We start from the raw sequence: 62,479 nt of genomic DNA on the forward strand, positions 1-62,479 counted from the left end.
TATCCTATATAGGATATCCACGGGTATCAAAACACTACTTCTAGCAATATTCTTCGACAGGAAATAAGAGTCATAAAACAACTGGGCATAAGAAATATCAATATTTTACTTTCATCAGCATCAATATTTTTACTATTAAGATAATATAACAAAAATACTTCTCTTTATTACATTAAAACATTTAGCTGTTGTTGTTTTAAATTAAGCACAAAGCTACACAATGAGCTGTCTGTGCTCTGCCCAACACGGGTGTCGAAAACCGGTTTTTAGCGTTGTGAGTCCGCAGACATTCCGCTGAACCACTGGGGGGCATCCATTCAGTGTTACTTACAGATCAAACTGGTTTGCCTTGGAAAAATATAAACGATAAATTTATATTCAGATTGTTTATTTTCGAAATTAGTGTAAAACCACACGAGGGTTATCTGCGGTAGCCGTCTCTAATTTAGTAGTTTAGCGTATTTGGTGAGATAGGGATTCGAACCTGCGACCCTCATATTACAAGTCAAGTGCCTTAACCACCTGGTCATGCCGGCCGCTAATCCACCGATCTTGAGAGGGAACTGAAACTAATAAATAAGGCTGGTGAACATAGCTATGTTACTACAAAAACATTTCAATAAACTTGTACATAACAAATAAGATGTTAGTTGGAAACACGGTCTAATAGAAATAACAGAGTTTACAGGAACAGTTTTGTTAAAATAATCCAATGAGCTGCTATTTTTGTGTCAATAAAATATTAGTACGAATTTCAAAAAATGTGAAGTAGGAACAGAATGCATTATTTAGAAACATTATTTAAATAACAAATAATAGACGTGTTAAACAATTCACCAAGCTAGCATTTTTAGTCGAAAGAAACAATCAGTTTCAACTCATCAAAATCAAGAATGACTATTGTATTAATTTGTATTACGAAGTTCATAGAGACATCTCGTTACACGTCAACTTCACCTATGATATTTTTAGAATACCATGTTCAGGTGATATCATATTATGATATTTGTTTAATGATGAAACTTAATGAAATGCTGAAAAACTTGTATCTTTAACTAAGAGTTACAAAGTATCAGGTGAATGAAGTTTTAAAACGTGTTTTCAGTGTAATGTAGGGAAAAACCTTTAAAGTTTGTATCGTTTTTACATATAAGGAAAACAAATACTTAGCACAATAACGCTAAAGTTTTTAACATTTATACCACATGTAAAATTTGTACAGTTTATCGTGCAATAAATCTAATATTCGACATAATTATGCTAAAATGCAAAAACTCGAGATCATTGACTATAAGACATGTAAAACTTTCAAATGTTTTTTTAACAAAACACCCGTTTACGTTCTAAGAAACCAAGACACCGAAAGCGGAATGTACCAAATTCAAGTCGACATAACTTAGTTGAAGGTCATCCAGCTACTGTTGAAGGTCGTGAACCACTTTATCTCAATGATTCCCTCCATATAACAGCTAGAATTAAATAGAAAAGTCACGGAAATGTCTTTAAAAACTGTATCATTTTAATTATCTGGTACATGTCCACGTATTCTTTGTCTCAGTACCTTCTTTATTCATCTCTGAAGGCATGTTTTGACCAAATCAGAAACAAATTTTGCACCCGTAAAACCATTTTTTTTTTCAAGTTAATGTGAAGTCTTACTTCAATAAACTTACATTTATGGACGTTTTTCCTCAAATAATAGCCTTTTACATCACCTGAGATAGACGGAGTAATCCCAAATACATTTTACTTTTTATATCACCTGAGCTAGATAGAGTAATCCTAAATACACTTTACTTTTTATATTTAGTTAAATCTTGATTTGTTTCGATATCTGATTAGTTTTTCGTTGTTCTTTTTATCAGATTTGGTTCTGTCCCTTTGCCTGAATTAAAATTGTTGACTCCTCTCAGTCTCAGCTACAATAACCATGTTTTTTTTTTTACAATTGTAACAGTTCCCACTTTCCCATATTCTTTGTGAAGAATTCTTATTTTGTACAGGCGTTTATTTGCATTTGCAAAAAAAATGTCTTTTTACTTTACACTTGAAATATTTATTGTCTTATGGTTTATTTGCTCCATTCTGTACGACTAGGTGTTTAACTAACTCGTTCAGTTCTTCTGTGCTATCATTAGTGGGAGTTGTTGTGTCAACATTACTCGATCACATGACGTATTAACTTCTAAACGGTGCTTTAAATTGTTCATCTGCACATTTAACAGAGTCAAGTTCCGTAACCACTTAGAGAGCTTTCTTTAAAGAGATACACCAATTCCGATTCACCAATTCTCTTATACTCATTTGTTATGGCATATATGTATTGGTCATGTGCCACGAAATCAATAATTTTCCGTTGACAGGTTTTTCCAAATCTTTTTTCCTTCCTACTTTGTTCTCGAAGATCACTATAAGTACTGGTGTGGAACTACAAATCAGTTAGAGAAGGAAGCTACCAATGTTGGAGAGTTGTTACAGCTCTCAGCTGGAAGATTACATAATGTCGTTTCGGTGAAACTTTAGACAGAGTAGACGTAGTAAGCTTGAAAACTTTAATTCAGTGCAACCACCTATTGCAAAACAAGATGTTGTTTTAGTTTCTATACTGTGGCCTTCTTTAGATCTTTAGTAGAGAAGCCAAAATGTAGTCTCTTTCTCTTTAGACAAGCAGTAGCAATCGATGAAAGTTCTCAAACTACTTACTTGATGTTTTTAGAATGATAATTTTAAACGAACATCTAGATTAATGTCTTATTGTTCACTATTCAACTCGTTTACATTTGAACTTATTTCAAACTGAACCTTTTACGTCTCTCACGGTGCCTCTCCATTGTACTCTGTTGGTTTCTCGATAACTTGTTGTTGAGCTGGAAAACTAAGTTCTGGAGCTGAAGTAGTCCAGGAAGGTCCTGCAATAGAAAAGTAGGAACAGTAGCAATAACAAATGGAGACCACATTTTTTTCTATTCTGTATTTAATACAGCAAATCCGAAAAGAGATGTCGTTGGTTTCATATTTTCCAAATGTTTTATTCTTTCATAGATGTTTGTTCCTCACTTGTTCATCTTGCTTTTATTGTCTTTCTTCACATTACACATACCTTTTTTTTTGTTAATGTGTTTTTGTATGTCTTCAAATTTGTTGTAATCCCTTGATACACCTCCTGATTTATTCTGCATTTAGTGAGGATCATTCTTTTTAATTTTTCTTTAAATATTGTGTCACCAATTTTTGAGTCATCACCAAAAAATAACGTTTCTTAACTCTTCTTTCTATATTTTGTAAATTTTTGTTTTGTTTAATTATTGTCTCTCTTTTATCTGACCTTTTATTTTTTGATTTGTTCTTCTAATGTTTAGTCAATTTTTTTGTGGACTTTTTATTTTTTTGTTTTGTTTCTCTTTGCCTTTCTTTAATTGTCTGTCTCGTTCGTTTTGATTTATCATCACACTTATTTCTACAAACTCCATGAAGTTTCTATATAAGTACATAAGTATTCGCTTAACTAGCAAACATTCAAATTAAAGCAATGAAAATATAGCTTACAACAATATCAAACCAAGCTTTCAAATAGGTTAACATACAATATTAATGTTGGTTTTTTTATCGATAATGCTAGTAAATATACAAATATTTAGTACTATCACTTTCAAAAACCGAAACCAAAATTTAAGATTCGATTTTTTAAATAAACTATTTAATTGATATTTCTATCACATAAACCTTGATAAACTAATCCGCATTGAAAGAAAATATTAACTTTACCTTAGACACAATGAAAACGTCTTCTCGTTTCAACTTCCCAGCATCAAATACTTTTTTAGAGTTTTTAAAATGTCATTTTCGTCTGTGTAGGCCTAAACAGTGTCAATACGACGATATTCGTATTCAATCACAGTTTCAACTCAGACTTCTAATTCACCATCTTTAGCCTAACATTTAGGAAAACAAAAATTACATTATATGACTGTACACAATTTATCCAAGAATGTTTCGTCCTCGTTTATAATAGTACCACTAAATAACATTAGAAAAGACAATATAGATATAAAAAGTCCTATTCAAACTTACTTTCTACAACTACAATTACAAATATATCATCATCTGCCATATGAGTTTCGTTATAAAGTTTAACACAGTGTAAAACCGACACCATTCTATACGCTTGATCGACTTGCAATGAAACAAACCATCAGATCATTTCTACTTCTACTTGGCTTCTAAATGTTGTTCTTTGCTATATTAGTAAAAGTGTTAATATCCATAGCAGCTATTCTGAGATGCATCATTATATAAGACATATCTAAAGTGTTCTTTGTTGTAAATTGTTCTACATAATTTTATTTATTTCTCTAAAAATTTACACTGCTGGAAATTAGTGTTACAATTCAGTGAAAAAGTGCACTCCTGCTGGGAATGATGTGTTCTGTTGATAAGTGCATACTGAGAAGTATGCCTATGTTTGGCTTATGACTTGTTATTGCAAAACATAATAAGAAAAAAAAAAGTAGCTAACAACGATTACATTTTTTACATAATTGTTTGTTTTTATGAGAATCGATGTTGTTAAAGTAACTTAGTTGAATGACTGTAGAACTGAACAAAAAGGAGTTCATTTCTGAGGTCTTAAATTCCAAAATTGGTTTATTTGATTGCTTTTGAATTTTGCGTAAAGCTACACGAGGTTTGGTTTGTTTTGAATTTCGCGCAACGCTACTCGAGAGCTATCTGCGCTAGCCGTCCCTAATTTAACAGTGTAAGACTAGAAGGAAGGTAGCTAGTCATCACCACCCACCGCCAACTCTTGGGCTACTCTTTACCAACGAATAGTGGGATTGACCGTAACATTATGACGCCCTCACAGCTGAAAGGGCGAGCTGTTTGGTGTGATGTGAATTCCAATCTGCTACCCTCATATTGAGAGTCGAGCTCCTTAACCATCTGGCCAAGTCGGGCCTCCAAAACTGGTAAAGAAATTATGCTAGATTTACCTTAGATTGTTTACTTGCAACATTTTAAACTCTATCATCACTGATTTACATTCCATTAAGAAACTTATATAACAGAATCACAATATGATAAGTTATAGTTGTTTTATTTCTTGATCGAATTATAAATTAGCCTGATTTGCGGTCAAAAGTTTGAAATATATGTGTATGTAAACTACTTAACACATTACCTCGCTGTGTACCTTATTGGGAAATATTCATTAAAAATTTCTAAAATAAGACAACTGTCTTACATTTGTACACATCATCAAAACATTTTAAGGTTTCACTCAGAAGTAGAAATTTCTTAAATAAACTTAATAAACAGTCATTACATAAAATATATGGAATACGGTACATTAAAACTACACTTTTCACAAAAATTAAAGAGTAATAAGGTATGTTTAAATTCATATATTTTTAGATTATCATTCTTTCACTTAGCAAGCTTATTGTAAAGCATTACACTAATCCTACTTAGGGTTTGCAAGTTTATGCATCGACTATTATTTTTCATGTAATAGATCTGCATGAGAAATTGCCCAGTTTTTGCAAAGCAAAAGGCTAGTTTTCATTATGTGCTAGATTTATTAATTTTTGTTGGAATCAGCTTTTTAAAAGTATGTGTAAGCTGTTAGAAATCAATTAAATAAGACTAAAGTTCGTCAACTGCTTCAGAAAGGCCGCAACCCAGACTGTGTTGGCTCAGATCATTGGGGTGTCACAATCTGTGGTCAGTAGATTGTGGTACAGATACTAGCCCACAGAAAAATACACCAAGAGGCCAGGCCAGGGTTGCGGAAGAGCTAAAGGTGTACTAGATGACTGATATCTGTAAAATTTGGCTCCTAAAAATACACCAGAGCACTAATGACCTCTGGAACGAGCCTCAAAACTCCACTGGAGCGGGTGTATCATGTTCAACAGTCAGAAGGTGGCTTCATGAGGCTAGACGCAGATTGTGGATACTAGCTAAAGTCCCTGGACTATCTTCAAGGCACCAAATAGCTGGCTGGTGTTTGCCCAGTAACATGTCACCTGGACTCTTCAATAATGAGCTCCTTGCTGCTCACAGGTAAAAACAGGTTCCGTGTATTTTTAAGTGGAAGATGTGTGAGAGTCTGGAGACGTGAAGGAAAGCGATCGATATTCGTCCTGTAACACTGTCCACCAAGATGCTATTATGGGTGAATCAGTTATGGTTTGGGCTAGCATATACATGCAAACCTTTATGGAGTGTATAGAGGATCCATGATAACAAGACGTTACGTGGATGAGATCCTGATACCCATTGTTTGCCCTTTTGCTGGTGCTGTCAGAAATAAGTTCATGTATCAGAATCACAATACGATACAATGGTCACGGATCAATTTTTTCAAGATAAAGAAATAGAGGTAACGGATTTTCCCGCCAAATCATCGGACCTACATGTGATTGAGCATGTATGGGAGAGTGGTCAGTGATAGACAACCTGCTCCTACGATTGTCAAGAAGTGGATTTTTCAACTTGCTTAGTATTTTTATCTTACCTGTGGTATTTGTAATGAATAAGCTTCATCAGTTTCAAACGTCTCTCAATGTATTGTTTCTTTTTCAAATCTTGAAAAAAATGTATGTGTGTGTGTTTTCTTATAGCAAAGCCATATCAAGTTATCTGCTGAATCCACAAAGTGGAATCAAATCCCTGATTTTAGCGTTGTAAATCCGTAGACTTACCGCTGTACTAACCGGTGGCAAAAATATATGAAAATCTCACCATCCTTTTATTTTTATGAATAATGTATGATAATAAGATGACAACGATCTTTAGATTGTGGTTTAAAGAGCTGAATACACACTGTTTTATGTTTTATGTAAATTTGATGGCTCAGAGATCACAAGCTAGTCTAGGCCATCCTATCAATGATAAGAAATGAATCTGTACGGAAAAGCATGAATGAAAACGTGGGAACAAATATATTTTAAAAAAAAATTGAAATTGTAGGAATTGGTTAAACAGAAAGAAAGGAAACACGGTAGGAATGTGCATGATGTAATAACACTTTCTCTGTACAACCTCACAATTGGGGCGTGTCTAATATCCTATCCATGCTACTTGCGAGATTGTAAAGAGAACGTTTTATTATATCATGCCCATTCCTACCCTATTTTCTTACTTTTTGTGCACTTTTAATTTTTTAAATATATTTTTCACTTATTCATACACTTTTTTCATACAAACTGTTATGATCTTATGCATCATTCATTAATTGGTGTTTATATTCTATAAGTCTATCATACGTGTGGGTGTGCACCGTAATATTTTGGCGTGTGCAAATAATGGTGTATGTGTGTGTGATGAGCATTCTCTTCCCGTATGGTGTGTGCATAAATTTTGAGTGTGCATATGTGCTGTACGTATGATGGAACACGTTCTACAGCCTGCAACGTCATTTCAGTGATGAAGCGTGAGTTGTTATTTTGTGCATATACGAAAAGTTAATAAGTTAGATAACTAATTTAATCAATTACTTTACGCTGACACAAACAAATGGTCTCTGTAGTAATGTTCTTACAACTATGGCAAGTTCTCTGTACTAGTGTTTTTACAACTATGGCAAGTCTGTTTATTACAAAGCTAAAAGTGTAAAACAATGTTAGTCAGTGAGAGTGAGAAATTTATGGTTTTATACATTTTTTATCTGTTCTGTTGATTTTCTTAAGTTGTTCTATGACTTGTAATTTTGTGCCTGGATTGCTTATAATCTAAGAGTGTCTGTCAACACATTTGAAGGTTTATTATTTGGTTGTAAAGGTGTATATTAATAAGTAGTTTGTATTGCAAATATCATGTATATGCCCCATTTCTAGTGTCAACACTATGTTATTTGGGATATTTACCAATCGTGGCTTCTTCAGAACACAGTTTGCCAATTTGTTGTCTTTATACCTTCCTGTAAATAAAGTGTCCTTGCTTTAACATACCCAATTATCTCACGGACACTGACTTTCCTTTACTACCGTATTCCTGTTGCACATGTTATACTTTCGTACAGGAAGCATGCAATCTGTGCTGTAGTATCAGGAAGGATGTGACGTATGGTATGCTATCGTAGAGGTTGTGATATATGGAATGTTATCGCAGAGAAAGTGATTTTACGATTTATACAAAATGCATTAAATAGTGATCTGAGAAATTACTTTAGCATATGTTATCTTAATTTAAAATAGTCCTTTCCAGTTACCTGTTTTATATAAACCCCTTTACTCACCACGAGTAACCTAAAATATCTTTCGTATTTGAAAAATATATGATTATGTTGTCATAATAATTCTTTAACTGTTCAACGGGTTAGATTGTAAAGTAATTGTGTTTTTTTCCTCCTCACTAAATGATGTAATTTCATTGGGGAAAAAAAGAATCTTTGAATGGCAAAGAGACCTAATCTATTTGTATATATTACTCCTTCTACAGAGGTAATGAAAGAATATATTTAATATGTATACCATTCTTGCATTATATCTTTTCACTAAAATTACACAGTTTGGTGAATACAATTAAAATACGCAATCAATTATCCTTTCTAGCCCAGAATTTGTTTCTGACGTGAGCATGTGATATTAAGTTTCGAAAACTTCTCTGAAATCACCACAAAATAAAACTATAGCTCTGATATATTCTGATATGTTCAGTATGTTAACATTTATTTGAACAAAGTAACACAAATAAGATGTTGACCATAATTTCACTTTTGCTTCTCTCAATCCTAGTTGTAATTTTTATTTTCAAAGTAAAAATATCTGAATTGTTGTTGTTTTGAATTGAGTACAAAGCTACACAATGGGCTGTGTGTGCTCTGCCCACCACGGGTATCGAAACCCGGTTTTTAGCGTTGTAAGTCCGAAGACATACCGCTGAGCCACTGGGGGCCATGTCTGAACTTCTGGTCTGTTTACAACACAGCCGTAAATCCCTCATTTTTCTACATTTTCGGTGCTCATTTCTTGTTCAAATACTTTTACAAACTTATCACTAATTACAGATAAAATAAATGCATCCAACTTTAGAAAATGTAGTTGTATATGTATATTTATGTATATTCTCATAGTTAGTCATAGTTTAGTTGACGTCCTAAGCAAAGTATGAAATGTGCTATATTTACATGATTGCATTTTAGAAATTAATTCTTATTTTAGATTTGTTTTGCCAATGTTCCGCCATTACAGCATCATCACGATTATCGTATGTTAGTAACTGTCCATTAAAGCAATTCAACGGTAAATTTCCTAAAAATACTGATGAATAGATAAGAAAATTGCAGTCTACCCAATGCCTTGGATTATGTGGTATATGCAATATAATTATCTAATAGATCGTTTACAGGCGTATTTGTCATTTCGTGTGTTATTTCAATAAAGAACTTAGCTTAGGATCGCTATGTAGACGGCGATTTTTTCCGCTCCATGCCATCGATCCTTGTCCTTTTACTGAGCAAAAGGAAAGACCGTTACTAAAGAGAGCGCTGTTTGATAATTATCATTGATATAAGAAGTAGCAAATGAGAATTACTCAATTAAGTTCAAATCAATTTATTCAACAAGGTAACCAAATTCATGCACATATTTACTGCAGACATGAAATACATATATATAAATGAAACACACAAGCACACATAGATATAAATCGTAAAACAACATATATATATTCAAACATATTCCTCTCTCCACGCAGTTTTTCCTTTCATGATCCTATTTACGAAATATTTCTTGCAATCTGTCTACGAACGAAATCTCTTTTTCTTCGTAAAATTTCCTCATGAAAAGACAATTTTTCTCTTAATTTTTTTCTTACATGGAGTGTGCAGCACATGCGTAGACTAACATGTCAGTGTTAACATCAGTAAAAAAATTTAGGTATTGCAAGAAAAAAGCATAATTTCCCTGCAATGTAACTTTTAAAAGAAGCATTTTATTATTTACATATTTCTACGAAGGAGATAGAGAGCATGGCAGACATTTGTTCATAATATATGTTTGTTTGTTTACGCGGAATTAAGTGCAAAGTTACACAATGTCCACCACGGGCATCGAAACCTGCTTTCTAGGTGGTGTAAGTCCGCAGACATAGCGCTGAGCCACTGAAAGTATCATATATCATATACAAATCAGTGAGCTGGGCGAAAGCAACCCAACACAACTTGCCGGATTATAGATTTGCCGATCTAATACTCTTTTTCCGTTACCATCAAAAAAAAATCCCGTTTTAAACTTTGAGGTCAAAAGTGCGTTAGGGTAAGAGAAAATCCGTTTATTCGGATTTCAAACTCAGCCAAAGAGCAGGCAGTGGTTGTCGTTTTCAACGAATATCCGGAGACAAACGTTCAGAAAAGCTGAACTCACAACTAATTTCTTAGTTAAGCTATCATAAAGTTACTTAAAAAACTTGTACAGACGTATATTAGACAATGATAAACGACATGTCGTAACGGTATTGGTGAGTTTAACCTTATGAAAAATAAATACTAAAGTGCTACCGCAGTCAACCAAACGCTTTGAAGGAAATGGATAGAACGAAAAAAAGTGTTGTTGGAATACGGTTATTACACACACTTTTAATTCTTGAAAGTCCATAATGGACAGGGTATAAAAATGTCATGTTAATATTATCATATGTTTAATAATAATGTATGAAGATAAGTTAATTAAAAATACCACATAGTTAGGCTTAACGAATGTTGCATTGTTTGACATACTTAACAACGAAATTCTGAAATTGCAAACAACAAAGTGAGAAAAACTTCTACCACCACCAAAACCGTCTAATATTAAATACTTGAAAAAGTCTCAAAAATAATCATTTGAAAATTAATGCATGCAAAGTGATAAAATATACGTTTAGTTTTGAAGGCTACCTTATTCAGGAGGCGTTGTATATGAAAATGTACTTGCGTTAAATTTTCGATAATTAAGTCACGGTTTCTGTTTATTTATAGGAGTAGTCTATCATATCGGACGAGATCCTCTGTATTTCCGTTCTAAGGAATGTGTAGTACATTTCAATATTTCAGCGGAAATCCAATTTTTTAAGTCAGTATTCTGCGGGAAACGTTTAGCTACAGCACTTAAAGCAGTATCATATAGTCGCTGACAGGTGATAGCCCTCACATGTCCTAAAATCTAACAACTGATAACAGTATCGCATAGCCACTGATGAATGATAACATCCACTTTTTAAAATCTAAAAACTTATGACAGCATCACATAGTCACTGATGCATGATGGCCTTCACATATCTAATGACAGTATTAGATAGTCTCTGATGAAAGATAGCCTTCACATGTTTTAAAATCTAACAACTGACGAAAGTTTCACATTGCTACTGACGAATTGTAACCTTCACATATTTTAAAATCTAGCAACTTATGACAGTATCACATAGTCAGTGATGGATAGTAGCCTTCACTTGTCCTAAAATGTAGCAACTGATGAAAGTATCACATGGCCACTGATGGATGATAGCCTTCACATATTTTAAAATCTAACAACTGATGACAGTATCATATAGTCAATGATGGATTACAGCCTTCACACGTCTTAAACTCTAACAATTGTAGACAGCATCACAAAGTCACTAATAGATGAGAGACTTCACATGTCTTAAAATCTACTTAAAATTTAACAGGTAATGACAGTAACACATAGTCGCTGATAGATGATATGCTTCACGTATTTTTAAATGTAACATCTAATGACAGTATCGCGTAGTCACTAATGGATAGTAGCCTTCACATATCCTAAAATTCTAACAGTTCATAACAGTAAAATATTTATTACTTTCTAAGTATAGTTGTTGTGATATACATGGTCAGTTAAAAAGGACACAAAAACATCATAAATAAAAACCTACAAGTTCGTTAATCCAGTTTAAATTAAACTGTAATACAGTCATCACTGAAACACTTGCCTGGTAGCTTCAGATTGTATTTAAAAGAATACAAACATTCCTCAATTTGAGTAGTGAAACAAACCTGACCAACAAGTGTACATAAACAATAAATGTAAATCAACGTGTGAACTATTAAAATCACTGGAATATATATATATATGAAATACAACTTTTTATCTGTACCTATAAGTATTAATGAAATAATAGAATTTGTACATATTTCAAACAGTATACAGTTTGCTACTTCTAAATGGTGTAAATTTACTTTTTTAAAGTGGACTTTGTCGTGACAGGATTGTTACTCCTTGAAAAAAGTAAATTTACTTTCTCTTTTCTTTAAGCGTGTACTAAATAAGTGTTACAAAGAGAAAAGCCAAGGAGTGTAATTTCAAAAGTACTTTAGCTCTGTCATTTATATTTAGATTTTGGAATTTAATATGTAGATGCAAACCGGACATCTTACAGATATTCAACAGTCTTCATTGGAGTAAAACTATTTCCAAACTAGGAAAAGGATGTTATTGACATTCTTTGATTTTCTTCTTTTTCACTGTGAAAATACTTAACCAAACTGTATTGATTTTTGTAAAGAAAAAATACTAGTTTCAAGGTTTAAAATCGCATAATTTGGTTTACTTTTTCAGTCATTTTTATCGTTCTGAGACGCTGCTTTGAAAAAAAACACAAAAATTTAAAATACTTCCTTTCGTATTTTTTTACTTTTATTATAAAGTTCTACTTTACATATTCAGTGAGTTTCAATTTTAGTTTATATTTAATAACATATTTATTTTGACATTTTATTGTGTTAATCATAGGGGTCGGAACTTACGGTTAAATCATTACAAAAACTAACCATCAAAATGATGTCAAGTCAGTCTCAGTGGTAGTGGCTTTGGTAACAATATTGTATTCGAGACCAATTTCTATCTAAAAATTATAATTGATTTTCAATAAATAATAAGGCCATTTACTAATCTGAGAAGTTGGAATGCTGTAAACTTTAAGAATAGCATTCAATAAATAAGGATTTAAATTACTCGAATGTTTTGCCATTGCCTAAAGAGGCTTACCTTATGTATTCTCATAAAATAAAACTTTCAGAGAATTGTAATTTAACAGAAAAATATTTTAGGGACAGAATTTTATTTTCTTGGATGTTTACGACAAAGCTACTAAGGGTACCTGCTGCCGTCCCTAATTTTGAACTACTGACAAGAAGGGCAACCAGTCAGTAGCACTGTACCGCCGAAATCCACGCTAAGGAATTGACAAATATTCTCTAAGTTTAAAGTACAAAGAATATTTTGTGGCATAGCGCAGATTCAAACTTGACTCACCATCTCCGAAATCCAGAGCTCTATCAAAGGGGCAGCTCTAATCTACAGAGGCTAAGTTTTGTCACTTTCCCATGACACTTTAAATTACTTTTAATACCACTTTCTTCGTTATTCATTGACTTAAATCGTTCATAATGTTTTATATAATGGTAATTAAAATTTGCCTGTAGGTATTTTCGAATCTATGCTTCATTAATAGTTATTCATAACACATAATGTGAGCTTAGAAAAGGGTGGAATGAAAAATTGTCCTAACAACATCAGAGGAGAAAAAATAACGTGAGAAAAAAATGGATAATAGTTTCTTAGCAAACATAAATTACTTTGGGATGGTCAGAAGAATTCTCAAACATGAGAGAATTCTCAGTAACCGCGGCTGTGATTAGATCTCAAATCGATCAAAATATGGAGTTATGAAAAAAGTTTGTACTTAAAAACCACAGAGCCATTCTATCTGTTGGTATGCTGCGGCTAAAAAGTTAACATGTGCATTGCAAACAGTGTATATTATTTTATACTCTGTAGAAAGGTAAGGTTGAAATACTTTACATTTTTTCTCTCTCTCTCTTTTTTTTTAATTTGGGTAACTATCAGGATTTTACCTGCACTAAATATTCCAAGGTTTTGGATGTTAAGAGTTTAACTTAACGTGTACAAGCAAGGCGTTTTGACGATTTTTATTTTATCACAGCCTTAAAATGACATTTGAATGGAACTGTGAATTCCTTTCGCTTTTCGTCTCTCTCCTTAGTGATGAAATTGTATTGGCTGTATTAACTTGATTCTCAAGATCATAGAATCACATTATGAGGTAACAGTTTCAGTAGGCGCCTGAAGCTTCCAGACCTCGACGATTAATCCATTATGAACGATCTAAAATGACTAAAACGTAGGCTCCACGTCAGCAGTGGTCAGGTTTGCTTCAGGAATTTTGTGTAACCCTCAAAATCATGAAACAAAACATTATATTGTACGCTACAGTGGTAGGGACTGTCAGACAAACAAAAGAAAAGCAAACTTCTGGCTAGTAAAAAAAATGTATGGTCAGAAGGGTAAAAAATTTGAATTACAGTTTGATTACTTAAAAGTTTTGTAAGAGGTGTAGATTTTAAAGTTGTAACAGCTCGGTTACAACTAAACACGTTTACAGACATTGATTTTAAACGTATATCAATATCACGTACAATCATAAATGCTTATAGTAAAAAACAAATAATACTTTTATAAGAGTATTTGTTTGTTTGTTTGTTTTGGAATTTCGCACAAAGCTACTCGAGGGCTATCTGTGCTAGCCGTCCCTAATTTAGCAGTGTAAGACTAGAGGGAAGGCAGCTAGTCATTACTACCCACCGCCAACTCTTGGGCTACTCTTTTACCAACGAATAGTGGGATTGACCGTCACATTATAACGCCCCCACGGCTGGGAGGGTGAGCATGTTTGGCGCGACTCGGGTGCGAACCCGCGACCCTCAGATTACGAAGCGCACGCCTTATAAGAGTAAGCTATGCAAGTCATTTTGGATAAGCCTGCCAATCTTGCACAATGAGATGATGTATTTTTTTTTTATTCCTGGCAAAATTGCTTCAGTTCTGATGTGTTCTTTGGGAATTGATCATGGACTGAAATATTTAAATCTTGCCATACATTTTGTATTGGATTCAAGTCACGCCTATGACAGAGCCACTCAAATACATTCATTTTATTGTACCTCAGAACGGCTTTTATCAGTAAAAGTGTTAATACCCATACCAGCCGTTCTTAGATACATTTTTATTTTGAGTGGGTTTGTCGTCATCGAGAATTCATCTTATTCTTCTGAAACTACTCTAGTGTGGCTTTATCCTTGTGCTTCGGGTCATTGTCCTACTGAAATGTAAATTTTCGACCAAGTTTTAGATTCTTGATTGACTCAAGCACACATTTCTTTTTATAGAATTCATCTGTATTTTGCACCATCTATCCTGACAATTTTCCAGTCTCTGCTGATGAGAACCAACCCCTTAACATGACGTTGTCACCACTATGCTTGAAAGTTTGATAGTGTTGACTGGTGATGTACAGTGTAGGGCTGACGGGAGTTGTATCGCTTTGAATTTAGACTACATAACTCAATTTATATTTCTTCTGACCACAAAAATTATCTGCCACGTGTCTTCAATATTATGTGCATGATTTGTCGCAAGTTCCATAAAAGACTAAGCTAGCTTTGTATATAGACCGAAATATTGCCAATGTATGAAAACTGACTCACATCTCAGACACTGTTGTCTCCACAGCGACATCCCTAACCAATTTCCTTCTTTCCTGTCGCGTACTTTGGAAAGGTTTCTTTATTGGAATAGTGACTGGGTGATATTAAGCACATTCCTCTTCTAATTATGGACTTCACCGTACTTAAAGTGACTTTGAATTTTATTGTAACCTTCTCCTGCTCTGTGCTTCTATACCATTTTATTTCTGACTTGTTTGGAAAGCTCTTTGGTCTTCGTGGTTGATTTGTTATATCACTATGTGAGGTTTGGCTTGAATAGATGCATTTATTCTAAAGTCAAGTTAGATTTGTTTGATTATACACAGAAACCATTACACTAATTCTGTGACCTTTCAAACTAATGTTTTGCACCTGAACTGATTCAGGTTGCCGCAGAAAAGGGCTGAATATGTATAAAATAGATAATATTCTAATTTTCTTTGAATATCTTACTTACTTACATATCAGGGTGGTAAATTCTTCTGCAAGGCACTGTATATTTTTTGCCGATCTCGGGGTAGAGCAGAATGTAATGTGTATATATTACCAATTTGGAAAATATTGGGTCACATATAAAATGTTTTATTTTAGAAAAGTTTGCGACACCTATTCTTTTGAAAATTTGAAATACAGAATTCAAGAAACATGTCTTGGAATCAAATTCAACAACAATTAAGACACCCGAATAACCCTGTTGTGTTTTTTGATATCACAATAGGATCAACTGTAAGTATTCTACAAAAATTTAGAAGATATATTCGCTAAAATTACTTAGTTACGTGGTGTTACTACAAGTTACAATACGACTCACGATACTTGTAAAGCCTAACTTCGAGTTGGACTGGTAGTTTCCACAATGTCAAACAACGGTCGCAGTGTAACTATTATTTATACTTAACTCAAGTGGAAAGAGGTGAATTACCTGATATAACAGTGATAAAAAGTGTTTCAGAGCTTTAACTGCGTGCCAATCGCTTGAAATATAATGTTTGATAATTCTTCTGACACACTGCGTAAAATATAGCAGTTATATTTGAGTTTTGCTTTCTCACGAATTCGTTGTAGACTATAGTACAGACCAGATATATATACTGTAGTATTTGATTAATTATAATAAAATTTAGAAAGTGTTTCACTAATAGAAATAGTCCTAGGTATATTATAAGTGGCATTTCTTGTTATAATGAGGTATCAATTTATTTCGTCCTTCAGTTATTACAAATTTTGCTTTGTATTCCATTCAAACTACCCATTAATTTTAACATTCTTGTATCTTATATAACACATTACTATAATCTGTCAATATTATTTGGTGTCATGCAGTAAGTTTTTAAGACGTATAAACAAATGATAAATTATTTGAATTTTAATTATTACTACTAGTAATCTATAATATATAAACTAGATATTTTTACCAAAATGAGTATCAATCCCCTGGTTTTTAATACTACAGTGATGTCTTTTACCCCTATAATAAGAAAGAATTGTAAGAATTCCAATTTCATGATTGGCTCTTTACCCTACTACAAGTGAAAAGTAGTTTGTTTATAAGATGCAAGTGTTCTTGTGTAACATTATATCACAGACTTTTAATACAAGAACATAAGTTATTACATGATGTTAAGAAAGTATATGTAATATGTGTAGATATCTATTTGATATAAACTACAAAAATAAAAGGATAAATGGTAAAAATAAAACTTTTTTTCTTATTGATTATTATTTGTTCATGTGCAAAATGATTTTCTATTTATGATGACTTTCCTTTTTTAAACATTGTTAAGAACTCTAACTACACATTATAATTTACTCTGTATAATTATTGTATTGTTACTTCATGTATAGGCTCGGCATGGCTTGGTGGTTAAAGCACTCGACTCTTAATCCCCATCCCACCAAATATGTTCGCCCTTTCAGCCATGGAGGCGATATAATGTGACGGTCAGTCCCACTATTTCTTGATAAAAGAGTAGCCCAAGTGTTGATGGTGGGTGGTTATGACTAGCTGCCTTCCTTTTAGTTTTGTACTGCTAAATTAGGGTCAGGTAGCTCAGATAGCCCTTGTGTAGCTTTGTGCGAAATTGAAAACAAACGAAACTTCATCTATAACTCTGTAAAACGATCAATACCAATTGAGGACTGAGTCATAAGATATACTTTTACATTCATGCTATTTCAAAACCTTTTTTTCCTCAAAATGTATGGTTTGTTTGTTGTACATGCACTCTGTTTATTAATAGGAAGTTGGAAGAATGAAAATGGAACTTTTTGCAGATGTTGTTCCTAAAACTGCAGAAAATTTTAGGTAAAGCATTTATGCCACTTTAACTTATCCACATTAAATGGTCAATTGATATATTTTAAATTTTTAATTACCTATTATTATATAATTAAAGATACATTTTTTTTAAGTTTCAAATATCAGAGTAAATAAATGCCTCTTTTTTAATATTTTGTAAAAGTATATTGTTTTGAATTTGGAACTTAGAGTTTTTCTGTGAATAAATGTAGTAATTGTTGGAGTTGCTTTATATTGTTATTATTGATACTGAATTATGTTTTAAAAGGTAAATAAATATCATTGTAAGTGGCTCATATGTATATATTAAGGTAAACATATTTTACATAAAATAGAAGTGTTGCATGTACAATACTATTAATTTAATACTCGTTATGTCTTTTTTTTTTTTCTTCAGACAATTTTGCACTGGAGAATACAAAAAAGATGGAGTTCCAGTTGGCTACAAAGGAGCAACTTTCCACAGGTATTAAATTAGATAAAGTGCTAGGTGTCTGAAAACTATCCATCTTTGTTTTCCTTTGCTAGAAAAGCAGTTAAATAATAAACAACCAATATGGAAACCATGAAAGCTAATTTTGCAAGTAACTGATACAAATTGAAAGTTTTAAAATTATGACCTGTTGCAAATTTCATAAACCTTTTGACCTAAAAATTTAAAATAGATGTAATTTTGTTTGTATGTTTCAAAAACCATGAGAAAGCTTTTATAAGACTAAAATAGCAAGTGAAAACTACTGTTTGTACATTATAGAAATAACATAAGTTCATATTATTTTGAGTCATATTTAAAGGTTACCAAAATATACATTTTATAATGTCAGTTTGTTTTGTTTATTAAGCACAATGATAAACAGTAGACTGTTTATGTTTCACCTACTGCAAGCATCCATGTTATCTTGATGTTATGCATCTTCAGACACTGATGAACTATTGGGAAGCATTATTATTGGAAAGCTTCACTTCAAATACTTTACTACTACAGGGTGGCCCATAAGTCCCTACCCATCCATATATCTTATGTATAAGGTGTATCTGAGTGCTGTCCCTCATTCTCACTGCATAATATTATGCGATGCCATGTTCTGTGAGACATTTTCAAGTATAAATGGGCTTACATCGACCATATTTCTCTGAAAAAAAGAAAAATTTATAATACATGTGTAATTGAATATAACATAATAGCATATGGATGGGTAGGGACTTACGGTTCACCCTGTAGGATACTTACTCATAGAAAAAAAAATCTTATCTAGGTAATTAAATATAAGAGACTTTGTTTATCCAAAGCTGCTGAAAATGTATAAATGAGCTGGCAAAATCTGTACTAATTTATCCAAAGTAAAGAAGTTTTCTACTGTATTAAAAGCCAGTCATCAAAACTGTTAACTTGATATTTTAAGATCTTATAGACATCTTTAGTAATGCACTATTTATTTTTTCATGAATATAGTAAGTTAAGTGCATATTGTAACTTTGTCTTCTATAGTTACTCTACTTAGACATGTAGGTAATTCTGTGTATAGATAATAGGTTATTTTATTAATTTTGATAATGTTGCAGTAGGTTAAAATTATTTTACTCATAGATATTTATTGAAAAGAAGTTGTGTTGTTACTGTATATATTTTTGTTTGTTTGTAGTTGTAATTCCTCATACAGATCATCTCTATTCCTTTATACAGTATATAAAATACCTTGAGAATGTTAAAAACACATGTTTAACAAATAACTTCATTCAAGATAACTAAACTTTCTACTTAGAACATATTTTTATAATTTGGAGCAACTTCATCAACAGCTTGGATTTGTGGGTATTGGTATAGTTAATATTTAGCAATAGACCACTTTAGTTCAGTAGTCTGAAGATATGTTATTTATAACATTAGCACTGAAAAACAATTTACACATAGTTGCATCCTTACAAACAAGGCAAGTGCTTTCGTCAACTTTTACCACCACTGAAGTTTTAGCCATATTTATTCTTATATTTGTTGTTAGACTGTGTGTTCAATTCATAGAAAATGTAATTTTCTTGTAGCAATTAAAAATCAACCCTAAAATATATTAAAACATCATCAGAAAAATGATACTATTTTGTAAACATAAACATGAAAAGTTTCTTTTTACATGGAATAGAATTTCAAATGGTAAATTTCATTAGTAAAAATAATTAAACTTCCAAATCACAAATTCATACATTTTTTTTTATTAAAAATAAAGATGCTATAATGATACCCTTATTTAAGTTTTACATACAAATAAGTTTGAAAGATATATTTGCACTTACTCATCTATTAAAGGTGTCTATTATTTACAGAGTTGAACTTTGATTTTGTGGAAGATTTTTTTTTATCTAAAATGTTTTTTTTTGGTTTTTACAGAGTGATCAAAGATTTCATGATTCAAGGAGGAGATTTTGTCAGTGTAAGTGGAGTTTCATTAAAATAACTCAAGTTTGTTAGTAGACTTTAACTCAAACATTGTCTGTTTTTCTGAATAATTGTTTTGGTCACCATAATTTAAAAACTCTTAACTATCAGTTTTTCAAAGTAATTTAACCAGCCTAAAAACGTTTGGAAAATATAAAATTCCAATATGGTACTTACCACTCTCACAAGGTTAGCTGTTCTTTGTCACTGCTGCCCTCTATATGTAAACTCTTTTTTTTTTTAGGTATGCCATAAGCCTTGCTCTCCCCTTCTCTCATGTTGCAATTAGTACATTTCAATGTGTATTTCATACAAATCAACAAGCATCATCTATTAATGAACAGTAGTATGGAATACTCGTGATTCCCTCTATACTCCTCTACTTAATCTTCACTTCTCATTTTGCAGCTTTCAAGTACAAACAGGTATGTTTGTTTTTTGTGCCTCATGCTTCCTGTGTGACATATTCTTTTCTGCAGTTTTTGTGAGTTGTGAAGTCCAAGGATAGTTTTATCACTTTGAATCACATCAGCAACCAGTCTTCTGTCTCAGGCTTCAAGTGCAGGTGACTTGGCCATAGGTTTTTCTGATTTTGTTCATCTAGAGATTGAATGCTACTTGATTCACCCAATGACTCCTGATGTTGCCAGAGTTCCTTCACATAAAGCTGACAATATTCAGCATGACAATAGTTTTGATTGTCTTTTTCATTCTACCAAGTTTACTGTTCCTTCCCAGTTCCAGCATGAAGACTTGCCTAGGCCTTTTTTAACTTCCATGGATTTTGTATCTCAGATTTGTGTTTTTTCCCCATCTCCTATTCTCCTTGTCGTTCTTTGTTGCATGAGCATTCTTCTCAATCACTTTTGTTTGGTATATTTTCCCTCTCCTGATGTTGATCCCCTCAAAGTTCATCTGATCAGTATGTCTTTGCTTACCATCGGACAGATTATCCATTTTTGGATCACCAGTTGTTGGATTCCTTATTCCCTCTCGAATCTAATGTTTTTCTCACATGTGCCCAATATTCTTGCCTTCAACTTACCCTTACTACCTTTATTCGGTATCTGTCTTTTGCACATCTTTTCACAGAAATTTCAAGTGATTTTTTCTGTCAATACTCTTCCATTTTAGCTCCTATTTCATTGTTGTCTCTGTCACTACAGGCACAGTTTCTTTGTTGTTGGATCTTATTGTTTTAGCTTTAATTTCAAAATGGTGGACAAATAACTTAAAACAGCTTATTGCTTTGCTCTCACAATATACAGTTTTGTTGACTGTACCTATTTGTACCAACTTTCCTTGGCTAAATAGTCTTAGATTTCAAATGGTTATTTTATTAGAGAAAGTAACTTTACTAGTCACATATAAACAAAATAAGAATATAACACCAAACACCAGGAATTAGGAGATGTTTTGCTAAATAAGCTGTCAGCCTATAATAATATTTATCTAATTTACAAGAATGGTCAAAATATAACTAAAAGTTACTCAAAAGATAAACTGCATTATAGTTTAAGATTTTTAGGTATTGTAACAACTTTATGCAGAACTTTCTTACTACAGGCAAGATGAAACATTTGTTTTTTATTACTAGATCTGGAATATGAAATTAAACATTGCTCTGATATGTATGAAAGTTTCTAACACCCAGTGATGCATGAGTATCATATCAAATAATTTTAAACCGAGACCCAAAATTCAAGACCTTTTGAATAGTTGACTATTCTTCAGGAGAATAAAGAGTTATATTTAATGAGTGCTATGAAACATATAGGCTTGGATGTCAATGTCACATAAACCAGTTGTTCAGTACAAGCTGACATTCAGAACTAGCCAATCATAACCTAGAGTTGTTTGTGTTAGGGTTTAGTTTTGTGTCAAAAGTGTGTGTAAAGTTCGTGATAGTTATAAGAATTGTTAATTAATATCTGTAAAAATAACATCAAAATAAACAATATAAATAAAATTAAATAATGGCAAAAGGCAGTGGGAAATAGAGAAAATAATAATGTAGCTTAATATACAGGAAATCAAACCAATGTAGAGGAAGAATAATATTAATAATATGAAGTAAGTTTAATCATGAATTTAGTTTTGTATTCAGAGACTTGTGAAAGGTCAATAACCCTGGGATCGAGATTGATACCATTTGGTGTTACAGTATTTAACAGTGCTATCCAATAAGCTTCTTTAATTTTCCTGTTTTTGTTAGATGTAAAATTTGTCTCTATACCCATAAGTTTAATGTCTTTAAGAGAGTGTCTAGGCATGTTAAAATGTTTTGTGACTGGGCCACTGTATTTCATTCAGTACATAAGCTATATATCAGCAAAGTAAAAAGATAAGAAGTTCTTATTTTATATTCTAGCTTATCAATGTTGATAATTTGAGTTACTATTTGTATGAAACTACAGACTTAGTATTTTGGCATCACAAACATATAATTTTAAACAGTGCTGCATTCAAAATAGCATGTGACTCACTAAAATCTATATTTAGGTGGGTTCTTTTAATATTTACTTTTAAGTCAAGAAATTAACTCTTATATAATATTAAAGTGTGAATTATAATCTACAATTTCATCCCAAATTTATTCACAGAAATTCATAAAATAATAGTTCAATAAAATAAAAAAATAAAAAAAACATATGAAACAAGTCAGCAAATGCGATAATGTGGCCTTTGAGCCGTGACCCATTGTAAAAGGGTTAATATTATTTAGTTGGAAAATAATAAAATTATTTGCACTATTTTTCTTGATTTCAAGTTTCATAGAATCTTCCACGAAGGAAAAATGACAAATTTACTTAACAATTATTTTAGCAGATTAGTTAAGAAGAACTTTTTAGTTCTTAATTTCAGAACAAGTTTTAAAATCCAGTGATGACTAAGTGTAGTGAAACTACATAAATATAATTATCTTGCAGTAGGAGACAATAAGTTTAATAATAAAGATATGAAAGCAACAGAAAAGTAGAAGAATTATATTTAATGCAACTTCTGAAGATAAAAAATAAAAATGTGTGTCTAAAACAAACATCAATTTTATATTGTTGTTGTTCTTTAATTTCATAGTTTTTTGTTTTTTTCTGGGAAACTTTGGAATAGTCATTGCAGCATATTATATCATTACTTGAAGTCATAATAGCACATCTTTACACATATTATTGGAGCATGTATCTTTTATCCATAAAGCTATAATTAATGAACTTTCATTTCTACAATTGGAATAATTAGACCTGATATAATAAACATTTGACAAATATTTTCCTAAATATGTACAAACCTTGTTTTATGATTTTTAAGGGGATGGAACTGGTGTAATGAGTATTTTTGGTGGTAGCACCTTTGCTGATGAAAACTTTAAACTAAAGCATGATGCTCCAGGTTTGTTATCTATGGTAAGTATGGTGAACATGTAGTTAGTGTATTTGTTTCTCAAAAGATGGCTCTCTTTTATTTCTCTTTCAAGGTTTTTTTGAGTCAAGATGATTTTCTGAAATGATATTCAAAACATTTTTTCCTTTAACAAAACCTCTTGAGTGAAAATTATTAATGTGGTATAAAGTTGACTTGGTTTAGTTTTGAAATTTACACAAACTACACATGAACAATCTGAGTTAGCCATTTTAAGTATAGCAGGGACATACCATAAATAAGGCAAGTAGTCAATATTACCCACTGCCAATAAATAGTGAGATTGACTTCTACTTTATAATGTCCCCATGCATTTTCAGCAACTGGGATTAAAACCTGTAACTCTTGTATCAGGAGTCAAATGTTTTAACCACTAGGCCAAGCCAAGCCTGAATCTGCCTTTTCTTCAAATAAGATAGAATAATAGTGTTTAGGCTGTTCCTATGAATATTATTTTAAAGTTGGTAAATAAATACTTTGCTTTTAAACAATTATCTGATGCTAAAGAGGCTAAGAAATTTTATTTTTTTATATGAATGTGAGTAACAGAATAAATCATAAACTGGTTTGAGTTTTAATTACAAAAGGTTTGTGGAATTGACTGTGTTTGTAATTATTTCAAGTAAAAGGATCATCACATTTTGTGTTAGCTGAGTTATAAATCTGTGTTAATTTTGTAGTGCAGCATCATTAATATCTAAATAAAATCATGATAATTTCTACATTCATTATGAAAAGTTTTTTAAGTCCTAATTATTGTGTGATTAGAAGCTTGGTCAGTAGATTATGCTTGATGAAGCCGCTTCATGGTTTACAAAAGAAAGTATGTGATCATGCATTCATTTATGATGTTATCTACTAAATGTATGTGGTACACTTAACCCTTGGGTTACTTTGAGCTGTTTGTTATATCACATATAACTGTACAGTTTCCTAACTAATCTCTAAGTTTAAATATGTGACATTGTTTACTGTGTAAACCCAATTTCATTTTGATATTTCATAGTGTGATCATCATAGACTTTTTAAGGCCCAAATTTGACTATTTGTTAGTAGTGTTTTAAACTGGAGATATGGAGGTCTACTGTTTTAAATATGGTGTTTCTGGGCATTTTTTAAGCTTAGAGTAAATTGTAACTTTTCAGTTACTTGTAGCCGTTTCAGACGGAGGAACAAAATCAGGAGCAGCTATGCCAAGACTAGAACCATAAAAAGTCTCAAACCAGTTACATGGCATTTAAGTAGTGCAACATACAGCCTACTTTATAACAAGTGATTTTTTTTTTCTTTTATTTGTGGACTATATATTTATATTTTTGACAGGCTAACAGTGGTAAAGACACAAATGGATGTCAGTTTTTCATCACGTGTGCTAAGTGTGATTTCCTAGATGGCAAACATGTTGTTTTTGGTAAGTCACTGAATTAGTTAAATTGGGAAATTAATTTATTTATTTCAGGTTTTTTGAAATATAATGGTTGAGTTTTACATCAAAATTTTCGTCATTTATAGAGATAAGAAACCTGTTTGTTTTTTTACAACTTCATGTGTGTATATATATGTAGATATACCATTAAAAACTAAAGCTTTCTTCTTTTATATATGTAAAAAACGCCTGGTATGGATAGAGAAAGCACTATGTAGAGGAGCGAAGAAGGTCAAAACATTGTTCTCTCCTCAACATTGTGCTTTCTCTATCCATACCAGGCATTTTTTACATATATAATTTCTCTTCAAGTGGATCTTCTCGTCATCACGCATTAAAGCTTTCTTCTACTCAATAGTTTATTTATTATTTTCTAAAACTTTATTTCCAATATTACAGACCCTTACAGTTAATAATGGAATAAAAAGGTTGTGCATTTTTTTTTTTTTGCATGAATTTAAACTCGGCCATAATGCATTGCAAATATCTCACAATATCAACAAAGCATGAGGCAAAGGAGCCACTTTTGAACGTACAGTATAGCATTGGTTCCAAAAGTTTCATAATAGAAATATAAGTCGTGAAGATAAAGACAGCAGAGGACATCCTTGTGCTGTTGAAAATGACCAGTTAACATCAATTTTTATATTAGTGCAATGAAACCTGTGCCAAACTGTTCGAGAAATGCCACAAGAATTGGGTGTTGGCATTTTCACAATTTCAGACCCTCTCGAGCAAATTCAAAAATGAGAAAGCTTTAGAAATGGATTCCACACTCACTATCTCAGTGAGAATTAGAAAAATCTCCATTTTGAACTGTGCTCTATGCTGATTGTATGCAACAGAAGAGAAATGACCCATTTCTTGATCGAATTGTCACCTGCAATGAAAAGTGGATGCTTTATAACCACAGAAAGTGATTTGTGCAATGGCTTTACCATTAAGAGGGTCCAAAACACTTACCAAAGCCAAAGATCAACAAAAGATTATGATCACTGTATGGTAGTCTGCATTCAATATTATCCACTACACTTTGCTCAACCAGGGCCAAAATATTGCTGAGTTTGTCTGTTGTCAAGAATTGGAAGTAATGCATAAAACAATAGCCAGTATTAGTCAATCAAAGAAAACCAATCTTGCTTCATGGTAATACTTGGCCACACATTGCTCAAATGATGCTCCAGAAGCTCAACAAATTGAGCAATGAAATATTGCCTCATCCTCCTTACTCCTCAGACCAGTTGCTTACTGAATACCACTTCCTCAAGCACTTAAACAACTTTTTATAGGACAAAATATTCAACTACAGAGCAATTGCAGAGAATGGCTTTAAAGAATTTTTGAGTTCTAGGACTTCAGTTTCATCATTATAGTGTAGATAATCTTATTTCTTGTTGGCAAAAAATGGTTAGACTCACTTCGTTTCTATTTTAATTAATAAAGCTGCTTTTGTATATTTTTATTTCTTATTAAAGTTAAAATTTAAAATCCACAATTATTTTTTCAAACAACCTAATGAAATGTAAATTAATTATAACTCTCTACCTGTAATTTAATATAATATAAATCAGTTACAACTCTCTACCTTTAATGGTGCTTTCAGACCTACATTTTTAGATGCATTAATAATGTGTATTAATTAACATTTTTATCATTGTTGTATGATGTGGTGTATTAATGAAGTTTCTCACTGAATCTTCTTGACACACACCTGCTCAGTGTGAATGTGATCATATCATTGTTGTATGATGTGGTGTATTAATGAAGTTTCTCACTGAATCTTCTTGACACACACCTGCTCAGTGTGAATGTGATCATATCATTGTTGTATGATGTGGTGTATTAATGAAGCTTCTCACTGAATCTTCTTGACACACACCTGCTCAGTGTGAATGTGATCATATCATTGTTGTATGATGTAGTGTATTAATGAAGTTTCTCACTGAATCTTCTTGACACACACCTGCTCAATGTGAATGTGATCATATCATTGTTGTATGATGTAGTGTATTAATGAAGTTTCTCACTGAATCTTCTTGACACACACCTGCTCAGTGTGAATGTGATCATATCATTGTTGTATGATGTGGTGTATTAATGAAGTTTCTCACTGAATCTTCTTGACACACACCTGCTCAGTGTGAATGTGATCATAGCTTAACCACCTTACCCTTCAAAACATCTTACCACTTAGCTTATGCACCAGCACACTGTACCATTCATTTAACTCACCAGTACACCAAACATATCATTAACCTCACCCCCAGCACACCAACCATACCATTCATCTTATCAACCAGTGCATCATACCATTGTTATATACAACCTAGATTCTAAAGAACAGTTTAACAGAATTTTCTTGCCAAATGACAACTGCAACTTGTATTTTTCATTAGTCATAATCATATAAACTGGTAAATCATCTGGTTAAAAGTATTTTTAAACACCTAATCAACAGATGTCATCAATCAGTGTCAGGATTTATTACTGTGGTTTTCATTTAGAAAATATTTTTAACCATCCTTACTGTTCAAGTATATTCATCTTGGAGATTCTGGGTAATTTTCTAAAAGAGATTTAAGGAGCCTCTTATCGTTTATATACTAACCACTTTATGAAAACTAATATATGATTTTTTTTTGTAGCAATAAGCCATATAGTGAAATATGAAACATCCACAAAAATATAAAATGTTGTTTATAATTATGTAATATTTACACACAGCTTATAAATTGCAGCTTTTTTGCCTCTCCATGTTTGATCTGAAGGAATGTTCCTTCCTTTGAACTTGTGTACAAATAATTTTAATACTTCACTGTTTTCTCTCTCTCTTTCAGGTCGCATTTTAGATGGTCTACTAGTGATGAGGAAGATAGAAAATGTACCCACTGGCCCAAATAATAAACCCAAGATTCCAGTCATTATATCATTGTGTGGAGAAATGTAATATTTTTTGTACAATTTTTTTTCTTCTAATAAAGGCATTTTTTAAAACTTGTTTAAATATTTTATTAAGGTGAGTTTAAACACTTCTGTGGAACAAGCATACCAGTTTTTTAACCCTTTCTCTTCATTATATTGTGTTTTTAGTTTCAGTCTTCCATAATTTTCTTCGCAAACAGACCTTCAGGTAATAGCTTAAAGATACATAGAAATAATTGGACACACATCACATGTTTGTACTGATTAAAAGTAACTGATACCAAAAGAGGCTTACTGTTGCAAGTTGTGTGTGAATGTTTTAATTTGATTTGTTTTGAGGGGTGCTTCAGTTAATCCCATATATATATATATATATATATATCCTTATCTGTTGTTTTTTTTTGTTTTGTTTTTTAGGAGTGGTATTAATAATTAAGAAGTAATGTGCAAACATAAATTTTCCTTTTAAATAATTCCCTGTTGTTTGACTTTTGGTTTCTTTGTGTGTATGTAATTAAGCACAAGGCTACACAGTGGGCTATCTGTGATCTGCCCACCACGAGTAGCAAAACCCAGATCCTAGTAATGGGATCTCATAGACATACCAGTGTGCCCCTGGAGGTATTTGACTTTTGGTACATCTCTCCTTTTATCCCAGTTAATAAAGCCTTATTAGAGACAGTCTTCTTTAAACAGAAATACTTAAATATACAGTGAATTATTTAGATTTGTTACTGTAGAAATTTATAATCAAGAAAGTATTGCCTAGGTTTAAAAGCATTCTATTAAAACTTAATTGAAGAAAAATGTAGCAGGCAAGCAGAGACAAATGATCTGAAATCAATGTAATAAAATTAAATGACTGCTATAAGTTATTTGTATTTTTTTAAAATAAAATCATACAATCGACAATCTAAGTTCAGAATAACGTAAAACTCTTATTAATCACTTGTATTCAGCCATTACCTTTAAGTCAAATTGAATAAAACTAATTATCTGTAAGCTACAGAATAATATTGATTCATAAAAAATTAAAGGATATGTTCAAGATTGAAGAAACTTGTTTGTCATAAGTATTACAGACGAACTATACCAAAAATGTTGAAAAATTCATCTACAAGTAACAAAAAAGCAAAATTGAGTAAAACTTGAACTTGGTAATTGGTATATTGTTCTCTTGTTTATGATTTGTCCACCTGTTCCCCATACTGTTGGTGATAATTTTGATCGCTTTCTGGGCAGAACCATCTACTCCAGATTAAGCCCTAACTAGTCCTTTGACTTAGTCCAGTTCAGTACTTCTATTCCAGCCTGAAGTTCTTGTTCTTGCTGATACATGAACTTATCTCTGACAGCACTAGCGAAAGTACAAACAATGGATAGTATGATTTCATCCATGTGATGTCTTGCTGTTGGGATCCTCCATACTCTACATGGAGATGGATATGCCCCTGCAAAGATATCATAAATGACAGTATTACACATCAATAACTTGAAGGATACACAAAACGTTTGGTGTTAGTACAGGAACTGCAAGTGATATCTGAGACCAACCTCAGAGCCTGTTCCTGACTATTGAGCATGTTATATACACTCCAGTGGCTTACTGAAGCTTGTACAGTTTATAAGGGCTAAATTCCACAGGTATGCATAGTTAATTCATATATTACGCATACATACTGCGGCTGTGACACCCCCACAACCTGTGCCACCTCACATTTTAGGTGCAACACTTCTGTAGTAGTGTGATGACACTGCAAATTTCAATTAATTTTTAAGTTATTACATTTTTTTCAAAAGGTAATACCAGCAAACAAATTCATAAACATATCATTATCCTAACAGTAAACACATTTCCTAATCGATCAAAACTAACCTTTTGCTTTGGAAAATTTGAGCCATTTCTTATGAAAGCCTTTTACATAAAGAATCTTTGGCGCATAAAACTCAAAATACTAGGTAGAATTAGTGTAATCGTCTACTAAATGCATACTAAATTTGAAATATATATATACACATATTTAAAGAAACGTCATTATTATTTAATTTTTGTGAGTAGTGTATTACAAATTTATATACAGTTTGTATATTTTAATTTGAATAATATAATCCAACTGTCGGTGCCATCTAATCTTCAGACTTAACAGTTAACTAACTACGTGGAATGCGTTGACAGAACCTCTTATATTTATCTAAACTGAGAAATAAAGGTGTCGTAAACAAACGTTTTTTTAATGGAATTAAATAAATGACAGCTGTAGTAAAAGGAAGAGTATAGGCTGACCTGAAATATTATCTCTTCTGGCGTTCATAAACATTTTAATGAAAGTATTGAATAAAATAAAATATATATATGGAAAGCGAAACAGTTGTAAAGTGGTCCTTAGGTTAAGAGAATTTTAAACTTTCCTTGCGTCGAAAAATGTCAGTGGCCTACTTGCATTCATTATTTTCTTTGACTTCTGTGTTTAATTACTATTGTATTACGTTGGACTTCACTCGGCTCGTTAACCTCACTGGAGGATGGAATTTTTCCTTTATTCCACGTTTTGAAACATAGCGCTAAAACATATAGTTTCCCTAGTACAAAGTCAATTTCAACTGCAATACTTTTTTAAGCCTTAAAAAGAATCGTACAGGTGGGTGACTACACTAGCCGACATCTGGAATCTTTTTTTCCTACAGATCTAGTTTTAAAACCTGATTATAGTTAACTCCTTAATTCAGAAATTACTTCCTTTTTTCAGATATCAAGTTTGAGTATTTCACAAATTACATTTAAAAAATTCACTAGTAGAGTAAATTTCCATTGCACCTGAATGCATGATAACTGATTACCTCAGTTACAAACGGGCTAGAATATATAGTCAAAAGAGGAAGAAATAAACGTACACATTTCTAATTTAAACCATGTACAAAGGAACATATCGACAGCATATACTATACTTGTTTGTTTGTTTTTTTATTTCGCGCAAAGCTATTTGAGGATTATCTGCGCTAGCCGTCCCTAATTTAGCAGTGTAAGACTAGATGGAAGGCAGCTAGTCATCACCATTCACCGCTAACTTTTGGGTTACTCTTTTACCAACGAATAGTGGGATTGATCGTAACATTATATCGCCCTCACAGCTGGGAGGGCGAGCATGTTTTGCGCGACGGGGATGCGACCCTCAGATTACAAGTCGCACGCCTTAACACGCTTGGCCATGCCGGACCATAAATAAATGAAATTTGTAATTTCATTTTCCGGCTTTTGTTGGAAAGTCTGCCCTGACACAAAGACAAGTTACTTTCGGTTTCAGCGTACTTTTTCCCCACATAAACAACTGTTACTCTCAAGTCAGCAAAACCTGTGCAGGACAGTATTATTATTCGTTGTTCATTGTCAACTTTTAAGCACAAATTTTCTGAATGTTATGAAATTATTCTAAGTAAAGAGCATTTAGCATCATGATAAATTAGCTTGAACAATTAACAATATATCATTGATAATAAATTTACAGCAAGTATTCATTCATTAGTTCGCTAGGACGATTATTTTGTTTTTCTTACCATCATGCCCCAAGTTAAGTAAAAACAGCGGCCCGTTTAACTAATGAATGAATATTTGTGACAACCAGTTTGGATGCCAATTTTGACTTCAATTCAAGTCGCATGCTACATCCTATTTTTTTTTCCATGCACAGATGAAGGCATGTTACTAATAAGCAAAATAGATTCTTATATTTGAAAAGAAACTACTCACAGATGGAAATATCAATACAAAATAAATGAAACCAATTTGCAACTTTAAAAGTAGGACTGCCCAGACTGAAACGTATTTTGAGCGTTCATGCGTTAAAGTGTAAATTAAATAAGACCCTTCAACAGAAGCGTTAATATAAAAAACCTTTAAGTAAAAGAATACTGATTAAGTTAATCCTTTAAACACCAAAAACAAAAACCAATATGAAAATATAATGCAGCATAAAATACCAATTTTGAACTAAATATTATACAATAAAACCATGCAAAACACAGCATTTAAAACAAGTGACATAAAATCCTATAATAAATACAAAATGGCAAATAGAACCCTTTTAGTAAGATGTGAAAATATGAAACAAATGAAACCTTTTAATCAACAAATTATTAGTGTTAGCCAAGCAGAATCCGATATGCAAGTTGAACAATGGAAATTCTTTAAAGGAAATCTCAAAGAAGAAATCCAAACCTTTAAGCCCCCGCTGGTACAGCGCTAAGTCTACATGGTTACATCGCTAAAATCAGAGGTTTGATTCCCCTCAGTGGACTCAACAGAGAGTCCGATGTGACTTTGCTATAAGAAAAACACACACACAAAAACCTTTAAACAAAACATTAAAGTACCAATTAAGTAAAATGCTTTGAATAAATTATAATACAAAAAATACTTAAACGAAATATTATTTTAAAATACATTCAAGTCAGAAACCAATTAAAACATATATATATACTGATTGTGTTTGTTTGTTTGTTTGTGTTTTCTTATAGCAGAGCCACATCGGGCCATCTGCTTAGTCAATCGAGGGGGGATCGAGCCCCAGATTTTAGTGTTGTAAGTCCGTAGACTTACCGCTGTACCAACGGAAGACATATAAGAAGAAAATATAAGAATTAAAATTCTGTAAACAAAAGGTAATCATTATGTATATGCGTACGTAAAGAGCTAAATAATAATAATAATCAGATACATTTATAGCACAACATAAATAAAAAAATAGTAAAATATATAAATTTACAAAATATACATATTTATATTTAGGAGCTCCAGTGAGTCTACATCAAGGTGACAAGTAGAATATTTAGAGCCATTGTTGATTGATTCTCTTCTTACTACAGTTTCCGTATGGTTTCCGTTTTTTTGTGGAGCTTTGTAGAAGGGCCAGCCTCTTTTACCTCTAATAGTAAACCTTTTTAGGAATGGTAAGACCCACGTGGCATTTCTAACAGTGATACCTCTGCTTAAGAATTATACACTTCAAAGATTCCATCAGTATATTCTGAGTTCGTAATTAGTAAAATAGTGATAACGAGGTAGCCAATTATGTTAGGGTCGCAAGACATTCCACTGAATTCGAGTTATGAGATGAAGCCTACTCTGTAATGGCGTTATTGCATTACTGTGTTGATTTGATCTTCTTTTCTAAATAGGATCTTATTTATTAACTTAGAGAAAAACTTTAATGGTTCTCTCACTCATCCTAGGCATCTTTTGGTTCTCGTAATCTGTAGTTCCGTTAGATATACGATCATGTTTCCTTTTAATGATGTCATTTCTCGTGAGATACCTCCATGGGGTTCCGGGTTCGCCCACCGGCAGGGATGATTAAGGAGGTTTATTAGCATCATTGACCCGGCATGGCCAAGCGTGTTAAGGCGTGTGACTCGTAATCTGAGGATCGCGGGTTCGCATCCCCGTCGCGCTAAACATGCTCACCCTCCCAGTCGTGGGGGCGTTATAAAGTTACGGTCAATCCCACTATTCGTAGGTAAAGAAGTAGCCCAAGAGTTGGCGGTGGGTGGTGATAAATAGCTGCCTTCCCTCTAGTCTTACACTACTAAATTAGGGACGGCTAGCACAGATAGCCCTCGAGTAGCTTTGTGCGAAAATTCAAAACAAACAAAACAAACCCTCCATGGGACAAACATTTCAAAGCAAGCCCTAGTATTCGGGTTTGCTTTCAAATTCTTCTTACCTTTATTTTGTGTCTAGATTATTCCTGCCTCAGGTAACTATTCATTTGGATAAGAAGAGGAGGTGGCATCGGTCCTCTAGAGGATAAAGCAGGGGGCGTGCAACGCCAGGAGAGCAATGAAATTGACCGCTGCTGAGCTGTCATTTCACTCTTGCAAAATTTCCGATTTCGACTCATCATAATTGGGCATGATCACACAAAATTTTGCTACTAGCAGAGATTAATAAACTGATATAATTATGCGTAATTATTAGTGGCATGTACGTCTGATCTTCCAACATGATACTTGGCTGCATATTAAGATCTATTGGTTATTGATTAAACTTAAAGATGTATCGTGAAAAGGAAATAAAGGCTTAGCTGAGCTGACCAATACTCAGTACAAAAATTAGGGTCTCAAAGTATCTCATTATTTTTCACGGTTCGGCTTGTTCAAGTAAGTGTTGCAGAGGCTTGCTTCTAGGATAGTTTCAGCTTATCAATGTGTTAAATACTCTTTGTTCACCACGTAAACGTTGAATTTATAATGTGGCAAATTAAATCACTACAAAACACGATAAGGAACAGCTATCCAGGTGGATTTGAGTGGTGTTCATATTGCTTGTGTATACAAGAGCTATATCCAATTTTTTTCGTTCAAACTATTTTTCTTTTATTGTATTGTCATATGTTCTATTCTGTCTTTTGGCCATTTTCATTAATTGTTTATGTGCAAATTCATGTGCATTAACTAACTTAATTTGCAACATGATTGATGGATACTTTATATGAAACCCTCTGGCAGAGTAACTTCACATCCAAACGTTAGAATGTTTGCAGAACAGCTAGTAGACTCATCTTTGTTGCATATTACACCATGTATATAAAATGATCATCCCAGTAGGTTTAATTGAACTCAAAGTACTTACAAGCATACACTTTACTGTTTGAATAAGCCAGTCAGCTAAACCATCAATTAAATTTGATAAGGTGAAGTATAAGATTTCACCATTACCAGACCTAACATAAGTTAATGTTTCAAAGTGCACTATCCACTGTTTAGCCAACACATAACCAATTGTTTGAGCTAACGTGTCACCTAATGAATATGCTTCAGCCAGTTTAGTAATGCAATTGTTTATCAGTGGGATAATTGATTACAGCAGCCTATCTTGAGGAGAGGTATACCTTTAACAAGGGCTGTTCTCTGAAGTGGGGAACTGACATCGTGTTAGCAGATTTTCCATGTCATTAATAGTTTTTCTCTTGGCTCACAGAAATGTTAGCTATAGTATAAGATTCTCCCTGGTTTCCCCAGTACGTGTGTTATGAAGGGCTTAGAGTATTATGGTTCTTAGGACTACAAGCTGCATTACAGGTCAGGCTTCATCATGTAGAATAATATCTACTGAATTTTACTTCCCTCCTCTAGTACCTTCATAGTTCTAATTTATCAGACAATTCCCAGGAGTTACATACTTCATATTACTTTAATTAACCCGTGAATATTTCACTTTTTGCTGGATCTTTCAGTTGTTACTGCAGCTTTCCTTTAGTCCGACTTGTTATTCTTTTGTTAACGGAATCCTCGTTGTTTATATAGGTCTTTGCTATGGCTGAGACCTTATGTTTTATGGCAGCATAATATCCGTGATCCAGACACTACAAACAGAAAATCTTCCCCCTGCCAACAAGAACATCTTACTGCATTTTTATTCTGTCAGTCTGTTTGGTGTTGTACAGTAAAATTTTACTTCTGCAATGTTGTGATCCAATGTGAAATGATATTATTTGTCTTGCTAAAGTTTCTCAGCCACTTTAACAAATAATTTACCCAGACATTAATACCAAAAGTACTTTTAAAATACTGATACAAGTATCTCTTTTTTGTTTTTGTATAGTAACAGCATTCAGAGGGATTAACTTGTGGTTTACATGCTATTAAGACCCTCCACATCATCTTGTACTTGGGATAGCACTGTTTTAATTTCGCTATCCCTGGCATCCATGTATGAGATGAATCAAACATCTCTTTTAGGATATGTCATCACCAAAGCATGAATCAAGGTATAGTTTAGCAACTAGCAACTGAAATGTCTGTATACAACCTTCAGTTCATCTAAAATGGTATTCCATGGTATTAATGCTGATAGTGAAGTTGAGTTGTTATATTTGGAAACGTTGGCCACAGAATACCTATAACATGGAAAAAAGGGGAAATTTAGACATTTCTTATTTTTAAGTTTGAACCAGTCAACTTGTGCTTGGGTTTTAGCTGCATCTGCATGAGGGGACATATATTTGGTTTCTCTTTCAAACTTAATTGTATTATACATTGAAATATCATGTATATATTTCAACAGTAGCCTGAAATATGTGATCAAACACTAAAACATTATTAATATAAAGTAGACACCACTCCCAATGTAAACAACATAGGTTAATAGCTGAAAATAATTGGCATATTACAAAGACCAAATGACACAATGCAAAATCCATATAAATCCTTTTGGATGCTATAAATGGACTTAACCCTGATTTCTTCGTGTAATTCAACTTGCCAATCAATAGTCAAAGGTAAACTATAGTAAACTAAACCAGCAGAATGTTAATCTACATTATCTTGTTCATCCATCTAAAGTTCACACAGAATCTCGGAACATTTCTTTTCCTTTGTACAATAAGTACTGGTGATGTCCAGGCATTCTCCAAAGGTTAAATTATTCTGTCCTTCAGCATCTAAAGTATTTAACCGCTGGCTACATTGTTGGTGCTCTAAGTAAAACAGCAGTTACTTTATCTGACATCCATCCTCAACCGACCACTAGTTATATCCAGAGTTACTGCTGATGATGCGAATTTAATTTACCTGTACAATATTTGATCAGCCACCTCAAGTTTACTGCAAACTGTGTACTCGTCCCTTAATACGGTGCAGCCTTAACAACGCTAACTAAAACACTAGTTTCATATATCTTTCCTTCACACAACGTACTCACTATCAGCTACAGCATCAACTAGAGGTGGTACTTTAGATTGTGTTTGCAATTTACCACAACACTTTAACACATTTACCTGTTTGTTACGTGAAAATGCAACTACTTCGTTGAAAAATACTCATGCAATCCGTTGGTTTCGAGAATGCATCCAGAAACATTTTATAGTTTCGCCACTTGCTTCTGCAATTCATCTGATTCACTGATTATACTAGCAGCTAATATCTGTAGGCAACCTAAACCTAAAATTTAATACTATCACAACTACTATGCATTTAGTAATAATACTGAATATTTATTGATAACTAGCCACCATTCGTAATAAACGAGTTTATAATTATGAATCGGAGTGTTGTTTTACATGATACTGGCTGATACACTGCAAATCAAACAAGAGTTTTGAGTAAGCCCATCTCAACCAAAAACTCTCTCATGCTTGAATAGTTTTACAGAAAAATATTGGGCTATGTTTAACTTCTAGATGTGCTAACCACCAAATTTCAAAAACAGATAAATTGCTATTTTCTCATAGATTAATGGCTATACCTATTATAAGAATGGCTAGTTTAAATTGGTTGATTTGATTATTTTTCGAGCTTGTTATTGATTATTTGATTTATTACGTGAGCATTTCAATTCTTGTGCAGAAAGAGAGATAGGAAACATATGCGAAACTGTACATAATTGTAGCATGTGTTCCTTTAATATTATGTGGATTAGGACGTCTCTCGACCTACATTAACAGCAGAGACTATAAAGCAAGCTGAAGATACCTTTATCACTTTATAACTGGTGGCCAAACTACTGCACGATAGTTTTTTATGTAATGCTATCTGTTACAACTTTTCATAATGTAAAACTGGCGTGCTTGGGAGTGTTGTTTCTGGTAGAGCACTTTCAGCTAGCACTACAGGACTCTTTTGCGATGGTAAGTGAGTTAAAGTCACAGTTTCATATGTTGCTGCAGAAATGGTTTCAGTTAATCATGATATCGCTAACACCAAAGTGATGTTGCACAGACTCTCTAAGGAGTCCATACTTAACCTTATAGACCAATATATTTCCTTTATCTGCTGCTACATTCCAGAGATATGTTTTACTACGCAACCATCACAATTGATGTGTGTAACTAACCTTTCTTACGCACCACGTTTGGGAACTCATTTCTCTGCTGTGTGAAATCAGTGATGCAATTCTGTTGTTCTGCCTTCCAAGCTAGGGTTATCCAAGGTCCAGCTATTCCATACTGTCCAAAGCTAAGCCATCCAGACGAAGCAACAAACATTGTTCCACTCATCTTCAGATTCAGGAAATCCGTGCAGTTACCTAGCAGCAGTCTAGTCCTTCATACACTAAACCTTAGAAAAATGGAGTAGTAACATAATTCACCTTGCTACTTTCTACTGTAGTGATGGCTACCTACCACTATAAATATTACTCCGCTAAAATGACTGCTGTGGAGCTCCCAACTAATGGCTGAAAACCCTACATCTTGTCGAATATCATATTCCCGCTCGTGTGACGTCTTGCCAGAGTGTGTGTGGGGATATCCCCACTTGTAACCATCCAAACACGAGGTTCAGATTGATGCAAATCATCAACACTCCTCCCTAGAAAAGGATAGGGCTTCTGATTTGTTCAAACAGGTAAAAACACTGACTGTGACCGCAAGTAATGTGTCATACGTGTTACATTACCTCTATAAAGTGGGTAGTAAAAAGCTGTTGAATCTCTGCAGTTAATCTCTAACCACCTCTGATGGTATTACCTAGCAAGGGGTGTCAATCATGCAGGACCTCAATTTTCAAAGCCTGCTATAGAGAATGTCGCAAGTGGTTTTAGCAAATCCATATTCAGTTATGCCCTCTCATTGACTTCACACCTGCTCCTTCGATTTTAACTGACCAGTTTCAAATCGATCAATTTGATCAGTACTACCTAATAAACATAATAACTATATGGATGGATGGATGCAGAGCAAAACTCTAGAATACCCATATTCGTACAGTGGAGTATCAAGCATCCGACAGATGACGCCTCTGTTTTCTCATCCTAAGATCGACATGATTTTCCTTTTCTTCCCCTAACATTCTTTCCAGAATGCAGAGGTATATATGTATATATATCGGGTTATTTCTCGTTATGTGCACAAAATAAAAATAGTTCGAAGGGACAAAAACACAAATAAGCTACAACTTCGAAAACAACTAGACTCTGGTCACCAGCAACAATTAACATTTGTTTAACCAAAATATTTTGTGGTAATACAGAAATATACCTGTACACAGCTACCTGACTTCTTTACATTAAAGATTTAATTTCGTGGATATAAATGAATGAAGTGGGTTCAACTACAGATCAGATGATTGGCAAAGAGAAAGAGGACGATGATAAGGGTGAACTTTCACACCAAGTTTTGACTGTCTTAAGAAAAATGTGAAATGTTCTCTTTCAAACTCAATTAGAGTTTTTAAAATACAAAAATTACATGGCATAATGCTTTTTCTCAGATCAATCAGAAAATGGTAAAATCAAGCTCTTTGACTGGTGAAGCCACAAAAAGTAACACCCCAAGTGGAATCTATCATGTGACCTCTGCTGGACTTAATACGTTCAAGAGTCATAAGTTAGAGAAAATATAAGAATTTTGTAAATAAGAATTATATACTATGAGAGAGTAAGATATAATACTTTGCTACTACACATGTAGTCTGGTAAGGAAAACCACATTTTGAATGTTCATATTATGGATTAGTGTCATGTAACATGTAGTCTGGTAGGGAATACCCCATTTTGAATGTTTAAGTGATATGTTAGTGTGTGTTACACGTATCTCGTTGGAAACTTTCCGAAGTTATTAAAATTTCAGCAGTTAGTCCTCCTTCAGTATAAAATAACACATAACGTGTAACTGATCAAATATTTAATAGCTGTGAAAGTTGCCCATATTTCTCCATATCAATAGTATTTCTTATGGAGAAAAGTCTCAGTATAATAAAAAAAAACAACACTTAATTGAATTCACACGTTACCCAACACAGCAGTTAACTAATACTTTATTGTTATGTCATCAGACACTTATGAACATATCGCTAAAAGATGACACTTATTACAAACACCACAATGACATTTGGCACTTGTCACGGTAGCACCACAGTGTGATTTAACGCTTATTAACACATCACCACAACGAAATTTAACACTTGTTACCACATCACCACAACACACCACTTGTTACGGTATCACCACAAGTCATTTAACACTTGTTACCATATCACCACAACGACATTTTACACTTAATATCGCATTATCAAATAACTATTTAACACCCATGACAGTATATATCAGCAATGTTTCTGTTGTAAACAAAGTTTGTAATAATTTCAACCAACAAACTCAGTTTAGCCAGTGAAACAAGATAACTTTTTAGCAACTACGTATTACGTATATTGCTTATTTGTAGGTTTGAGCTCATGTACTAACGTTTAAGTTTTAGAATTTGAGACTGAAACTAAATAGAATATTTTTATTAAGAAACTTTATAAATGTTACGTAACTCTGTCCACTTTGCTTTGAGTGCAACTGGAAAAGTTTTGAATACCTTGGTTTAAGATAACACCATGAATTTTATAAACACATACAGAAAATTGCCTGTAGGTTAGCATCATGAAAAATATAAAATTTTACACAAAACAGTAAAATTCGAAGTTCGAACTCTGAGGTAACACAGCACAAATATTAAGCAGTTATAAACTTAATCAACAGTCGAACAAATACATATATAAAATACGTATTTCTTGACTATCTTGACCTTAAAGTATCGTTTTAAATATTGGCATTAATGAAATGTATATTCCACGTATTACTATGAATATATATATAACTGAATAATCATTGATTGGAGTAAGTTGAACCTCCTTATTAGCACAGAAAAATGATTACCCAATTTGAATGGTTAGACTAAATTTTCTGTTTGTTAGGCATAATTTAATAGCAGCCATTTTTTTAATCTGGTCTTACGTCATCGAGTAAGAGAGAAATGGCTATATAATAATGATATACTGTGTAAATATATGGTGCTACTATTGTACTTAACTTAAGCAGCTGGCGATTAAATCTGTTTGAGATAGGGGAGTTCTTCTGACCAAAGCTAAACGTTTAAACGTGCCTTGTTTTACCCATTAGTGATTGAATAGTTGTTCTAAACAACCAAACACATTACTAATTATAAAAATAAAGAGTACTCTTATCGCCAGAGTAGACAATGCTTGCACTATAACTCATTCAAGCTTATCAGTCAGGTAGTTCTTTTATCGAACAAATCCATCACAAAATGGCATGTTCAACAGGACTAAAATCTACCTGAAACTCCGAGATGCAACACTGCTAAAACATGCAACAGAACTTTGATGATTGGTTGAGGACAACTGCTAATCATTACAGAAAAGGACTTTTATTGGCTATTCACTTTATGTTCATATATATATATTGTGTAGTTGAGTAAAGGAATACATTCTTCATAAAAACTGACATTCGTCTAAATAAATTGACCGCAACATGATACAAATAACGGCATTTTTGTTTCTGTTTCTTGCAGCTGCCTTTCCGACCGTGACGGGGAAGCGCTTACCCCAGGTAACCTTTACAACATATTCTCAAAATATTGTAACATATATGATTTACATATAACATTAATAAATGGGAAAACCTGTACTCCAAAATTGCTTTTATACACTTATCTAAGCCTCGAATCATCTAGCTGTTTTTATTTAGATTAAATGTAATTTATGAACTAATATTATTTTCGCATCAAAGTTGGCAGCCCTGTCTTATACGCGTGCTGTATTTGGATAGAGATAGTAAAGTATATTTCCAGCAGTAGGCACATAATCAGAACACTCTAACGAGTTACGCATACGCACTGTAGAATTAGGTAGCCCCACTCTTTTATATCGTGTTTAAAAATAATTCATGCTACATTTTTGAAAATATGTAATTTATTGTTTTTTTCAATTTAATAAATAAATAAATTAAATGTGTTATTAAATAATACATCTTTAAAAATGTGACATAAAACTTTTTAAACAATGTATAAAAGGAGGGTGGCTAACCACCACCACAACCACCTAAATCTGCCACTGAAATGTTAGGCTTTACTGAATCGTAAACCAGAATTCTGAAGTACGAACAATGTTTCTGTAGCAGGTACAATGTAATACAAAAAAAAACCTAAAAGTTAGTCATTTGAAAGAAACGAGAAAAACATATGTGATTAACATTCAGGGACAAAAATCCTTTTGTCTTTACCGTTGTCCATGTGTGTATTTCTTTTTCCCTTACAGTGACTTCAGGCAGAAGTTAGTGTAGTGGTTAGTGTACCAAGAATGTAAATCATCGTCTGTGGTTGTTACTGATTTTGCTAAAAATCTCGAAACCTACAATTCTAAATTATGGGTTTTATTACCTAATATAGACTCAAACGTTTAAGTCATAATTTCATGATTTTGATTTATGTTATTAATAAAGTAAATAAATTTAGCATAGCACTGTAATAGGATAAATATAACTGATTTAAAACCATTGAGGTTTTATATCCGCTAAGTAGAGTTATATAGCTGTAGACTTAACGGATCATAAATCAATATTTCACATCAGATATTTGTAATTTTTAGATTTAACTAAATCTCTATATTGTTGTTGTTTTCTACATCTACTAGTAGAACATAAATAATTATAATTAATCTTATAAACTGCCTTTTATTAATTAATAAAATTATAATGAACGACAAGATGTATCAAATAAGAATAAGAACAACTTTATTTATTTTCAAAGTTTCGTTAACATTGTTTGTTTTGTTAATCATACAGCTTAAGTAGCTTTAGAAATACAATAACTCCACAGATCTGTATCGTTGCTGAATTTCGCGCAAAGGTACTCGAAGGTTGTATGCGCTAGCCAACTTAATTTTGAAGTGACATCCAAGAGAGGAAGGCAATTAGTCAACATTATCCACCGTCAACTCTTGTTGGCCTCAATAGTGGTATTTGACAGCCACTCTTATAATTCACTCACGGCTCCAAAATGCGGAACGCGAGTCACTACTGAACCACACTCGGTCCAGGTATCTAAAGAGAAAGACCTTTGTTGGACAGCTCCTGAACAATATACGTTATATTTCAGTATATCTAGATACTCCATGTTAAAAAAGATGGACGTAACACATAGGAATAAAAGTATGCAGATATCTAATGCTATATGTTCTGTAAACCATATATTATGGACTTGCAGTTTTCATGCTTGGTTGACCTTATTAATTTCTATTTCTTTGGTCTAACATTTTGTACGTATAAATGCTTCAATATAAAAATTCACGGCTATATACTTCATAAATTTAAGGATATATCACACTTCGAGTCCTTTCCTGTGTTATAGCTTAAATATGTACGCATTTTTAGATTTTTGTCAAATTTTCATCAGGTATTTAATAGTATTATCCAGGTTTATTGTTTTGTCACAATTTAAAATTTAAATTAACTTGTCCAAACTTTTCATATTTAGTTAATAGAATCGACCCTTTATTCACTTTACGAAAGTGCTGACAGGAACCAGAGGTATTTAAAAAAAAATAGAGTACAGTAATCAGTCAGTCTCAGGAAGTGTGGAATAAGTTACTAACAAAGAATTTTTATCTGATCCTTAGCCTAAAAGGTATATGAATGAAGACATTAAGATAGGGGTCGGAAAGCTCAGAAAGGAAACATTCGACAAAATTGACAAATCCGCTTTCAGTGGACTCGATAAAAGAACTTTTGACGAAATCGACAGAGGTGCTTTGGGAGGACTCAATAAAAGAACCTTCGACGAAATCGACAGAGGTGCTTTTGGAGGACTCGATAAAAGAACCTTCGACGAAATTGACAGAGGTGCGTTTGGAGAACTCGATAAAAGAACCTTCGACGAAATCGACAGAGGTGCTTTTGGAGGACTCGATAAAAGAACCTTTGACGAAATCGACAGAGGTGCTTTTGGAGGATTGAATAAAAGAACCTTCTATGAAATCGACAGAGCTGCTCTTGAAGGACTCGATAAAACAGCCTTCGATGAAATCGACAGAGCTGCTTTTGGAGGACTCGATAAAAGAACCTTCGACGAAATCGACAGATTTGCCTTCGGAGGACTTGACAAACGAAGTTTCTCTCTAATTGACAAAGCTTCTTTCAGAAGATTTGGTAAAGGAACCTCTGACGATATCAATAGTAGTGGTCTCAAAAAACCCATCGGATTAACATACTCTCACAGACTGTTCTGAATGTTATCTGGTATAAACATCCAGCCCAGATAATAACGTATATGTACTGTACTTTATAAAAACAACAATAATTAATGCATTCACTAAAATGATTATTTTGTTTCATTAAAACAAAAGTATATGAAACGTATTCGTTGCATGAACAAAGTACGTAGCTTTGACTATACAGACCTAACTGTATAAACATTTCTGTAAGAAAATTTGTCAAAACCAAGAAGTAGAAATTAGCGAGTAACTTCGACGAGTATTAAAAAAAAGCTGGTTATGTAATTCATGTTATTAAATCTCAACTGAAATTTCTTATAAGAAATCGTTATACTCAAGAAACAGACCAAAAAAATTGTTACTTAAAAACAATTTGTCAATGCCACTTTTAGCTTATTAAAAAGATACGATTAAAGTTATATTGGTGTGCGTGTGTTTTTTATAACAAAGCCACAGCGGGTTATCTGCTGAGCCCACCGAGCGGTATAGAACCCCTAGTTTTAGTGTTGTTTATTCGTAGACATACCGCTGTACTTGGGGGGGGGGTACCCATATCAAAACATTTGATATGGGTATATTAAACTTCGAACATCTTTTTATCGAATCTTTGAACTCACTAGACGCTAACAAATAAGTGTTGTTTAAAATATATATTAGTGAAGAAAGAGCTGAAATTTCTAGCTTTGTTTGTTTGTTTTGGATTTTCGCACAAAGCTACTCGAGGGCTATCTGTGCTAGCCGTCCCTAATTTAGCAGTGTAAGACTAGAGGGAAGGCAGCTAGTCATCACCACCCACCGCCAACTCTTGGGCTACTCTTTTACCAACGAATAGTGGGATTGACTGTCACATTATAACGCCCCCACGGCTGGGAGGGCGAGCATGTTTAGCGCGACTCGGGCGCGAACCCGCGACCCTCAGATTACGAAGCGCACGCCTTAACGCACTAGGCCATGCCAGGCCCAAATTTCTAGCTATTCGAATTATTTTTTCAAATATTTTTTCGATTGTTCAGACCTTATGTTAAAATACTTAAAATTTGTTGTATTTATGATCACGAGTTTTACTTTAACATTGTTACTTCATTAAAGTTTTTCAAGTATCTTCAAAAATAAGACATAAAAACAACCTTAATTTTTTCGGTAAAGTTGAAGTTCTCAGATATTTTAGCATACATTTTTATGTATTTCTATTCATGGCAAAGCTACTTAGAATACTGCGGTCATCCCCAGCTTTTTGCCATCATGCATTGACACTTGTAACAATTCAAACACTCGATCCAAAATTTATTTCCGAAAACGCAATTTTTCAGCGAAATGAAAAGGTTCAAATAAACATATGAAAGAGTGAATTTAAAGAACTGGCTCCAACTTTGAAACGTTAACGTAACATACAGTGATAGACACAAACAGACAATTTAATTGGGATAATTATTTAAACACTTTTATGTTATATGACAGAGATGGCGAACTTTTTGACAATGTGTGCCCATATTGGGGATAATTTTTTAAAAACATTTTCTCGCGTGCCCATGGTAATTTTTACCAGCAGATTATCATTTATTATTATTCTGAATTATTTCAAATGAAACATAGTTAGGAGTTACATGTTATTAATAACTATAGTAATTCACAAAAAAATTAAATTAATGAATTAGTAACAATAATAATGGACTTTTTTTAAGGAAAAAGAAGGAGTTCTCTTGGATATTTACGTTTATTCGTTGTTTTACTCTTGAGAGAAAGCATTTTGTGAAATAATAAGCTTTGGTTCATACTATGTAATATAAATATATATATATATAAAACAAGGAAAGGTAATTAAGCATATTTTACTCTTAGTGAGACTTTTGCTGCTGCACCATTGATGACAGATATTTTATATTTTACATTAGACCTGTATTTTGGTTGTTTTAAGAGCTATGCATGCAGCACTAGTTTCATCAGCAAGTCTATTCATATAATTACACCTTACAAAGTTCACCACTGAAAATAATGACTCGCATAAATATGTTGATGAAAATACTGTTAATACTGCGAAATGTTTCATACAGTCAAAAGTTTTAGAACCTCATTTTCTACAACTTTCTTTGTCATTCCAACCAATAACCGATCTCTTTCAGTACTTTCCAGTTCAGCTCTTAAGTCGACAATTTTTTTTCCTCCAAATTGAGCTGCTTTGTAAATCAATCGGTTGCATTTTAAAATTGTTCAAGTCACTCCACTGCAACATTTCCAAATTCAGTTTGTCTGACGTTACACTTTTGCATACTTTATAAATTTTGCAGTTTCTTCAAATAACCTGAACTTATTAAATCTTAAAGAAAATTGTTCAAAAGTTGAATTAATGATGCTTGAAAATTGCATTTGCAAGTTCCAAATATACATTTTTTCATGAACTTCAAGATCTGTCATGTATTTTTTAGGTTTTAAAAATATTTAAAAGTGCCATTTTAAAATCACATTAAAATTTTCAGTTTGATTTCAAAAGCTTTTACGTTATCAAACATAACATCAAGTGTTTTGCCAGATCCCTGTAATTTGGTGTTTATGTGATTTAAATGTTAGGAAACATCTGTAAAAAAAAAACATCAATCTACAAATCCACACAATATCATTTACTTCTTGACAAGAACATTTTTCATTTGTCAAAAACAAACAAATTTCATCCAAACACTCAACAAATCGTTTAAGGATATAACCGATACTTCGTCAACAAACTTTGTCGAATATAAGTAGTCCTGTGTACACCGAATTTGCCTCTCTCAGTAAGTTCTGAAATTATATTTTTTCAAAACACACGCAGAAATAAAATTACCACCTTTGGTTACAATTTCCATCACTTTTTCAAGCTCCTTAAGGCCAGCTTTTGCACACAAAGCCTCCTTGTGTATAAAAGTCTACCAGTGGATTTCTAACATATTTTGCAAACAGATTTATAAAACCTGCCTCTTTATCAATCATGTTTGGTGTACCATCAGTTGTCACGGAAACTATTATTGAAAGATCATCGATTGGATAATTCGTTCACTACTGCCTCACATACTTCAGCCACTGTGGTACGTTCAGGTAACATTACCAAGATGACCATTTCTTCGCATATTTCACCACCCCCACAAAATCGTGCAATATTGGCTTGCCTATCTGATGATCAGTATTTTCATCAAAACAAATGGAAAGGAATTTACATGAGCCAATATCTTTTGTTAGTTGTTCTGCTATGTTTGTTTCCATCTTTAATATTTTATCTTTTACTGTGTTTCTACTCACTGGTATTTCCTTAATGCGAATTTTTTTTTTTTTGCTTTTTCTGGAAAACCGTCAAAACGTTAAGGAACACATTCTATCCATGATTCTTTAATATATTCCCCATCATTAAGTGGTTTTCCATGTTAAGCAATAATCTCTGAAATCTCTACATCAGCAGCAACTAAGTTGGAACTACCTGAAACAAGTTTCATCAAAACATTTGACTGCATGTTGTTGTTGCTGACTTCTCGAGAAATGCGTTCTTTTTGTTCTTTCTCACTTTTATCACAAATCCATTTATGAACAGTTTCATAATGCCACCTTACAGAAGAAATCCTGCACACAACTGTTTCAGAACATAAGATACATGATGCTTTATCACCCTCTTTGATCGTGTTAAATCTTTCAGTCCACAATTCTTGAAAATCTCTGCTGCTGCTCCGTCCATTTGAATGTTTTGTATTGCAATGCTGGTTGAGCTGACAAACTGAAAAGGGTGAATACACTTTAAAAATACCTCACCAATTAACTTATTTATGATAATTTAGCTTACAGTAACATAACAGCAGATGAACATTTATGTCATTGATATAAGAATAAATATATAATTAACTAACTGATCAAAAATATATACGCATGCCACGCCAAATAGCATATCTTTAACAATATAATTCATATATTTGCTGTGAAAAAATAAATGCATGTTTACGGTTATTATCACTAAATATCCAGTATTCATTCACAAACAATGAAAGAAAAATATAAGCAGAACGAAGCCAGTACCAACAGTTTATTTCTATTTTTACTCAATGGGTAAATGTGTACAATGTACAATGGGTCTGCGATGAATTCGAAACGTGTCATCCATTGTCAAATGTTCCTGCAACTGCAAAGTTGGCGCCAAGACGGCGTGAGACGTCTCTTGTGAACATTTGTCACTTCTCCCAAGTTGGAAAATATCATTAGCGCTGAAGTTGGCAATAATGATATATATATATATATTTATCTATTCTGGGTTCGCGTTAGGGTTTAAAGAATCAAGAGGCGGCACTGCACGCTGCGTGACAGCAAAATCTTTTCGCGTGCCATAGGTTCGCCATCATTGTTATAGGATGCAGTAAACTATATCTTACAAATAAAAACATTCACAGTGATCCTTTTTTATCGACACGATTGTCCAATAAGGTCTAGTACAATCCTTAAAATTTATATCACAACAACGAGAGGATGGATAAAGAAGTAATTTACAAACATATGGGAAGATCTGAGCTAAGCCTTGTTTACCAAGTGGAATCATAGAAACATTACGACAAAAGATTTACTTAAAAGCGTCACATGTTAAGTATCCAGTTTTTTGCAGTAACTTTTCACTGACCTAATACTGACTTTAAGGAATCCATTCAATTCAAACGTGTGAATAAAAACGTAAAGGTATTAACAATTTTGTGATGTTGTTTCAATCAATGTCAGTCATCTTGATGAAAATCAAATACACGATGACATTTACATATTTAAAAGATGTCTGTTGAAATCAAATTTCGAGATTAACGTTTCTGTATTGAGCAAAGTACAAATAATTAGTAAAGTAGGACTAATCCTCGTCGGCCAGTCATAGGCGTACAGGTTGTTTCCATAAGAAAAATACTATTTTAGATGATTGTTTTAGTCGATTCAATATTTAATCAATTTTTGTGATAAAGATTTGTTTGTTTTTGAATTTCGCGCAAAGCAACTCGAGGGCGCTCTGCGCTAGCCGTCCCTAATTTAGCAGTGTAAGACTAGAGAGAAGGCAGCTATTCACCACCACCCACCGCCAACTCTTGAACTATTATTTTACCAACGAATAGCGGAATTAATCGTAATATTATAACGCCCACACGGCTGAAAAGGCGAGCATATTTGGTGCGACGAGGATGCGAACCCGCGACCCTCAGATTACGAGTCGCACGCCTTAACCCAGCTAGCCATAAAAAATGGATGACGCGAAACACTGTGTGTGTTTTCTTACAGCAAAGCCACATTAGGCTATCTGCTGAGACTACCGAGGGGAATCGAACCCCTGATTTAAGCGTTGTAAATCCGTAGACTTACCGCGGTACTAGTGGGGAGCATGTTAAAGACTAAATTTGGCACAGACGAACCAACTGCGACTTTTACCACAAGAAAGACTCCCGAAAATATTAACTATTTCATTCAGTAAAACTTATTTCTGGTAAATCAAAACCTGTTGATCCTACTTAGACACAACTGTTACTTTACTTAACCTTATTTTCCACACCAAGTACTAGACGTCAAAATGCACCAGACGCTAAAAATGGATAGACTAGTACTGTTTCAAAACAAGCGAGGAATGGAAACAGTACATTAGACACGTTCGCATGAATTCCACCCATTTACGTGTCTACACGAGAAAAATAGATTAGTGAGTTTAATTTTAGTCTTATTTCTGGCTGTCTTAAGAGCTCTTCTTGTGGCGTTCATAAATCTCTCCAATAAACTGACATGTATAATACACTGTCTCGATTTGATATCACAAGCCAAAGCCAAACTGTTTATCGAAATGTGTTAAAAATTTCGGTTGATCATCCCAACAAACTCAACAAGATATCAAATGGTAGTTGTGTCTTCGTCTATATATATATATAACATACACTGCTTGAATAAAAAACGTGTAGCTGCTTTGTCTGTGCAGTATAGGTTCGTTTTTGTTTATTTCTAGACATTTGCAAAACATTACTCAAGGGCTTCTTGCGCTAACTAGCTGTTCGTAGAGAAATCAGCTGGTAAACAGCAGTCATAGGCAGTTCTTGTCTGAACGAATAATAAGGTTTAATCCTCTTCTTCAGAACGCACTATCGGTCCCAAACTCCTGCATATTCTCAGACCACCAGGGTAACCGCCAATAACGCTCGGCAGTGTGTAGAATACGATCCACCGAATAATATCCAAACATGTTCCAAATTCCCTCTGGCACTTGTTATTTCTTACTTGATAAAACAGTGATTGCAAAGCCTCCCTTCCCCTGTCTTAACATTAAACTGACCCAAATTTAGAAATGTTTGTTTGTTTGTTTTGAATTTCGCGCAAAGCTACTCGAGGGCTATTTGCGCTAGCCGTCCCTAATTTAGCAGTGTAAGATTAGAGAGAAGGCAGCTAGTCATCATCACCCACCGCTAACTCTTGGACTACTCTTTTACCAACGAATAGTGGGATTAACAATCACATTATAACAGCCCGACGAGAGCCGTAACCAATTGGCCATGCCGAGCTTGTTATTTTGAGTTTTGTTTTTATGCTTCACCTGTAGTGTTTGTAGATGCTGCTTACCTTTGGATTCATGGTTGAATAAAGCAAACGTTATTAATTTGGAAGCGAATAAATGATTCTGAAAGTGTAAAAGAAGAGCAATAACCCTGATAAATTAAAACTGAATTAAATTAGAAGAAAGTCAGCTGTACGATATTGATTCTGGAGAAGATGGAAACGCTGAGACCTATAAAACCATTAGTGCTATATACAGATGTATCTTTTTTCATATTTCACGGATTTCAAATTTGAATAAAGATTCTGAATAGTAGAGCCAAATAGTCTATTTTTACCAGTTAACGCCTTCTGAAACCCAACATTTCAAAACTTGGCGCGACGCCTAGAGCGGTCAGTTTTTCGTGACCGAAGGTCTTAAAACGCAACTCAACAATCTACTCAGGTCCTTCTACCGACAGATTAAATTCCATATAGCCTTTAAATCGTCATTTTATATCTGTAGCTTTTTTAGAACTAAGGACATTTTACCTTCACTCTTACGTTTAGAGGTCGTATAGAGACGTTCATATGGTAGCTCTCCATTTACAAATAGGTTTCTTAGAGCACAGGATAGTTTCTAACAGAACTGGGCTTAAAACTTAAAACTTCACCCATTCTCCTACAAATTACAATATTAAATTCTACACCTAGCTGGATGTATTCTTGTTGTCAGTGAGGTAGAATTGTGAATCTGAATGTTCAAGGTTTACATCTCGTTGCTGCGAAAACGTACTCTGTCCTTTGGAACCGTAAGTGCACTATAAGTATGTGTGTTTTCTAATCAGCAAAACCACATCAGACTGTCTGCCGAGTTCACCGAGGGGACTTAATCCCCTGAAGCATTGTAAATCCGTAAACTTGCCAGTGTAGGAGAGAGGAACGAGTACACTATTATAGTGACGGTCAAATCGCACTATTTGGTCAAATAAGAGCTAACAGTGGATATCAGTGATGTCGAGAAACCCACTTGTTGAGAAATTTATATGCAAAAACGGCTCGTTTGGGTTGAGAAAATATTTTACATAGAAGAGCGAACAACGTTTCGACCTTCTTCGGTCATCGTCAGGTTCACAAAGAAAGAGTAACTGACCGGAAGCTGACCACATGTTTGAAAGGGTTGTGTGTCGAAATGTAGAGGCGGTATACAACAACTTAAACCCAAAATAAACCAATATAAAGGAACGCCTTTATACCTATATTAATATAATAAATAAATAAAATTATATATTCAAACATCTAATACCGCCCTCTACATTTCGACACACAGTTACACAACCCCTTTCAAACATGTGGTCAGCTTCCGGTCAGTTACCTATTTCTTTGTGAACCTGACGATGACCGAAGAAGGTCGAAACGTTGTTCGCTCTTCTATGTAAAATATTTTATCAACCCAAACGAGCCGTTTTTTCATATAAATTTAACAGTGGATATCGTTGAGTATCTGCCCGCCCTCTAGTTTACCGATTAAAAATTAAGGAAAACTATGTATAGCTTTTCGCGAAATTCTAAAACGCATGCACAGACAATTTCACTCAAATCTGGTACAAGCCATTTTAAATATATTGGACTGAAATTGTTAAAAAAAAGAAGAAATTCTAGTTTCATGTAACGATATCACAGTCCTTCTTTGACAAAGGTCAAATTCAATAATTACTCTAAATTAAAGTCAGAGTTTATGCAAAGATTCACGCTGCGGTTTGTACCGTAAATTCCCTACATAATTTCAACAGATTCCTGCACGTTATATTTTCAGTAATTTCTTGATAAAATGTTTAACTCAACTTTAGAGGAAAAAATTACATTTTTTGTGATTATTATTGAAATCAAAAAATAGAAACTTTTAAAATTAACATAACACAAATAATTAAGGTTTACAAAATACAACTTTGACATTCATTACATGTTGTGTTCGGTATTACTTTGGCTTTCATTTGATATTTAATTTTAAAGATACTTTAGCTTTCATTTAATGTTTTTTTCGTTTCGTTTCTTAATTCCAGTCAAAGGTACGTAAGAAACCGTTTATAAAACACTCCATGTTCACGAAGAAACGTTTTACGTCGGCCACAATAATAATAAAGTTGAACAGGTTTCTTCCAACACAAACTTGGTGAATCACGCACAGGTGGAACACGCATTGCTGAAGGCTTTTTGCATCTAGCATTGTGTTCGTAAACATTCAAAACATCAAAGATAACGATATCCAATAATCCCAGAATGGACTATCCTCCATTTTCACCGTTTTATGATAATCAGTACAAAGTTCTTAATTATAAAATATTATTCAGGGATAAGTTCGTAAGTAAACAGTAATAGTTAAATCTAGTTATTAACAGTTATAAGTTCTAACACACAGTCATATATGACCTGTTAACGAAATATGAAGGAGCTACGAATTTTCATCTGTTTCAATAATTTCCGATCTGCAAAGATTATCCAAGAAATCTGCCTGGACTGCACCATTATTACGTAATACATTACAACATTACTTTACGAGCCATGTAACATCATAAAGACATCGGTGACATCATAAAGATTAAATATCAAATTCCTGTAATCTTTCTTAATTATTAACAACTCATAAATACACTGTTAACATATTTCTTTTAAATATCAGATTTACAGAAATGTAATCTTAATACATACATGTCAACAACATTCTAATTATTTCAATAACTGTCATAAAGGGGTCTATTAACGACATTTATCGCAAATTTTAAGGCTATTCAAGTTGAATATCAAAATTTCATCGTCACTCATATAACTCATCCACGCCTACAAATTGTGAGCGCGGTTTTGCAGAGACGGATTGCGAACCATTGACTCTTAATTAACATTCTGACTCATTTACCACTAGGCAACGCCTCACCCATACGGAAAAAAAAAAAACACTGATAAATGATAATGTGTTAATGGCTTTTGAAAGTGAAGAGATACGCATGGGCTACGACTATTGGCGAGATCGAGGTTCGAATTTTAACATAAGTCTTAAAGCCAAACAAGAATAAATACTAAATAGTTTCAAAATTGTTAGCACTATAAGAATACAGTACAGTGAATTACCATTATTAAACTTCTATCCACATTAGTTTCAATAAATTACTTATGTTTGATTGGTTTATAAAGAAAACACAACATATCCGCGTACCACCTGACATCAATTGAGTTGCTCAAATATTACATATAATAACGTTGCAGGAAAACATGTATCGCATAGGCCTTTTTAATGTTCATTTTTAAGCGACCCTCTTTACTTCAGTCTTCATAACTTATTACTGTCTTCGTCATTATTCACATTAACTTTCTTAAGACAAGGTTTTTCGTTAATATCTATAATTAAAAATTCTTAATACTTCAAACTTATTGATATATACACTTTCAAGGCCATACTTTCCGCACAATGTCTTTATTAACATATTTTGGAATAGAACTTTCTTAGCTGTTCTTTCTGTACTATGTCTTTAAAGACATAACTTAATTCGACGTACTTCAAGCGTTTTAATAAACGACTTAGTAGGTCATAGTGGCAACCAATACATTGAGTTCTTACCCTCTCTTTAAACAAGTGAACTGCATAAAATGCAGGTCAGTGTGTAGAGCAATCAAAAAATCAATGAACACTGTCCAGAATAACTTATGTCTGCATTGGCTTTTTACCTTAACTTACTGACTAACAGTGCTACCATACTGTGCACATTGTGACAGTTTATGAAATGCCATATATACAATGTCCAGTTTTTTTTAATCAAATGTATAAATCCTCAAAGTGCGAAGTTTTTTTACAATGGTTTCTTCATTCATTTTTTTCTTTTTAGTTAAACACTGTTCTCCACACCATGGGTTTTTTTGTTTGTTTGTTTTGGAATTTCGCACAAAGCTACTCGAGGGCTATCTGTGCTAGCCGTCCCTAATTTTGCAGTGTAAGACTAGAGGGAAGGCAGCTAGTCATCACCACCCACCGCCAACTGTTGGGCTACTCTTTTACCAACGAATAGTGGGATTGACCGTCACATTATACACCCCCACGGCTGGGAGGGCGAGCATGTTTAGCGCGACGCGGGTGCGAACCCGCGACCCTCGGATTACGAGTCGCACGCCTTACGCGCTTGGCCATGCTAGGCCCACCATGGGTATCGAAACCCGGTTTTTAGCGTTTAAGATCTGTATACTAAGTCACTGGTGTGTTTTTGTGATTGTTTACACGTAAAGATAACACTATATACAGCTACACCCACCCATTAGGGTGGGGATCTTCATAATCTAAAGAGTGAAAAGCGTTAAAATCAAAATTTTGAAAAGTTTCAACAATGGAGTTTCAGACTAATGTTTGAAGCTCTTGTACTGAACATTTAAAACATATGCAAGTCCATAAAATAAAAATCCACATTTACAATATACAACAAATAAATATGGTTAGACTACGTACCAGCAGTTTGTTAAGAAACGTCCCAAAATTGAAACATTTTGAAGGTAATTCCCCTACATCTATATTGTTAGTGGTATAAGGGATGGTTTACGTATTGAATATCACTGTAGGCTTAAGAATTAACGAAAAGTCTGCTCGAAAATGTAACAAAACAACATTTTTCAAAGATACTCCATTTTTCCGCCCACTCTATTTTTGTTGTTTCAAAATACGTGTAAGGTTATACAACTAAAACTCAGTTGAACATGTATTTCATGCTATTTTTGTACACTATACACGAAAAACAACTTACGTTATCATAACGTGTATTGGAACGCAACGGTATATCGTGATGTGCTGTGATACGATTTCTAATTAAACATCGTTTATTTGTTAAATTTCGTGCAAAGCTGCTTGAAAGCTGGCTGCGCGAGATCTGTTCCTAATTTATAAGTAATAAACTAGAGGGAATGCAGCTAGTGAAGGCCAACCATGACCAAATCTTAGGTTACTCTAATCAAATAGTTGGATTGACTATCGGTTTAACATAAGTACAGTGACAATCAGGACATACCAGATTTACATCGTATAAAATATAAAACTTTTCTTCTTTTTGGTTTTAAATACGGCAAGTAACTTTCTTTTACGCATGTAAAAGTTAAAAAATAACAGCGTTGTTTCGAATTCACTATAATGCACAGTTTTAAGCCTTCTTATTGTAACATCAAATAAAGATGTCATTTCTGGAAATACCGATAATAAATAGATATTACCAGAGGGCAGAAGAGTCATTTGGCCTGGGTCTTAAATCTTGATACTTGTTTGTTCGTTCGTTCGTTTAATTTGTTAAGTTTTACAAAAGATAAAAGAGAACGGGTCCTCTCTGAACCTTTGAAAGAGCTGAGTACAGAATGTCTATCGTGAGGTAAACCTATTTTTAGCTCTCAAACTTAACGTGACGTACAATGATGTTACGAGCTTTTGTTCCTCCCGTTTAACCTTCTAGTCATAAAAAATTAAGGTGACACTTTTCTCAGAGTTAGTTAGTACTCAGGTACCACTATGCGAAGACAGTAATGGGGGTAAAGCATTTCTAAACGTTCATATTAAACGGGGTTATACACATAAACTTGAAACATTTGTTTCTGATAAGATTTTCATACAAGAAAGTTAAGTGTGATTTAAATTAGAACCGTGTGTGTGTGTTTTCTTACAGTAAGAGCCACATCGGGCTATCTGCTGAGTCCACCAAAGGGGATCGAACCCCTGATTTTAGCGTGATAAATCCGTAAACTTACCGCTGTATCAGCGGGGGACTAAATTAAAACCAAAAATAACTTTATTTTGTTCTATACTAATTTAGAAATGATAGACCGTAAATTTTTCGTACCATTTCTGTCTTTTTATTGCAATGCGTGCGCATATTTTACTGTCATCATTGAACCAACTCGCTGCAAATATAAAAACAACGAAGAAAATCATCAACATATTATACCAGTTCGTTTATAACACAACATTCACCACAAAAAACTTTTCATATCTTATTCAGAGCTTCCGACTTGAAAGATGAATAATAACGTGTGTAATGTTTCAGAACTGTAATTTTGTATTTATAATAGCAAGGCACCAAATTTATCTGGTATTGTCTTTAAGTTTAAACTGCTGACCATAGGGAAGATAGCCAGTTAGTAGCACCTTACCACATACGCTATAAGACTAAAGATCATTTTTATAACGCACTCACATCTTAAAATACGGGAATTATTTGTTTGTTTCGGTTTGTTTTTAATTTCACGCAAAGCTGCAAGAGCCCTTCTAGCTGTCCTTTCAGTAATCAACATCCACCGCCAACTCTTGGGCTAGTCTTTTACCAACGACTAATGAAATCGACCGTAACATTATAACGCCTCCACAGATGAAAGGGCGAGCATGTTTGGTGTGACGGGGATTCGTACCCGCGACCCTCAGATTACGAGTCGAGTGCCTTAACCGCATGGTCATGCCGGGCCTGGAAATATTTGTTACAACGTATAACTTAAAATAAGCAATGATAGTGGATGAAATCCTACAAAAAATAAGCAAATTAAAGACAAGTAGCACTCATATCAGCATATTACCAACATTTCATCCAACAAATACGTAGGGCTGTTACAAATGTTCCAGACCAAGTTTACAGACTACCTTCAGCAAAATTTGCAGCGGCTGTTCTAGTATATCTTAACTGTCATTCCTGTTCCATAATGATCCATGGGTTACAGATTCTGATATAAAATATACAGATTTTTCTTCCATATATACACATTAAAGTATATATACATGAAAAATAAAAACCCTTTGTGTTGGAATGTTTTACATGTGTATCATACTTGGAAGGCACAATGGGAATCACTAGTAATATGTAACAAGATAGTTATACTACAAATACGTAGAAATTTATTGAAGTCACTCGTGTTTACAGTGTATAACATCCATGTAGTTGAAAGAGCAAGCCTACTCGATAAGAGGAAGTGAGGTTTGTGAATCGTGCACAGCAACCACCAGGCAATGCCCTTTCAACCACGGGGATGTTATAAGGCCTCAGTCAGTCTCATTAGTGATTGGTTTGTTTTTTTTGTTTTGTTGTTTTGGAATTTCGCGCAAAGCTACACAAGGGCTATCTGCGCTAGCCGTCCCTAATTTAGCAGTGTAAGAGTAGAAGGAAGGCAGCTAGTAATCACCACCCACCGCCAACTCTTGGGTTACTCTTTTACCAACGAATAGTGGGATTGGCCGTCACATTATAACGCCCCCACGTCTGAAAGGACGAGCATGTTTGGTGTGACGGGGATTCGAACCCGCAACCCTCAAATTACGAGTCGAACGCTTTAACCCACCTGGCCATGCCTGGCCCGTTAGTGATTGGTAAAGAGTAACTTAAAAATTACCGGTGGATAGTGTCGAGTAGTTGCCTTGCCTGTGGTCCATCACTTCTAAATTAGAGGCAGCTAGTACAGATGGTCCTGGAGTAGCTTTGGCCTTCCCCGTGATCCATCACTTCTAAATTAGAGGCAGCTAGTACAGATGGCCCTGGAGTAGCTTTGGCCTTCCCTGTGATCCATCACTTCTAAATTAGAGGCAGCTAGTACAGATGGCCCTGGAGTAGCTTTGGCCTTCCCTGTGATCCATCACTTCTAAATTAGAGGCAGCTAGTACAGATGGCCCTGGAGTAGCTTTGGCCTTCCCCGTGATCCATCACTTCTAAATTAGAGGCAGCTAGTACAGATGGCCCTGGAGTAGCTTTGGCCTTCCCTGTGATCCATCACTTCTAAATTAGAGGCAGCTAGTACAGATGGCCCTGGAGTAGCTTTGCACGAAATTAACTTCTTTTTGTTGTTGTTTTTTAATTAAGCACAAAACTACACAATGGGCTATCTGCGCTGTGCCCACCACGGGTATGAAAACTTTATTTTTAGTGTTGCAAGTCCACAGGCGTCCCATTACATCACTGGTAGAGGGAGGCTCACAAACAAACAAATTGCTAACAGAACATGTGACTGGTGTTTTTTTATATAAAGACAATACCATATACTACGCCACATGTAAAAATAGCACTAAAATAAGCGATGTATAAATGCTCATTACAAATTCAATGCACCAAATTGCCAATAAGAGCTACGCTAAAAATGGAAAAAATATCGGTTGGCACACGTGCTAAACGGATATTGTTCTTTTAAATGAGCATCGCACGCATATGTACAGAAGCGTAGGCTGTTAGCTTGCAATGTGAAATAGATTTCAATATAAATACGCATTTGAAATGAATGAATGATGGTCTGAAAGTGGTCGTAATATAATCATAAAAAATTCAATAAATGTCATGCGTGCTGCAAAAAAAGACCAAACGTTTCACAAATAACAAATAAAACCTAAATCGTAGACAAATAATCACTTACTAATTAAATAATAATTACAGAATGATTAGAACCTATTCAATCCAAATTATAGCCAATTATAAAGATGCTGAATCAATTTTGCATAATTAATATTAAAAAAACTATGAAACTTAAGACTTTGTATGCTTGTTATTATATACTGTGAATTCTACTTTTATTTTTATATAAGATACTTCAACGGCTTCATTGATGTTGTCTTTCAAACATGAAGAACATGGAAATATACTCATCTAATAACAAAATTCCAGTCATTTTTTGTGGCAAAAAAGAAGATGCTTTGTTTGTTTGTTCGTTTTGGAATTTCGCACAAGGCTACTCGAGGGCTATCTGTGCTAGCCGTCCCTAATTTAGCAGTGTAAGACTAGAGGGAAGGCAACTAGTCATCACCACCCACCGCCAACTCTTGGGCTACTCTTTTAACAACGAATAGTGGGATTGACCGCGACATTATAACGCCCCCACAACTGAAAGGGCAAGGATGTTTGGCGCGACTGGGATGCGAACCTGCGACCCTCAAATTACGAGTCGCACGCCTTAACACGCTTGGCCATGCCAGGCCTGAAAAAATATGCAGCAAATTAGGTAGTAACAAATAAAACTATGACTCTTAAATTCTAGAACCAGATAAACTGGAATTACAAAATCAGTTCGCATCGGTGGGTTATTTGGCGCAAAGCAACTAGAGTATCTGCACCAAACAACGGGTTAAAATTGTTGTAAAATCGAGTTAGAAACAGAACAATGTTCAAAATTCAAATAAAATATTTAAAGGGAGTTAAAAAGGCCAATAGTTCTTAAAAGTATAAAAATATAATCAAGTTAGACAGTGTCATTATCGCCAGTGACACCATCCAATATCGGGGCTAAACCCTTAGAAATAACGTGTCTGAAATGGTGACTTCTCTCAAATTCGTAACGATGGCACGACAGTAAAATATGGGCTATTGTGACTTGAGTGTCACAAAGGCAACACATTAGTGGATAAATTTCAGATAAAAGAAAATGATGATGAACTGTGATCGATACGCAGCCTAGCAACAAGACGGTAAAGAAAAACAGATAGCTTGATTCGGAATAGCTTGTTATGATGTTGCTCACACCAAGTCGGCTGCCAACTGGAGCGAAGCTTAGCCTTCAATACAGGATCGCAGTCCATATATGGAACAGAAACAGCCGTAACCGCAACAGAACAGACAGACTTAGATGTGATGTCAGCATAGCTCGTTCCTGCAAATACTGACGTTGCCAGGTATCTAGAAAAATCGGATAGAATGAGAAAATACAGAAAAGTGGGCTAGTTTTTTTCTAATATCGACGAGAATAGGGTGAGAACTATTGTAAAACGATCCCAGGGCCAGTAGAGAGCTAAGAATGTCAATGTAAATAGTACAATTGATGTATTGTATAGATTCTACATGATCCAGAGCAAGAAAAATGGCATACAACTTGACAGTGAACACAGAAACTGTAAAGAGGATCTTGTATGCAACCACCGAACCACAGCGGACTAAGGTAGAACTCACAGAGTTACTTGTATAAATGGTAATAGAAGAATGGTTCGAAAGATGTTCGAAAATAGATAATGATACTTCCAATCAGGAATATCTACCTACCTCAGATAACTTAAAGAAAGGTTGCAGGTAAGGAATGTAATAAGCCATGACAGGATAGGCTGATCAGTGGAGACAGCAACGTCATCCAATTCACCCAGCTGCATCTGGATATGAGGGCTAGAAGGAAGAATAAGGCACTGACTATTCAGAAAGAGCATAGACCACTAAGGAGTGAAGAAACAATCCCAGCTGGGGTGCATAAGTCACTTAGGAAGAAAGACACAACCTCAGGTGGGATGCTGTGGTAAAGATCAAAATTTAGAAGCATATTGCAAAGAAAGTTGCAGGTGGTGGAGGTTGAGAGTAAGTTTGTGGGACTTAGTGTACAAACTCTAGACTGGAGAAGGGCAGAAAGCCCCATGCAAAGTCAAGACCCCAGATGGTAAATGGAGTCCAGTATACTCAAAGCTGAAGTCTTGGCAAAACCATGAACCAGAGACTTGTAGTCTAGTTTGGAGTGAATGAGGCCAAAGAGGATGTACAGTATCTTCTTATATTTGACACATAGCTGCGTGATGATAGGAACAAAAGCAAGCTCATGGTCAAAGATAAGCTCTAAGAACTTTGCCTCAGGAACCACAGCAAGAAAACATCACCAAGACAGAGCTCAGGATCAGAGTGTATACCATATTGGTGGCAAAAGTGCATAAAAACAGTTTTGGAGGAAAAAAAAAAAGGAAAACTGTTTGCTATGGTCCACTTCAACAAGTAATTGAAGGCAATCTGAAGCTGCTACTCAATAAAACACATGTTCAATGACCAACATGGGATGTGGATATCATCGACATAGTGCCTGTTTGCAACAATAGGAGACAGTTGTGTAGTGATATCATTAATATTAATACTAAAGTGTATGACAATTAAAACACAGTTTTGAGGGACTCCAAGTTCCTGTGGAAAAGAACAGGGAAGTGCCAAACCCACACGAGCTTGGAACCACCTGTTCAGTAAAAGGTTCCAAATAAAAATGAGCAACTGGCCAAACAATCCATAGAAGTAAAGGTCCTGCAAAATGCTCTACTTCCACAAAGTCGACAACAGGAGAAGTTGGTTTGTACCAGACAAAACACATCATGAACTGCATTACTAAAAAATCCTGGACAAGAAAGATCTTATACATGCTTCTATTGGCTATAGGTAGCCACAAGGTACACTAGCACATTAATTGCAGTGCTGCAAAAATCATAATATACTAAAAATCCTAATCAAAAACAAATGAATGCATATCCAGTAGTAATTACTTGAGTCAAAGATAATATATTTTCTTGTTGTAAGAGCTTAAAGTAGTTAAACCAACATTTGTCCTAGTTATTATTATTGTAATAGATACTCATGAAAGGATTATGATTAATATCTCTCTTTTCTTTATTAAAATATCCATTTAAAGTATTATGAAACTATAATTATCCCAACTACTTGCTTGGCTACAGTAGGTACTGCTGCTATTTATTTGTTCTTCAACACTTAATGAACATTTTATATTTATGTTCATATTCTCTAAGTCATATTTAAAAAAATATTAATAACGTGATTAAAGCCCATATTATCTTCTCAATGCATCTATCTTTACAAGGTTGAATGCATATCATATGACAAACTTCCTTCAAGTGTTACAAGTCAATATTTTTTTTCTTTTAGTTAACACTGTTGAAAGTTATATCTCTTAAAGATAAGCAGAAGCAGGTTTAATTAAGATAAACCAAACTTTTGTTTCTGGTATGTAGCTGTAACATTAGCCAATTTATTATGTGATGTTTCTGTGTAAGAACAATTATTGTAAATATATAAATACAAGATCAGATGCTTCATTGAAACAAAACATTTTTGCATCAATGGAATATGGACTACTACTTTAGATATATTATCATATCACAAAATAATACTGACAATGCAATATTTGTCAACATAATCTTTGTTTATATGATTTGTTTTTAATTTCGCACAAAGCTACATGAGGGCTATCTGCGCTAGCCATCTCTAACTTAGCAGT

General features: G+C 33.7%; 2 protein-coding genes and 1 long non-coding RNA gene across 4 annotated transcripts; 2 read left to right on the forward strand and 1 right to left on the reverse strand.

The window, feature by feature from the left end:
* Positions 1–16,072: 16,072 nt before the first annotated feature.
* Positions 16,073–28,079, forward strand: LOC143229691 (peptidyl-prolyl cis-trans isomerase H). 2 transcript variants are annotated; one of them, XM_076462403.1, is made up of 7 exons: positions 16,073–16,231; positions 17,746–17,810; positions 18,202–18,270; positions 20,188–20,230; positions 23,544–23,639; positions 24,979–25,066; positions 27,919–28,079. In XM_076462403.1, the coding sequence occupies exons 1-7, from the start codon at positions 16,151–16,153 to the stop codon at positions 28,026–28,028; spliced, it is 552 nt and encodes a 183-aa protein (XP_076318518.1). In that variant the 5' UTR covers positions 16,073–16,150; the 3' UTR covers positions 28,029–28,079. The 2 variants fall into 2 exon arrangements, with proteins under 2 accessions (XP_076318518.1, XP_076318519.1); XM_076462404.1 differs by lacking the exon at positions 16,073–16,231 and adding an exon at positions 16,286–16,418.
* On the reverse strand, positions 27,919–55,868 carry LOC143229692 (uncharacterized). Its single transcript, XR_013016001.1, has 2 exons — positions 55,718–55,868; positions 27,919–29,454 (listed from the first exon to the last, which is right to left on the reverse strand). It is a non-coding gene; the product is annotated as an uncharacterized LOC143229692 (long non-coding RNA).
* On the forward strand, positions 41,206–44,407 carry LOC143228133 (uncharacterized). Its single transcript, XM_076459449.1, has 2 exons — positions 41,206–41,330; positions 43,397–44,407. The coding sequence occupies exons 1-2, from the start codon at positions 41,253–41,255 to the stop codon at positions 44,003–44,005; spliced, it is 687 nt and encodes a 228-aa protein (XP_076315564.1). The 5' UTR covers positions 41,206–41,252; the 3' UTR covers positions 44,006–44,407.
* Positions 55,869–62,479: the final 6,611 nt, after the last annotated feature.

The sequence above is a fragment of the Tachypleus tridentatus genome, chromosome 10 (genome assembly GCF_004210375.1).
Source record: "Tachypleus tridentatus isolate NWPU-2018 chromosome 10, ASM421037v1, whole genome shotgun sequence".
NCBI lineage: Eukaryota > Metazoa > Arthropoda > Merostomata > Xiphosura > Limulidae > Tachypleus > Tachypleus tridentatus.

What these genes read in the sequence shown, in the direction of transcription:
- LOC143229691 (XM_076462403.1), top strand. Translation starts at nt 16,151, where the DNA reads ATGTCTTGGAATCAAATTCAACAACAATTAAGACACCCGAATAACCCT. An exon ending in CTCCAGGTTTGTTATCTATG is followed by an intron (nt 23,640 to 24,978) that starts GTAAGTATGGTG and finishes TATTTTTGACAG; the next exon opens with GCTAACAGTGGTAAAGACAC. An exon ending in TGGCAAACATGTTGTTTTTG is followed by an intron (nt 25,067 to 27,918) that starts GTAAGTCACTGA and finishes TCTCTCTTTCAG; the next exon opens with GTCGCATTTTAGATGGTCTA.
- LOC143228133 (XM_076459449.1), top strand. Translation starts at nt 41,253, where the DNA reads ATGATACAAATAACGGCATTTTTGTTTCTGTTTCTTGCAGCTGCCTTT. An exon ending in CGGGGAAGCGCTTACCCCAG is followed by an intron (nt 41,331 to 43,396) that starts GTAACCTTTACA and finishes TCTGATCCTTAG; the next exon opens with CCTAAAAGGTATATGAATGA.